The 64,880-nt window shown below is 48.3% G+C and overlaps 2 protein-coding genes across 2 annotated transcripts in view; both read left to right on the plus strand.

The window, feature by feature from the left end:
• Nucleotides 1-25,788: 25,788 nt before the first annotated feature.
• Nucleotides 25,789-49,039, plus strand: PYCR1 (pyrroline-5-carboxylate reductase 1). The gene is made up of 8 exons (XM_075347444.1): nucleotides 25,789-25,953; nucleotides 34,009-34,145; nucleotides 36,507-36,577; nucleotides 40,416-40,595; nucleotides 40,783-41,004; nucleotides 44,625-44,717; nucleotides 44,799-44,962; nucleotides 47,663-49,039. Exons 2-8 carry the CDS (start codon nucleotides 34,079-34,081, stop codon nucleotides 47,823-47,825), a joined length of 960 nt encoding a protein of 319 aa, XP_075203559.1. The 5' UTR covers nucleotides 25,789-25,953; nucleotides 34,009-34,078; the 3' UTR covers nucleotides 47,826-49,039.
• Nucleotides 49,040-64,121: 15,082 nt separating this feature from the next.
• Nucleotides 64,122-64,880, plus strand: part of MAFG (MAF bZIP transcription factor G) — a 19,645-nt gene continuing 18,886 nt past the window's right edge. The window contains exon 1 of the mRNA XM_075349505.1: nucleotides 64,122-64,319. The gene's annotated coding sequence lies outside the window, so the exon portion shown is untranslated. The remainder of the gene's footprint in view (nucleotides 64,320-64,880) is intronic.

Consider the following 64,880-nt stretch of genomic DNA (forward strand, 5'->3'; position numbering starts at 1 on the left):
CGCTCCCAAAATGGCGGCTTCACAAATTTTTCGGCCCGGACACCTCCGGCGGTCACACAAGGCGCACTTCTACCAGTTGGTAGAACGGTAGGATCCTGTTCGTGACGCCAAGTTGTCACGGGCAGAGGAGGGGACGCTGCGCTCTCCCACTGCTCGGGTCCGGCTGCTGCTGCTGCCGCTGCTCGGTGGTGGCTCGAGTGGTGGGCCAGATCCCGGGGACTCGAGCGGCGCTCCTCGCCCGTGATTGAAAAGGGGATTTTGATTGTGGGGATTTGATTATTGTCCGTGACGCCACCCATGGTTGTGGTGATATTGGTGACACCACCGCTGCTCTAGACGGGGATCCCGGGAGCGGTGACAGGGAGCAGCTTTGTTGTTAGTTCTCCCCTCCGTGGGTAGGGGGTTGGTTGTCCCGGTGATGGGGGTAGGGATGGATGACAAGCGGGTTACAGGGCCTGGTGAGGTGCAGGGTCGCGGGGGCAGCGCTGTGCCGCACGGCATGGTGGTACTTACTCAGCCAATGATGAGGACACAGTTCTCGGTAAAACACACGGCTGGATGGACGGGTCCCACAGACGGCTGCGGTGTTGTTTCTCCCGGCAGGTTGATGGTGACTGCCTTTCCTTGCACCTATGTACGGTAGATGGTTCTAATGGGGTCCCACTGGTAACCCGCTCCCCAGCTTGGATATGGGCTGGAGGAGCCCCTTCTGCCCGCAGGCTCTGGCCCTGGGAAACGGTTGCCTTGGCGGTGGCGGTGTCTCCCTCTCTTGGTTGGACTGTTGCCTTCTGTCGGGACTTGGCTGCTGGGAAACCCAGGAGGTTCCCTTCACTAACGAATTCGGCAAATTCACGGCGACTCCTAGCCTTGCCCTGGTCCGTAATCCCCTGCCAGATGGTGCTGGCTTCTCTTTGCGTACCGGTCTGGTACCGCCGGGCCACCGCCCGTCCACGGTCGTTACGGTAAGCTCTGATAGGCCACTCCTGCAGACGGTCACCACTGTCTGCCAACCTTGCTGCTCCATCCGGGCCACACACCCGGACCAACTTTAGTCTGCTCAGCTGCCACTTTCCTTCCTTCCACTTTCACTTCCCTAGCTGATCTCCTTACTTTTCCCGCCTCCAGGACTGTGAACTCCTCGGTGGGCGGGGCCAACCGCCTGGCCCACCCCCCTGGTGTGAACATCAGCCCCTGGAGGAAGGCAACAAGGGTTTTGTGTCTGACTTCGGTGTGCCTGACCGGGAGTGTGGGGTGTGTGGGTGTTGTGCTCTGTGGCCCCTGGCTTGTCCAGGGCGCCACACAATGACCTCAAACACACCTCCAGGCTAGGTAAGGGCTATTTGACTAAGAAGGAGAGTGATGGGGTGCTACAACAGATGACCTGGTCTCCACAGTCACCAGACCTGAACCCAATCGAGATGGTTTGGGATGAGCTGGACCACAGAGTGAAGGCAAAAGGGACAAGTGCTAAACATCTCTGGGAACTCCTTCAAGACTTTTGGAAAACCATTTCCGGTGACTACCTCTTGAAGCTCATAAAGAGAATGCCAAGAGTGTGAAAAGTAGTAATCAAAGTAAAAGGTGGCTACTTTGAAGAACCTAGAATATAAGACATACAGTTAGGTCCAGAAATATTTGGACAGTGACACAATTTTCGCGAGTTGGGCTCTGCATGCCACCACATTGGATTTGAAATGAAACCTCTACAACAGAATTCAAGTGCAGATTGTAACGTTTAATTTGAAGGTTTGAACAAAAATATCTGATAGAAATTGTAGGAATTGTACACATTTCTTTACAAACACCACATTTTAGGAGGTCAAAAGTAATTGGACAAATAAATTAAACCCAAACAAAATATTTTTATTTTCAATATTTTGTTGCGAATCCTTTGGAGGCAATCACTGCCTTAAGTCTGGAACCCATGGACATCACCAAACGCTGGGTTTCCTCCTTCTTAATGCTTTGCCAGGCCTTTACAGCCGCAGCCTTCAGGTCTTGCTTGTTTGTGGGTCTTTCCGTCTTAAGTCTGGATTTGAGCAAGTGAAATGCATGCTCAATTGGGTTAAGATCTGGTGATTGACTTGGCCATTGCAGAATGTTCCACTTTTTTGCACTCATGAACTCCTGGGTTGCTTTGGCTGTATGCTTGGGGTCATTGTCCATCTGTACTATGAAGCGCCGTCCGATCAACTTTGCGGCATTTGGCTGAATCTGGGCTGAAAGTATATCCCGGTACACTTCAGAATTCATCCGGCTACTCTTGTCTGCTGTTATGTCATCAATAAACACAAGTGACCCAGTGCCATTGAAAGCCATGCATGCCCATGCCATCACGTTGCCTCCACCATGTTTTACAGAGGATGTGGTGTGCCTTGGATCATGTGCCGTTCCCTTTCTTCTCCAAACTTTTTTCTTCCCATAATTCTGGTACAGGTTGATCTTTGTCTCATCTGTCCATAGAATACTTTTCCATAACTGAGCTGGCTTCATGAGGTGTTTTTCAGCAAATTTAACTCTGGCCTGTCTATTTTTGGAATTGATGAATGGTTTGCATCTAGATGGGAACCCTTTGTATTTACTTTCATGGAGTCTTCTCTTTACTCTTGACTTAGAGACAGATACACCTACTTCACTGAGAGTGTTCTGGACTTCAGTTGATGTTGTGAACTGGTTCTTCTTCACCAAATAAAGTATGCGGCGATTATACACCACTGTTGTCATCCGTGGACGCCCAGGCCTTTTTGAGTTCCCAAGCTCACCAGTCAATTCCTTTTTTCTCAGAATGTACCCGACTGTTGATTTTGCTACTCCAAGCATGTCTGCTATCTCTCTGATGGATTTTTTCTTTTTTTTCAGCCTCAGGATGTTCTGCTTCACCTCAATTGAGAGTTCCTTAGACCGCATGTTGTCTGGTCACAGCAACAGCTTCCAAATGCAAAACCACACACCTGTAATCAACCCCAGACCTTTTAACTACTTCATTGATTACAGGTTAACGAGGGAGACGCCTTCAGAGTTAATTGCAGCCCTTAGAGTCCCTTGTCCAATTACTTTTGGTCCCTTGAAAAAGAGGAGGCTATGCATTACAGAGCTATGATTCCTAAACCCTTTCTCCGATTTGGATGTGAAAACTCTCATATTGCAGCTGGGAGTGTGCACTTTCAGCCCATATTATATATATAATTGTATTTCTGAACATGTTTTTGTAAACAGCTAAAATAACAAAACTTGTGTCACTGTCCAAATATTTCTGGACCTAACTGTATTATCAGTTCTTTCACACTTTTTTGTTAAGTATTTCATTCCACATGTGTTAATTCATAGTTTTGATGCCTTCAATGTGAATCTACAATTTTCAGAGTCATGAAAATAAAGATAACTATTTGAATGAGAAGGTGTATACAAACTTTTGGTCTGTACTGTATATACAGTATATATATATATATATATATATATATATATATATATATATACACACACAGTGCCTTGTGAAAGTATTCGGCCTCCTTGAATTTTTCAACCTTTTCCCACATTTCAGACTTAAAACATAAAAATAACAATTTTAATGTTATGGTGAAGAATCAACAAGTGGGACACAATTTTGAAGTTAAACGAAAGTTATTGCTTCTTTTAAACATTTGTAAAAAAGAATAAACTGAAAATTGGGGCGTGCAATATTATTCGTCCCCTTTTTTTTCAGTGCAGCAAACTCACTCCAGAAGTTCATTGAGGATCTCTGAATGATCCAATGTTGCCCTAAATGACTGATGATGATAAATATAAGCCACTTGTGTGTAATCAAGTCTCCATATAAATGTACCTGCTCTGTGATAGTCTCAGTGTTCTGTTTAAAGCAAAGAGAGCATCATGAAGACCAAGGAACACAACAGGCAGGTCCGTGATACTGTTGTGGAGAAGTTTAAAGTTGGATTTGGTTACAAAAAGATTTCCACAACATTAAACATCCCAAGAGGGACTGTGCAAGTGATCATATTGAAATGGAAGGAGTATCATACCACTGCAAATCTACCAAGACCCGGCCGTCCATCCAAACTTTCATCTCAAACAAGGAGAAGACTGATCAGAGATACAGCCAAGAGGCCCATGATCACTCTGGATGAACTGCAGAGATCTACAGCTGAGGTGGGAGAGTCTGTCAATAGGACAACAATCAGTCGTACACTGCATAAATCTGGCCTTTATGGAAGGGTGGCAAGGAGAAAGCCATTTCTCAAAGATATCCATAAAAAGTGTTGTTTAAAGTTTGCCACAAGCCACCTGGGAGACACACCAAACATGTGGAAGAAGAAGCTCTGGTCAGATGAAACCAAAATCAAACTTTTTGGGCACAATGCTAAACGATATGTTTGGCGTAAAAGCAACACAGCTCATCACCCTGAACACACCATCCCCACTGTCAAACATGGTGGTGGCAGCATCATGGTTTGGGCTTGCTTTTCTTCAGCAGGGACAGGGAAGATGGTTAAAATTGATGGGAAGATGGATGGAGCCAAATACAGGACCACTCTTGAAGAAAACCTGTTGGAGTCTGCAAAAGACCTGAGACTGGGACGGAGATTTGTCTTTCAACAAGACAATGATCCAAAACATAAAGCAAAATCTACAACGGAATGGTTCACAAATAACTGTATCCAGGTGTTAAAATGGCCAAGTCACAGTCCAGACCTGAATCCAATCGAGAATCTGTGGAAAGAGCTGAAAACTGCTGTTCACAAACGCTCTCCATCCAACCTCACTCAGCTCGAGCTATTTGCAAAGGAAGAATGGGCAAGAATTTCAGTCTCTCAATGTGCGAAACTGATAGACACATACCCCAAGCGACTTGCAGCTGTAATCGCAGAAAAAGGTGGCGCTACAAAGTATTAACTTAAGGGGGCCAAATAATATTGCACGCCCCAATTTTCAGTTATTTATTTTTTATAAAAGTTTAAAATAAGCAATACATTTTGTTCAACTGCACAATTGTGTCCCACTTGTTGTTGATTCTTCACCATAAAATTTAAATTTTTTATATTTACGTTTGAAGGCTGAAATGTGGGAAAAGGTTGAAAAACTCAAAGGGGCCAAATACTTTCTTAAGGCATTGTGTATATATATATATATATATATATATATATATATATATACTGTAAATAAAGTCCCTGACAGAAGGTCTGTTGCTTATCCATGTTATGTAAATAAAAGCTTATGACCTGACTTTAAATTCATCCATTGGTTTTATAAATTACTCTTTTGAAAGTTGAAACCCTCCCAAATTTGGTTTAGGTTATGAAAATAAAGTTGCTGTAAAGCTGAAATATTGATCGTTTAATGAACACAGAAAGGACAGATTTTGGCAAGACGAAAGTTTTGTCGCCTTGTCATATAATGCATTCAATCCTAGTTTACATCCTTACCTGTGCTCACTAAATGATCGCTTAATTAGTGGGTGATGTATGAATTTAAAGTCAGGTTATAAGCTTTTATTTATATAACATGGATAAGCGACAGAACTTCTGTCAGGGACTGTATATATATATATATATATATATATATATATATATACATATATATATATATATATATATATACACTACAGTTCAAACGTTTGGGGTCACCCAGACAATTTTGTCTTTTCCATGAAAAATCATACTTTTATTTATGAGTTGCATAATGAATAGAAAATCTAGTCCAGACAGTGACGAGGTTACACATAATGACTTTTCCTTGAAATAATTTTCTCCTTCAAACTTTGCTTTCAATACAGAATTCTCCTTTGCACAATTCCAGCTTTGCAGACCTTTGGCATTCTAGCTGTTAATTTGATGAGGTCATCTGGAGATATGTCACCCTATGCTTCCAGAAGCCCCTCCCACAAGTTGGAATGGCTTGATGGGCACTTTTTGCGTATCATACGGTCAAGCTGATCCCACAACAGCTCAATAGGGTTGAGATCTGGTGACTGGGCTGGCCACTCCATTACAGATAGAATACCAGCTGCATGCTTCTTCCCTAAATAGTTCATGCATAATTTGGAGGTGTGCTTTGGGTCATTGTCCTGTTGTAGGATGAAATTGGTTCCAATCAAGCGCTGTCCACAGGGTATGGCATGACGTTGCAAAATGGAGTAATAACCTTCCTTATTCAAAATCCCTTTTACCTTGTACAAATCTCCCACTTTACCAGCACCAAAGCAACCCCAGACCATCACATTACCTCCACCATGCTTGACAGATGGCATCAGGTACTCTTCCAGCATCTTTTCAGTTGTTCTGTGTCTCACAAATGTTCTTCTGTGTGATCCAAACACCTTAAACTTCAATTTGTCTGTCCATAACACTTTTTTCCAATCTTCCTCTGTCCATTGTATGTGTTCTTTTGCCCATATTAATCTTTTCCTTTTATTAGCCAGTCTCAGATATGGCTTTTTCTTTGCCACTCTGCCCTGAAGGCCAACATCCCGGAGTCACCTCTTCACTGTAGACATTGACACAGGTGTTTTGCAGGTACTATTTAATGAAGCTGCCAGTTGAGGACCTGTGAGGTGTCGATTTCTCAAACTAGAGACTCTAATGTACTTGTCTTGTTGCTCAGTTGTGCAGCGGGGCCTCACACTTCTCTTTCTACTCTGGTTACAGCCTGTTTGTGCTCTCCTCTGCAGGGTGTAGTACACACTGTTGTAGGAAATCTTCAGTTTCTTGGCAATTTCTCACATGGAATATCCTTCATTTCTAAGAACAAGAATAGACTGTCGAGTTTCACATGAAAGTTCTCCTTTTCTGGCCATTTTGAGAGTTTAATGGAACCAACAAATGTAATGCTCCAGATTCTCAACTTGCTCAAAGGAAGACAGGTCAGAGAGGGAAGACTGACAGTGCCTCGTTTTTAATTATTTACTTTTCTGTTTTTAATTTCAGTCATAAATTTCTCCTGGCACTTCTTTAGGAGCGCTGAATACCTCTGCATGGCATTCTCTCATATTCCTTATGTTTGGGATCACGGATCTGGACTTATATTCAAGACTACAAGATCGTTTGCATCGTATCTTCCTTCCATGTGATCTATATTACTCTTTTTTCTCATGCCCCCTCCCTGGTCCCTCCCCTCTGCGCCTGACAGCCGCATTTCCGGGTAACAGCCGGTCTCCTCGGCATCTTTGATCGCCTCTGCGCATGCGCTGGTTATGAGTGACGCGTCCTCATCTCCGCGCATGCGCATATCACTCTGATGGGCGTTGATTGCCGGGGATTCCGGGCCCGGGACTTCCTGTGATGCGGTCTGTGCTGACGCTGCGGGGGGAGTGACCAGGGAGGTATGGCGCCATGCTTAAAAGCATGTCTCATTCACAGCGTGGTCATCCCCCTGATGAAATGATCATACTCATAGGATCGTGAAACGTATACGTCGGGGTCTCCAGGGGGACCTCTTGCTGCCACTCATTGGCTGTGTGTGTCTTATGGGTATGCTTCCATTCTGGGTCTGCGCCCATTGTTTTTTACTCTATGCCTGAATCAGGCTCAATGTGATTGCCACCTTGCTTTGTTATGCAAATGTAATTTTCATGCCTATAATAGCATTTGTGCCTGTGCTTTCATGGATTATATGTGATGCTGACGCTGTGTTGGATAATTGTATTTACAATTTATGACTCCTGCTTTACCTATGCGTATTAGCATTGATTACATCATTCATTTATGACTCTCCCATGAGCACGTATTTTTCATTTTTTGCAAATGCTATATGGTATTTATCATGGGTATTCTGATGATGGCCTTGATTAATCCCGATGCATGATTTAATGGGGGGCACGCATCTTATGCTTATGACATTTCCTCCGTTTTTCATTGCATCTGGCTGTAATTGCACGTGCGTATTTGTCACATATATATAATTATGTTGCCATCCCAACAGTTACTCATGTCTATTTAACAATCATTATCCCATGGTGGCCCATTGATACTATATTGTATGTTTTAAACATCATCTATACAATTTTTTGTCACACACATGCCTTTGATGTTGCCGCTTATCCTCTATTGTGCCAGTCCTGTGCTTCAATAAATTGTTAATTTTGCAATACACTCTGTTTGTTCTCCTTGTTCTCATTGACACAGGTGTTTTGCAGGTACTATTTAATGAAGCTGCCAGTTGAGGACCTGTGAGGTGTCGATTTCTCAAACTAGAGACTGTAATGTACTTGTCTTGTTGCTCAGTTGTGCAGCGGGGCCTCACACTTCTCTTTCTACACTGATTAGAGCCCGTTTGTGCTCTCCTCTGCAGGGTGTAGTACACACCGTTGTAGGAAATCTTCAGTTTCTTGGCAATTTCTCACATGGAATATCCTTCATTTCTAAGAACAAGAATAGACTGTCGAGTTTCACATGAAAGTTCTCCTTTTCTGGCCATTTTGAGAGTTTAATGGAACCAACAAATGTAATGCTCCAGATTCTCAACTTGCTCAAAGGAAGACAGGTCAGAGAGGGAAGACTGACATGTCAATCATTGACCAGAGGCCGGTGATGGGTAGTGAAAAACAGCAGAGCTGGTGAATGAAGTGCCTGCCACGATGCTCTTGACAAAATGCCTGAAATTTGACTAGAAAGGTATGAATGTAATAAACTCTAAAAGGGGCTTTACGCTCATATATTTAGTCAAGGTACGAATATCCGGCTGACAGGTCCACTTCAAGGCTGAAAAAAAATTACCGTATATATTTGCGATACGGTGCAAGTCGCAAAATAAAATGTTTTATCAATTGCGATATGCATCATGTGGTGTATTGTAATGAATGTAAAATCTGTATGTAAGATATGTCAGCTTCTGTGCCATCAGAAAGTAAAAAAAATACCTAACATTTACAAGAAAAATACAACTTATTATGGAGCAGTTACACACTTTTTAGAACTGCACAAAGCAAATGTAGTTTCTTATTTTCTACGAAAGAGACTTAAGAGACTTAATTGACCACCAAAAGGTGGGAACTGTCAGAAACATTTATTAAAGAGAACCTGTCACCAGATTTGGCGACTATGACACCACCACTGAGCTTTTAGATACAGCATTCCAGAATACTGTATATAAGAGCCCAGGCCGCTATGTGGAACATAAAAATCACTTTTATAATACTCACCTAGGGGGCGGTCCGGTCCGATGGGTGTCGCTGCTCTCCGGTCTGGCACCTCCTTTCTGTGGTGATTGCCATCCTCCTTCTACCCAGCCGAGTATGGATGATGTGTCCTATGTGATCCATACAGGCCAACATTGTGGTCCTGCGCAGGCGCACTTTGATCTGCCGTACTGAGGGCAGATCAGAGTACTGTAGTGCACAGGCGCAAGGAAAGCTTAAAGACCGCCTGCGCATGTGCACTACAATACTATGATCTGCCCTCAGCAGGGCAGATCAAAGTGTACCAGTGCAGGACCGCAATGTCGGTGTGTGTGGATAACGTAGGACGAATCATCCATACTTGGCTGGGTAGAAGAAGGACTGCGATCGCCGCAGAGAGGAGGCACTGGACTGGAGAGCAGCGATGCCCATTGGACCGGGTCGCCTTTAGGTATTGTAAAAGTGATTTTTACATTCTACAGTACAGCCTGGGCTCTTATAGATAGTATTCTGGAACGCTGTATATAAGGGCTCAGTGGTGGTGGCTGTAGCTTATTGGGGACAAATCTGGTGACAGGTTCCCTTTAAGAGAAGCCTATTGGACACTTAAATTAAATGTTAGATGACTTTACGGTATGAATTCCAAATATGATTTGTCATTTGTTTATTAATAGGTTAGCATTAATTAATATGCATTATATGTGATGGTTTATATATAACCTGGTACTAATATTTCATATCTATAGTCACACATGATTGGTTGCTTTGGTTTTACATACTTTTCCATTGATTCCAGGTCTTCACACTACGAATAAGGGCGTCAGCGAGTTCATCATGTGAAGGGTCATTTTTAAATATTACATTAGGGATATTTAATATAGAATTATTTTAACACACACATGGATGTGCCATTTCTCTTCCAATTTTTCATTGTTACAAGTTGAAAATAAGAACGTAATATCTATAAATAGCCACAAGAGGGCAGCAGACTACAACACTGCAAAAAGTGCTATAGAAAAAAGGATACAGTATGCAATACAAAGACTAAACTATGTCGTCGGGGTCATGGAATTGTTAGCGCCGTCGTTGCGTGTAACAGCTACGAGCGAGTGTTAACGATCAAACATATTCACCTAATCGTTGATCGTTGACACGTCGTTTATTTTCAAAATCTCGTTGGTTATTGTGGACGCAGGTTGATCGTCATTCCTGAGGCAGCACACATCGCTACGTGTGACACCCCGGGAACGATGAACAACAGCTTACCTGTATCCTCCGGCAACGAGGTGGGAGTGTCGTTAACCCTCCTCTTCTATTGGTCGGCCGCTGTGTGATGGCGCTGTGACGCCGCACGAACCGCCCCCCTTAACGAAGAGGTTGTTCGCAGCCCACAATGTTTTATTTGAGGGAGAGTTCAGAAATCAATATTTTGTGGATTAACCATGATTTTTAATCACAGCTTTTATGCATCTTGGCATGCTTTCCACCAGTCTGTCACACTGTTTTGGGTGACCCTATGCCACTCCTGGTGCAAAAATGTAAGCAGTTCTTCTTTGTTTGATGGCCTGTGACTATCCATCTTCCTTTTGATTACATTCCAGAGGTTTTCAATGGGGTTAAAGTCTGGAGATTGGGGATATAATGTTGAATATTTCCTGGGTTTAGCCAGAGTAATGTGTAGAGTGTAGTGAAGTGAAGAAGAGTGGAAATGTAGCAGAGTGGAGAGGGGAACAGTCAAAAGCAACGTGGAGGATGAAGTAAAGGTAACTGAAGACGGATTGCAGCTTTAAAGCTCCATGGAGGTGAATTGAGGGACCAGAAAGCGCCTCCCTATCAAGCAGGCGAATTTGAACAGTACGAACAGTGATGGAGTCAGTGTTGACTAACGGTCACTGACACTGGGGGCTGGACTCTAGGAGTGACCCTGAAGTAGAAGCATAGATGTGTAGGGCAGTCTAGCCACAGCAATACACATGGAACTGTGTGGTTGCATATCCAGGGGACCGCGTAGCACTAAACCACCATCCTCTTTAGTAGCCGGTGTGAACCTGTCTGTAGCCGTAACGAAAGAGCCGGTCTGTACTACAATGTTAATGCCTGATGAGAAACAGAGTGTGAAATTTGTTGCAAGCAAAGTGAGACAATGTTTATAACGTTTTACAAGTAAACCATGTGTAGTTTTAAACCAGAGTGGACCCGTATTTAATAATCTGGACTGCAAAACCGCAGAGTGTGAACAAGGCAAACAGAAACTGGCTTGTGACAGAAGTACCACTGTGACCAATTACATCTCCACACTTACTCCACCACCTTTGTGTGTAGCATGCCAGGGCGAGTGAATGAGTGAAGCCCTGCCCATGACTACCACCCTGTTCCAGCATGTTACAGAGGCAGTTTGTATTGGCAGCATATGTACCGCCCCACGCTCGTCTGCAGCCGAGCTGCTCGGATCCGGACTCGCCGGGTGGTGGCTCGAGCATCTCCAGACCCGGGGGACCTGTGGTCCACTTCGATCTGAAAGGGGGGGCTGGCACCTTAAGGGACGTAGGGACACGGCCGGAGCCGTGTTTAAGTTTGTGACGCCACCCACGGGTTGTGGTGAAGGTGGACGCCACCGCTGCTGTTTACAGGGTACCCAGGGGAGATGTTAGGCAGCAAGTTGTTAACCCCTCCGTGGGTAGGGATGGTGGCCCCGGGACCCGTTGGGGATGAGCCGGTTGGGCGGTGCAGGGAGGTGCGCGGCCGGAGGGCACTGTTGTACTCACGATTAGTAACACACACAAGTCTCTGGTAAACCAAGACGATGGTGGTCGGTGCCCGCAGCCGGCTGCGGTCTGGTCCCCCACCCCGTTGGTGGTCTCTGCCTTTCTCCTGCACCTTTTTGAGTGTTGGTGGGCTGCCTGCGCTTCAGCGTCAGGAGTCTGCTCCCCGGCTTTGTGGATGTCGGGAGAGCCCTTTGCCCGCAGACGCTGGCCCGTGGGATCTCTCTGCCTGAGCGGTGGCTTTCTATCCCCCTCGTTGGGCTGTTGTCTTCAGTTGGGACTTTGGGTGGGAAAGGACCTATAGTCCTGGCCGCAATCAGTTAATTAACTCAGTCCAGTAGCTTCTGGACCTCGTTTCAGAGTCTGAGTACCCCCTTTGTGCTCCGGTTTTCGAGTCAATTCCCCGGGTCGGTACCGGCGGGCCACTACCCTGTCCCGGTCCACCACGGTTCCACCGCGTCGTCTTCCCGGCTCCTGCAGGCTGAGACCACCGTATGCCTCCTAGCCAAAGGTGCCCGGGCTCCAACCCTGGCACCTGTCAGACTGCTGCAGACCTGCTACACAGGCCTGCTTCCACTCTCCTTCACTCCCAAAACTAATCTGTCTACTTTTCCCGCCTCAGGCTCTCTGAACTCCTCGGTGGGCGTGCCAACCGCCTGGCTCCGCCCCCTGGTGTGCCCATCAAGCCCTGAGGGGGCGACTAGGGTTTTAGTGGTTGGCTGATGACACCTTATTAGGGGACAGGTGTTATGCGGGGCACTAACTGTGACTACCTGGCTAGTCCAGGGCGTCACACATACAGCTCTGAATCAGTGTGGACCTTCATGGGAGCCACATTACTGCAGCAAGACAGGGCAATCTGCTTCCTTATTATGCCAAGAAAACTTGATGGAAAAACAAAGGTTGAAGACAAAAGCGCAGATGGGGTCAGGAAAGATCATGATTATCTATACTATCTACATGGTTATGTTGCCATTTATTGTATAAATGTAGTTTGTTCCATGTGGGGTTCCAACAGTCGCTGTTCAGCGCACATTTTTTCAAACTAAATGCCTTGTGTGTATATATACCCCTGACTGTTCTGTACCTACAGTACCTGTATTGTGATTTTTGTCCTGAAGAAGGTGAATCATCTCCGAAACACGTAGACCAATAAAATTTCTCTTTTATACAAGATTTTGACTATATTCCACCTTTGCAACAGCGTAGTGTTGTTTAGCCCTTTCTCTGACTTGTTCTGGGTATTTGTTTGAATGTTGTCATGATTTACCAATTTTTACTGTAGAGTGTTTCGTACCAGCAGACTTATTTTATTATAGTCTTGCAGACAACATTTTTCTGGTTTTGATTTTAGTGAGTGTTTGGTAGTCAATAAACTTATTTGTATATATTTCAGTGCATGTAGCTCCCCCGTGTCGGCGGCCGAGACGTGCGGATCCGTAACCGTGGTGGCTTGAGGGGTCTCCGGATCCGGGAGGGTGGTCGCGCGGACACTCGAAGTGAAGAGGGGGGATATGTACAGGGGATTTGGAAGTTCGTGATGCCACCCACGGTGCGTGGTAAGTTGGAGTACCACCGCTGCTGTTGGGAGCACCCAGTGGCGGTGATATGGCAGTAAGGTGTTTAACCCCTCCATGGGTAGGGTGTTGTGCCCCGGGGCCCGGTGATGGTAGTGTGACGCCCTGGGCAAGCCAGGGGTCACAGGTCATGACACCACCACACCCTACACCCCAGATACACCCCTACACCAGGAGATCCAGTGGTTTTCTACACCCCACGCACCGGTGAGAATGGATACCGAGCGCCCATGTCACAGCAAGCCTGTCATTGCATGTTTGATATGCTGGTGGCGGAGGATGGGTCCGCCTCAGCAGAAGGCTCAGAGTAAAGGCAGCGGAGCACCGTTGCACCGTCCCTGTTGGGACCATCTGTGTGTGTTTAAAAGGTTTTGAAGAGTTTAAAGAATGAAAATGATTACCGTGAAGTTCACTTGATTAGCCATGTGATTGAAACCGGCCGTTGCCGGCACCGTTGTCCCCGTGGGGACCGCTCAAAAAGTTGCATAGGGAACTCTCTATGGACAAGCCCGTGAACTTGCAGGGCAACCACAAACATTAGTGGCTTGTAAATAAAATCTGTTGTTGCAGCTGCTGTTACCGCCTCCGGAGAGGCAGATTGGAGGGAGGGCCCGCAGTGGAGCAGGCTGGGGCCCAGCCACCACAGGAACCGGTGGCTACCCTCTGGAGGGGAAGGACAGATCCCGCTCGGGTAACTGGTTCAGGACTGGGGTCAAGGGGTGCTGCCTGGGTTTTAGGGGCAGCATCAGGGCCAGGTTACTTGGGTGGGAGAGAGCGGCAGCAGCAACCGTTTAAAATGTTTAGTAACGTTTAAGAAATGAACCTCCCGATGTGGGATGATGTTTTTCTACATGTTCATGTTCATATCTTTTCAGAAAATAAAACCGGTGTTGGACGGGCAGCCCGCAGACGGTCTGCATTTTGCTAAGGGGGAATGTGACGCCCTGGGAAAGCCAGGGGTCACAGGTCATGACACCACCACACCCTGCACCCCAGATAGGTACACCAAAGCTACACAAAAATCCTTGTTGCCTTCCTCCAGGGGCTGATGTCCACACCAGGGGGTGGGCCAGGCGGTTGGCTCCGCCCACCGAGGAGTTCACAGCCCTGGAGGCGGGAGAACCAGGCAGAGGAGTTTCGGGAGAGTTTGGAGGAGGAAGTGGAAGCAGTGAGAGATTAAGTGGAGAGTTCAAAGTGAGAGGAAGGAGAAGGAGGACAGTGAGAGTAGTGACAGAGAAAGTGACAGTTAAGACAGCCTGAAGTTGGTCCGGGTGTGTGCCCCGGACTGAGACAGCAAGGTCAGCAGACGGCGGTGACTGTCTGCAGGAGAGGCTGCTTGGAGGTTGCCGAAAGGACCGTGGACGGGTGGTGGCCCGGCGGTACCGGAGCGGTATACGAAGAGCAGTCAGCACCATTGGCAGGGGCCTTTCGGATCCCGGCAAGGCTAGGAGTCGCCGTGAATTTGCCAAATCCGTCAGTGAAGGGGACCTCTGGGTCTCCCAACAACCAAGTCCCGATTGAAGGCAACAGTCCAACCGTTAGAGAGAGACACCGCCACCGCCAGGGCACCAGTTTCTCAGGGCCAGCGCCTGCGGGCAAAGTAGGGCTCCTCCGGCCCATATCCAAGTCGGGGAGCGGGTTACCGGTGGGAACCCATCGCAACCATCATCATCTTAGGTGCAGAAAAAGGGACCGTCACCATCAACTACTGGGGAAAAGCAAGTGCAGCCGTCCGTGGGAACCGTCTTTCCAGTCGTGTGTTTTACCGAGAACTGTGTCATCGTCTCAGGCTGAGTGAGTACCACAGTGCCGTGAGGCACAGCGCTGCCCCCGCGTCCCTGCACCCCACCAAGCCCTGCACCGGCCCCGCCATCCCTCATCACCCACCTCATCACTGGGCCCCGGAACAACTACCCCCTACCCATGGAGGGGAGAACCAAAAACTTTGCTGCTCCCTGTCACCACTCCCGGGATCCCCATACAGAGCAGCGGTGGTGTCCACTCAATCACCACAACCGTGGGTGGCGTCACGGACAATAAACAATCCCAAAAACCAATCCCCTTTCACTCATGGGCGAGGAGCGCCGCTCGAGTCCCCGGGATCCGGCCCATCGCTCGAGCCACCGAGCAGCAGCGGGCCGCGGCAGCCACGGCAGCCGGACCCGAGCAGTGGGAGAGCGCGGCGTTCCCTCCTCCGCCCGCGACAGTAGCGAAGGGGTGCCGTTGGGGAGGAAACGGTTTTTTTTGCGTACTCACTCAGTCCAAGAATAACACCGACAGCTTGTAAACCAGAATTCAGAGCACCGCTGCAGCAAGGAGGGAACATGCTTGGATCCGTGCCCTTGGAATTGCTTGTTAGCCTGTGACCTTTTCCGTGGCACCTTCTTCACTGTTTGGACCCTATAGTGTGGAACTAATCGGGTCCCGCTAACCCGTATGGCTAACGGAGTAAGCTTCCTCTTAGGGTTCACACTTGGGATTTGATGGACTGTGTTTTGGGAAAAGTCCTATCCCCTCGTTGCGCTAGTACCCCAATTTTGGAGCGGGTGAGGGATGAATCTTGAAGACTTCACCCCCGTCGGGTAAATTACCAGGACGCTTGAAGCTACTTCCCGGCCTAGGGTCCACGTACCCCGTCGTGCCCTGGACCCTGCCCGGAGATGGCTCAAGGCCGCCGGCTGCCCTCCTTGGCAAGTCAGTGCCCCTTGACCTGATCCCCTGCGACTGGGGTTCCAGCTCCTAGCAGGCCCAGACCAACATCTGCCACCTAGTAGTCAAGAGGAGCCCTGCTCCAACACGGTGACCTCTCCCTCCGGGAGTCACCACTCCACACTCCTACTCCTTCCACTCCTTTTTCGCTTCTCCTGTCACTTTTTCACTTTCCCCTACCAACCCCCCAAGTGGGCGGCCCTATTCCCTTTAGACTCCCCAATGGTGTCACGCTCCCCGGGTCCTCACCCCCGCTCCCCGGCTCACCTGCCACGCTCCCCGCTCTCCAGCCACCGGATCCCGTCCGTCCCAGGGTCCCTGGACCCCGATCCCGGCGCCCGACAGCTTCCCTGGACCTGGCCGGCTCCCCTGCGTCCTCCTCGCAGCCTCCTTCCCTGGCTTCTGGCACTCGGGCGGCGCGCATGCGCATTAGGGCGCGCGCGCGGTCACTGACCCTTTCTTAAAGGGCCAGCGTCCATTAACAGGAAATGAGGTTGCACAGGTACAGGGTATATAGGGGGTCATTGTCCAAGGGGGCGGGGCCTGATCTTCGTGTTCCCTGAGCTAGGAGTCAGGTCTCCTGGTGTTTATGTGCCTATACTCACCTATCTCTCTTTGTAGAGCCGTACCTGCCGCGCCATCCGGTCTGCCGTGTCCTGAACCCCGCACGCTGTCCGTCTGCCAGCTGACAGTCCGTACCATCTCGGATCCCTGCGGTGACCCGTCATCCCGCTCCAGAGGTTCCGGACCCCGCCTACTATCATCTCGGCTTCCGAACCTGAGCTACGTCACCAGTACCACCATCTGTGACTCCGTGGTCCCAGGGACTCCTCCGCTGCCCTCACTTGCACGGACTGTTCTGCCGCCCTTCAGTGCTTCAGCTGCCGGACTCCTTACCACCATCTTAGAGTCCGGTCCAGTGGATCCACCTCCTGGGTCTACCCGACCGCCCGGCCGTGACAAATGGTGTGTCTTGTGGGTTCGGTGCAAAGTGTTCCTAGGGTTTTGACTGGCTCTGGTCTTAGCAACACCAAAGAACAGGGATCCGTAACCAAGGAGGATGCGGATACTGTGCAAAAGGGCAGATTGCACAATACCCTGTGACGACCTGATAGGCCAGGGCGTCAGTCACATGCACACTATATACAGTGTCTTTTCTTCCTTTTCAATTGTCCCACTGCTCGCTGCATTCTGTAACACCTGTTGTGCATTACTTTGTATATTGCGCTGTGCACCCGGCCAAACTTCATATAAACTGATTGAACAAATTCTTCATATTCCAAGAAATTGACCCTTGAGGATAAATCTGATATTGTGTATCAGATGAGAAGGATGAAAAGATAAGCATAGTGAAGAACATTAGTAGATGTCTTCTTCCGGGAATACATTTGTCTAGATATAGCCACGATCTTCCAGCCATATTGTCCCATCTATCTTATGTATTTATGAGAGTTGTGGGACACTGTAATGTTATACATGCTGTCATTGAGCTCATGAATGAAGTGATCCAGTTGCACGGTCAGTCCTTGCCAGATTAAAAAGATTTTATCAATGAACCGCACTCAAAGGAAGACACAGTCCATCCGATCCAACAGGAGCAAGCTCCTCTCCCATAGACCCAGGGACTATGACAGATAGCCGGCTCTGCAGGGCATCAGTAGAGAGCAGAAGTGGCGGCTGCCAGAGAAAGGGTTGGGGTGTGTCTGCAGCAGTGCTGTGACTGTAGCCGTGGCTATATGATTGAATGCCGACAGCTCCCTGTAGGAATAAAGTTAATTTTTTCCTGGGTGCTGCACTTCCAGTAGTGCGTCTGGGAACCTTCCTAACGCTATTAACATTGTGAGGATGCAGAGGTCGACTGGGCCCGAGGATGCAAGGGGCTCAACAACTCCAGCGCCTGCTTCAGCTGGATATGCGTCCAAGGGCGCACATCAAGTTGAAATGTACTGCGGCACAGAGACCCGTTGGGTTCCTGCGGTGCAATGCAAGCTATCGTCCAAATTGTGGCCAGCAGCTGACGTCGGTGTGCATCATCATGTGACTGGGGGCACATAGCAGTGATGTCATGCTCCATGGTGCGCACTCTGATGTTAGCTGCCGGCCACAGCATGCCGGCTACAGAGGATGCCGCACGACGTGGGAGCTGAGGTAGGGGAGCAGAATGTTGTTAGTTTTTTTTATTTTTTGATGAGTAACAGACAGAACGAGGGCTATAGATAATAGGATGGAGCCCAGGATAAGAACATATGTACCAGAATAGGCCCAGGATATCGATCATATATACCAGGATGGGGATCATATATACCAGGATGGGCCCAGGATGAGAACATATATACCAGGATGTGCTCAGAATGATGACAGATATATACCCTGATGGGGACATATATTCCACAATGGACCCAGGATCAGGACATATATATCAGGGTGGGCCACATACATACCAGGATGGGTCCAGATATACCAGGCTAGGCCTCGGATGAGAACATATATACCAGTATGGGGACATATACACTGTGTACAGAATTATTAGGCAAATGAGTATTTTGATCACGATACTTTTTATACATGTTGTCCTACTCCAAGCTGTATAGGCTTGAGAGCCAACTACCAATTACGTAAATCAGGTGATGTGCATCTCTGTAATGAGGAGGGGTGCGGTGTAATGACATCAATACTCTATATAAGGTGTCCTTAATTGTTGGGCAACTTCCTTTTCTTTGTCAAAATGGGTCAGATTTGACGGCCTCTGAAAAGTCCAAAATTGTGACATGTCATGCAGAGGGATTCAGCAGTCTTGAAATTGCCAAACTTTTGAAGCGTGATCACCGAACAATCAAGCGTTTCATGGCAAATAGCCAACAGGGTCGCAAGAAGCGTGTTGGGCAAAAGTGGCGCAAAATAACTGCCCATGAATTGAGCAAAATCAAGCGTGAAGCTGACATTTGCCACCAGTTTGGCCATTTTTCAGAGCTGCAATCTTACTGGAGTATCAAAAAGCACAAGTTGTGCCATACTCAGGGACATGGCCAAGGTAAGGAAGGCTGGAAAACGACCACCTTTGAACAAGAAACATAAGATAAAACGTCAAGACTGGGATAAGAAATATCTTAAGACTGATTTTTCAAAGGTCTTATGGCCTAATGAAATGAGAGTGACTCTTGATGGGCCAGATGGATGGACCAGAGGCTGGATCAGTAAAGGGCAGAGAACTCCACTCCGATTCAGACGCCAGCAAGGTTGAGGTGGGGTACTGGTATGTGCTGGTATCATCAAAGATGAACTTGTGGGACCTTTTCGGGTTGAGGATGTGTACCGCCCTGAGAGGGGCTCGGCCGCTCCCTTGCCGGGCCGAGCCGCTCGAGGTCTGGGCTCGGGTTGTCGGTGGCTCGATCGCCTCTGGACCGGGGGCCACGTCGCTCTGTTAAGGGGAGGCAGTGGGGTGGTGGTGTGGGACGAGGTTCGCAGCCGGGGGCCGCGTTGTCGTTGTACGGGTCGTGACGCCACCCACGGGTTGTGGTGACGGGATGCACCACTGCTGTGGCTGGAGTGAAGGGGGCTGCCGGGATCGGTGTTGAAGGCGCAGCCTGGATGTTAGCCCCTCCGTGGGTAGGGGTGGTGTGTCCCGGGGCCCGGTGGGACGGGCGATGATGTCGGGGTGCAGGGTGCCGTGCTGCGGTGCAATGTCGTGCCTGGATGGCACTGGTGTACTCACTATTAATTCACACTCAGAGTCACTGGTAAACCAAAGTTCGGGTATGGTCGGGTCCCGCAGCCGGCTGCTTGTGTCCCTTGTGAGGCTGATAGTGGCCCCTTTCCCTTGCACCTCTTGTTTTGACTTTTGGCTCCCATGACTGAGCAGTGGTAGCCCACTCCCCAGCGTCTAGCTGCCGGAAGAGCCCTCGGTTGCCCGCAGGTGCTGGCCCATCGGATGTTTGGCCCTTGGCGGTGGCTCTCACCCGGTACCGGTAGGCTGTTGCTTTCTTTCGGGACTTTGGGTGAGGATTAACCCGTGAGGTCCAGACTGCAATCAGTGAATTTGCCTAAACTCAGTGGCTTCCAAGCTAGGACAGGGTCTGAGTACCCGGTTACTGGTGCTCCGATTAGCTGTTGACTCCCCGGTTCAGGTCCGGCGGGCTCCAACCCCGGCCCGGTCCCTACGGTTCCGCCGGTCGCTATACCGGTACTCCTGCAGGCGGCCACCACCGTCTGCCTGCCTGACGTTACGGGGATCCCAGGCTCCAACCCGGGTCCCTGACAGCTTTTCTCCTCCACACCTCCTGTCAACTCCAACTCTCCAACTCCACTCTCTACTACTCCCTGACTAAAAACAAACCTCTTTGTATTTCCTGCCTCAGGACAGTAGTCTCCTCGGTGGGCGTGCCTTTCCGCCTGACTCCGCCCACCTGGTGTGCCCTACTGGCCCTGAGGGAGGCATCAGGTCTCCCTTTCGGGTGGCGGGTGTGTCCTCACAAGGGAAGGGGGTGTGTGTGTTGTGTGGTGGGTGTTGTTACCTGTGACCCCTGGGGTCCAGGGCATCACAGATGAAGTGAAGCTCAACTCCCAGACCTATTGCCAGTTTCTGGAAGACAACTTCTTCAAGCAGTGGTAAAGGAAGAAGTCGGTATCGTTCAAGAAAAACATGATTTTCATGGAGGACAATGCTCCATCACATGCTTCCAACTACTCCACAGTGTGGCTGGCCAGTAAAGGTCTAAAAGATGATAAAATAATGACATGGCCCCCTTGTTCACCTGATCTGAACCCCATAGAGAACCTGTGGTCCCTCATAAAATGTAAGATCTACACGGAGGGAAAACAGTACACCTCTCGGAACAATGTCTGGGAGGCTGTGGTGGCTGCTGCACGCAATGTTGATCGTAAACAGATCAAGAAAGTGACAGACTCTATGGATGGTAGGCTGTTGAGTGTCATCATAAAGAAAGGTGGCTATATTGGTCCCTAATTTTTTGGGGTTTTGTTTTTGCATGTCAGAAATGTTTATTTCTAAATTTTGTGGTTATATTGGTTTACTTGGTGAAAATAAACAAGTGAGATGGGAATATATTTGGCTTTTATTAAGTTGCCTAATGATTCTGCACAGTAATAGCTACCTGCACAAACAGATATCCTCCTAAGATAGCCAAATCTAAAAATCCCCCACTCCAACTTCCAAAAATATTAAGCTTTGATATTTGAGTCTTTTGGGTTGATTGAGAACATAGTTGTTGATCAATAATAAAAAAAAATCCTCTAAAATACAACTTGCCTAATAATTCTGCACACGGTGTATACCAGGATGAGGGACACATTAGAATTAGGGACAAATATACCAGGATGGGCCCAGGATGGTAAGACGCACAGGGCTGCCTGATGGTGAGGAGCACAGAGCTGCTGATGGTGAGGAGCACAGGGCTGCTGATGGTAAGGAGCACAGGGCTGCTGATGGTGAGGAGCAGAGGGCTGCCTGATGGTGAGGAGCACAGGGCTGCCTGATGGTGAGGAGCACAGGGCTGCTGATGGTGTGGAGCACAGGGCTGCTGATGGTGAGGAGCACAGGGCTGCCTGATGGTGAGGAGCACAGGGCTGCCTGATGGTGAGGAGCACAGGGCTGCCTGATGGTGAGGCGCACAGGGCTGCCTGATGGTGAGGAGCACAGGGCTGCCTCATGGTGAGGAGCACAGTGCTGCCTGATGGTGAGGAGCACAGGGCTGCCTGATGGTGAGGAGTGTCGTGAGCGGGGAGGGCGGTGCGCTCACCCACTGCTCGGGTCCGGCTGCTGCTGCTGCTCGCTCGGTCGGTGGCTCGAGCGGTGGGCCGGATCCCGGGGACTCGAGCGGCGCTCCTCGCCCGTGAGTGAAAGGGGTGGTTTGGTTTAGGGATATTGTCCGTGACGCCACCCACGGTTTGTGGTGAGGTTGGGACACCACCGCTGCTCTGTACGGGGATCCCGGGAGCGTTGACAGGGAGCAGCTGAGATGTTTTCTCCCCTCCGTGGGTAGGGGGGTTTTGGTGGTCCCGGGGCCCGGTGGTGGAGGTCGGAAGGTGGGTTGAGGGGCCTGGCCGGGTGCAGGGTCGCGGGGCAGCGCAGTGCCAGACGGCACGGTGGTACTTACTCAGCCAGTAACGCACACGGAGTCTCTGGTAAAACAAACGGCTGGATGGACGAGTCCCACAGACGGCTGCGGCAGTCACTCCCGGTAGGTTGGCGGTAACTGTCTCTCCCTGCACCGGTGTTCTGTTCTCGGCCCCAATGGCTTCCCACTGATAGCCCGCTCCCCAGCGGTATGTTGGCTAAGGGAGCCCTTCCTTCGCCCGCAGCCTCTGGCCCTGGGAGCTCTAGCTCTGGCGGTAGCTTTATCTCCCTCACGGTTTGGACGGTTGCCTTCAGTCGGGTCTTTACTGCTGGGAAACCCCGGACGTTCCTGTCGCTGACGGATTTGACCGGTTTTACGGCGACTCCTAGCCTGGTCGGGGTCCATAGGCCCTGCCGGATAGTGCTGGCTTCTCTTCGCTCCCCGGTTCGGTACCGGCAGGCCACCGCCCGTCCCCGGTCCTTACGGATGCGCGTCAATTGGCCTCTCCTGCAGACGGTCACCACCATCTGCCAACCTTGCTGTCAGGTGCCCGGGCCACGTACCCGGACACGTTCAGTCTGCTCCTCTACTACTACTTCCCTGACTCTCTCTCTCTACTCCTCATCACTATCTGACCTTCTTTCCCGCCTCCAGGACTGTGAACTCCTCGGTGGGAGGAGCCAACCGCCTGGCTCCGCCCCACCTGGTGTGGACATCAGCCCCTGGAGGGAGGCAACAAGGGTTTGTGTTTGACTTTGGTGTTCCTAACCGGGGTGTGGGGTATGTTGTTGCAGTACCTGTGACGTCCTGGCTTGTCCAGGGCGCCACAAGGAGCACATGGCTGCCTGATGGTGAGGAGCACAGGGCTGCTGATGGTGAGGACTGGAGCACAGGGCTGGTGAGGACTGGAGCACAGGGCTGGTGAGGACTGGAGCACAGGGCTGCTGATGGTGAGGTGAGGAGCACAGGGCTACTGATGGTGAGGAGCACAGGGCTGCTGATGGTGCGGAGTACAGGGCTGCTGATGGTGAGGAGTACAGGGCTGCCTGATGGTGAGGAGCACAGGGCTGCCTGATGGTGAGGAGCACAGGGTTGCTGATGGTGAGGAGCACTGGGCTGCCTGATGGTGAGGAGCACAGGGCTGCTGATGGTGAGGAGTACAGGGCTGCTGATGGTGAGTACAGGGCTGCTGATGGTGAGGAGCACAGGGCTGCTGATGGTGAGGAGTACAGGGCTGCTGATGGAGAGGAGCACAGGGCTGCTGATGGTGAGGAGCAAAGGGCTGCTGATGGTGAGGAGCACAGGGCTGCCTGATGGTGAGGAGTACAGGGCTGCTGATGGAGAGGAGCACAGGGCTGCCTGATGGTGAGGAGCACAGGGCTGCTGATGGTGAGGAGCACAGGGCTGCTGATGGTGAGGAGCACAGGGCTGCTGATGGTGAGGAGTACAGGGCTGCTGATGGTGAGGAGCACAGGGCTGCTGATGGTGAGGAGTACAGGGCTGCTGATGGTGAGGAGCACAGGGCTGCTGATGGTGAGGAGCACAGGGCTGCTGATGGTCAGGAGCACAGGTCTGCTGGTGGTGAGGAGCACAGGGCTGCCTGATGGTGAGGAGCACAGGGCTGCCTGATGGTGAGGAGTACAGGGCTGCTGATGGTGAGGAGCACAGGGCTGCTGATGGTGAGGAGCACAGGGCTGCTGATGGTGAGGAGTACAGGGCTGCTGATGGTGAGGAGTACAGGGCTGCTGATGGTGAGGAGCACAGGGCTGCTGATGGTGAGGAGCACAGGGCTGCTGATGGTGAGGAGCACAGGGCTGCTGATGGTGAGGAGCACAGGGCTGCCTGATGGTGAGGAGCACAGGACTGCTGATGGTGAGGAGCACAGGGCTGCTGATGGTGAGGAGCACAGGGCTGCTGATGGTGAGGAGTACAGGACTGCTGATGGTGAGGAGCACAGGGCTGCTGATGGTGAGGAGCACAGGGCTGCTGATGGTGAGGAGCACAAAGCTGCTGATGGTGAGGAGCACAGGGCTGCTGATGGTGAGGAGCACAGGGCTGCCTGATGGTGAGGAGCACAGGGCTGCTGATGGTGAGGAGTACAGGGCTGCTGATGGTGAGGAGCACAGGGCTGCTGATGGAGAGGAGCACAGGGCTGCTGATGGTGAGGAGCACAGGGCTGCTGATGGTGAGGAGCACAGGGCTGCCTGATGGTGAGGAGCACAGGGCTGCTGATGGTGAGGAGCACAGGGCTGCTGATGGTGAGGAGCACAGGGCTGCCTGATGGTGAGGAGCACAGGGCTGCTGATGGTGAGGAGCACAGGGCTGCTGATGGTGAGGAGCACAGGGCTGCCTGATGGTGAGGAGCACAGGGCTGCTGATGGTGAGGAGCACAGGACTGCTGATGGTGAGGAGCACAGGGCTGCTGATGGTGAGGAGCACAGGGCTGCTGATGGTGAGGAGCACAGGGCTGCTGATGGTGAGGAGCACAGGGCTGCCTGATGGTGAGGAGCACAGGGCTGCTGATGGTGAGGAGCACAGGGCTGCTGATGGTGAGGAGCACAGGGCTGCTGATGGTGAGGAGCACAGGGCTGCTGATGGTGAGGAGCACAGGGCTGCTGATGGTGAGGAGCACAGGGCTGCTGATGGTGAGGAGCACAGGGCTGCTGATGGTGAGGAGCACAGGGCTGCTGATGGTGAGGAGCACAGGGCTGCTGATGGTGAGGAGCACAGGGCTGCTGATGGTGAGGAGTACAGGGCTGCTGATGGTGAGGAGCACAGGGCTGCCTGATGGTGAGGAGCACAGGGCTGCTGATGGTGAGGAGCACAGGGCTGCTGATGGTGAGGAGCACAGGGCTGCTGATGGTGAGGAGCACAGGGCTGCTGATGGTGAGGAGCACAGGGCTGCTGATGGTGAGGAGCACAGGGCTGCTGATGGTGAGGAGCACAGGGCTGCTGATGGTGAGGAGCACAGGGCTGCTGATGGTGAGGAGCACAGGGCTGCTGATGGTGAGGAGTACAGGGCTGCTGATGGTGAGGAGCACAGGGCTGCCTGATGGTGAGGAGCACAGGGCTGCTGATGGTGAGGAGCACAGGGCTGCTGATGGTGAGGAGCACAGGGCTGCTGATGGTGAGGAGCACAGGGCTGCTGATGGTGAGGAGCACAGGGCTGCTGATGGTGAGGAGCACAGGGATGCTGATGGTGAGGAGCACAGGGCTGCTGATGGTGAGGAGCACAGGGCTGCCTGATGGTGAGGAGCACAGGGCTGCCTGATGGTGAGGAGCACAGGGCTGCTGATGGTGAGGAGCACAGGGCTGCCTGATGGTGAGGAGTACAGGGCTGCTGATGGTGAGGAGCACAGGGATGCTGATGGTTAGAAGTACAGGGCTCTAGAAGTCGTCACTGGCCCTTTAAGCAAATAGACAGGGATTATTCGGACTGCTGTGATTGGTGGAATACGGTAAAGGGGCGGGCCGACTTGACCTAAGCCATGCGGCATGAGGGCGGTGCCTGATCAATAAAACAGTGGGCGGGGCTGTGAAGACTTCCTATAGGGAAACGCTACAGGGGCGTGGAATGAGTAGCCTAGCATTGAGGGCGTGGCTTCCGCTGGCACCCGGTAATTCGGTACCGGTATTGTGTCCTGCAAAGTGTGGGAATCCGCGGAGGAAGAGGAGGACGTGCAGCCGGCGGTGAAGGCGAATCTGCAGAACCCAGAGCGGAGGTGAAGGGAGAGGGTGCTGGGAGGACACGTGTCATGGAGTTACATCAGACACGTCACACTCTGATTTCTCTCCTGTAGTGATGATGTCACAGCATTGCATCATTCATAGGCTAGGTGTGGAGCTGCTCCATAGTGTACATGGCACCCAGGCAGGGGGTCTGCAGCCTGGGGGGACTACAACTACCAGCATGCCCCGAGCGATGCATAAAGTTGTAATCTCACATGCTGGGGCTAAACGCAGGCACATAGGGGGCTTCTCACAAGCTGAGACTTCTCCAGTGTCTCATCCTACACGTGGTCACCAGACGCGAGGACCACAGTGCCACGTATAATGTCACATCTGGTGATTGGTGGCCCCAACCCTGATGGACCCGGCTGCAGGTGGCGTCATAGCCCCGGTGTAAGAGGTGCACAGTGACCCCTACCTGTGACCCTGCAGCAGGTGGTGTCATAGCCCAGGTGTAAGTGGTGCACTGCGGACCCCTACCTGTGACCGGCTGCAGGTGGTGTCATAGCCCCGGTGTAAGTGGTGCACTGCGGACCCCTACCTGTGACCGGCTGCAGGTGGCGTCATAGCCCTGGTGTAAGAGGTGCACAGCGGCCCCTACCTGTGACCGGCTGCAGGTGGTGTCATAGCCCAGGTGTAAGTGATGCACTCCAGACCCCTACCTGTGACCCTGCAGCAGGTGGTGTCATAGCCACGGTGTAAGTGGTGCACTGCAGACCCCTACCTGTGACCCGGTTGCAGGTGGTGTCATAGCCCCAGTGTAAGTGGTGCACAGCGGCCCCTACCTGTGACCGGCTGCAGGTGGTGTTATAGCCACGGTGTAAGTGGTGCACAGCGGCCCCTACCTGTGACCCGGCTGCAGGTGGTTTCATAGCCCCGGTGTAAGTCCTGCACTGTGGCCCCTACCTGTTACCCGGCTGCAGGTGGTGTCATAGCCCCGGTGTAAGTGGTGCACTGTGGACCCCTACCTGTGACCCTGCAGCAGGTGGTGTCATAGCCCCGGTGTAAGTGGTGCACTGTGGACCCCTACCTGTGACCCTGCAGCAGGTGGTGTCATAGCCCCGGTGTAAGTGGTGCACTGTGGACCCCTACCTGTGACCCTGCAGCAGGTGGTGTCATAGCCCCGGTGTAAGTGGTGCACTGTGGACCACTACCTGTGACCCTGCAGCAGGTGGTGTCATAGCCCCGGTGTAAGTGGTGCACTGTGGACCCCTACCTGTGACCCTGCAGCAGGTGGTGTCATAGCCCCGGTGTAAGTGGTGCACTGTGGACCACTACCTGTGACCCTGCAGCAGGTGGTGTCATAGCCCCGGTGTAAGTGGTGCACTGTGGACCCCTACCTGTGACCCTGCAGCAGGTGGTGTCATAGCCCCGGTGTAAGTGGTGCACTGTGGACCCCTACCTGTGACCCTGCAGCAGGTGGTGTCATAGCCCCGGTGTAAGTGGTGCACTGTGGACCCCTACCTGTGACCCTGCAGCAGGTGGTGTCATAGCCCCGGTGTAAGTGGTGCACTGTGGACCCCTACCTGTGACCCGGCTGCAATACAGAAGTCACCGCGTACCCTTAGTGTACAGCTGAATGGAATAAAGGGGAATTCTGCCCCATGACGACACAGGTATCCTTCTGCCTCAGGAGCGGACTCTGATGGCACCTTGCGGACATGCTGGGTCCTCTGCTGGGGACAGGAGATACCGGTCACTTCACCTTCAGTGATTAATTGCAATTGCCCTTTTGTTCCAAAGTGATCCAACATGGCGTCTAGAAAGGATGTTAATGTTGTCAGGTTCTCTGCTTTTCTGAAAGAGATTGGCCACTTCTTTAACATTGACAGCCTCTCCTTAGGATGGGTCATCACTGTCTGATCGCCCGTGGTCTGACACCCTGCACTCCCACCGATCAACCGTTTTCAGTGCCGGTGGCGGCAGCCAGAAATGTTCAGTTCCGGAGCTGCCCTATCCTCTGATAGCGGCTGAGCACTGCACATCCATTCAAATCAGTAGGAGGCAGATGTGCAGTACCTGGACAGCGGCCAACGTTAGTTGATAGGGCACCTATGGAACTGAGGCTTTCCGGCTGCCGGCATCGAGATCAAGTGATGAGCGGGGAGTCTGGTGTTGGATCCCGGCTGATCAGACATTGATGGTCTTTCCTTAGGACAGGTCATCAATGTAAAATTAGTGGACAACCCCTTTAAAAGGAATCAACCAGCAGGATTTTCCCATATAACGTAAAGGCAGTGCGGGTCTGACGCTAGGATGTGTTCAATTTCCAGATTGGATCTTTGTAGAAAAAACTGTTTATAAAGGTCCAGAAATTGGTGCCGTCTGTGACTGACATGTGCAGCTGGGTGTTGTCTTTGTGGGTCGGGTCCTCTCTGATGATTCCTCTTCCTGCATCCTCCTGGTTGCCCCTTTTGTTTACCCAAATTTTGCGCTGCAATGCCATTGCTGGTGCTGGCGGCGCATGCGCATTGATAGTTTGATGTCTTAGTTAAAATGACGCCGGAGGTCGCGTATGCATGTACAGCAATCTCAGGCGCCATTTTATTGAAGACACTGTGCTGAAGACTGCGCGGCATCGGTGCATGCTCAGATTTAATTTTTTATTTTTTTTTCATCTGTGCACACACTCCCGCCGCTCAGTCTCCTCCACAGTGTTTTCAATAAAATGGCGCTGGAGATCGTGGTACGTACAGGCGCTAATTCTGGTGCCATTTTAATGAAGAAATCATTACAGTAGCAATGCGCACACGCCGCCAACAGCGATAATAGAGGCATCGAAATAAATTTGTAAAAATAAAGGGACAAGCCAGGAGGACACCGGAGGAGAAATCATAACAGGACCTGACCCACAAAGGCCCCGTTGCACATGTCAATCACCTACAGCACCAATTTCTGGACCTTTTATGAACGTTGTTTTTTTTTTTTTGTTTGTTTTTTATGCAATCAAAGATCCAAAATGATAAGTGAAGGTATGGATTTGTTCACCATGCTAGCGCCAGTATGGTACTGCCTTTACTTTGTAAGGGAAAATCCTGCTGGATGGTTCCCTTTTATGATGGTATGCACAGTGATGGCACATTGTACAACCAAGAATTATCGTACTGTGCAAAAGTTTTAGGCAGGTGTGGGAAAAATGCTGCAAATAAGAATGGCTTAAAAAAATGAAAGTGTTATTAGTTTATTTTTATCAATTAACAAAATCCAAAGTGGGTCAACAAAAGAGAAATCTAAATCGCACCAATCTTCGGCGTGATCACCTTTTACCTTCAAAGCATCAATTCTAGATAAACATGTATACAGTTTCTGTAGGAATTCAGCGGTGAGATTGTTCCAAACATCTTGGAGAACAGACCCCAGATCTTCTGTCCCTTCATGTAATTCCAGACAGACTCGATGTTGAGATCAGGGCTCTGTGGAGGCCAAATCATCACTTCCACGAGACCTTGTTCTACTTTACACTGATGACATTGGCCTTATGTTTGGGGTTTTTTTCTGCTGAAGAATATATATGGGGCCCATGAGACGCCTCCCTGATGGTATTCCATCATGGATAGCTATCTGCCTGTATTTCTCAGCATTAAGGACATCAAGAAATGGGCAACATTGAGGACCACAGTGGTCGGTCATGGAAGATTAGTGCAGCAGATGAAGACATCACAATTACTTCCCATCAAAATCGGAAGATGTCCAGCAGCTCAGAACTAGCAGAAACCAATGGGACCAGCTACACCCATCTACTGTTCAGACAAGTCTGGCCTGAAGTGGTCTTCATTGATGATTTGCAGGCAAAATTCATAGCTACAACATGGAAACAAGACCAAGTCACTCACCTATGCACAAAAAACATAAGAACTGGGGTACAGAAAAATGCCAGCAGGAGCTCTGGATTGATTTATATTCATTACCAGTGCTCTTTTTGTAAAAAAAATATTTGCTGGTACGCATCTGAGACGAGGGGATGGGGGGGTGCTGTTAGGCGCCGGCGGCCAAGATTGAGGAGGGGGGGGGAGGAGGATCTGTCAGCCGGCAGCCGAGTTTGAGAAGTGGGAGGGGTTGCTGTCGGGCAGCCGGGAGATCCTGTGCACGGTTTACTACATACGGTACTCTATGCTGGAGAGGCAGGGGGTGCAGAACTACAAGGCTCAGCATACTCCATCCACTAGTAGAGAATATAGAGGAAAAAAATTCCAGCAACTTGATCCAAGCAGGAAAATTTCTTTAAAATCCAAATTCTTTATTTAAATACATCTTTAAAAAGTCCATGATATAGACATGTTAACATGGGCTCCAACTGACCATATCATGGACTTTTTAAAGATGTATTTAAATAAAGAATTTGGATTTCAAAGAAATTTTCCTGCTTGGATCAAGTTGCTGGTAGTTTTTCCTCTATATTCTCTACAAAGGACTTGCCGACCTTCCTTTCCTTGCACGATCCAGAGCATACGGGTCTCCATTTCAAGCAGGTGAGCTGGACAAATACTTTTCTTGTGTCCATTCACTAGTGTATACAGGAGAGCAGACAGCAGCTGCCGAACTACAAGGCTCAGCATCCTTCAGCCAAGACTGTATGCAGGAGTTTTTTGCTCAAAAACGTAAAATGTAAGAAAAAAAAAGACGAGGGCTTCGCCATATTTTTGTATGCTAGCCAGGTACAGCAGGCAGGTATGGGCTGCCCCCAACCCCCAGCTGCCTATTTGTACCCGGCTGAGAACCAAAAATATAGGGAAGCCCTTTTTTTAATTATTTCATGAATTTCATGAAATTTAAGGGAAAAAAAATGACGTGGGCTTCACACAATTTTTGTGTCCAGCCAGGTACCACTAGGCAGCTGGGGATTGGAATCCGCAGCGCAGAGTGCCCAAGCTTTCTGGGCACCCCTGCTGAAAATTGCAGTCCGCAGCCTCCCCAGAAAATGGCGCTTTCATCTTCTGACGCTGTATCCAACTCTTCCAGCGGCACTGGAGCTGGGTGGCTCGCTGGGTAATAAGGGGTTAGGGCCAGCTGTGTATTATCAACTGGCCCTAAGCCCGAAATTCATGGTGTCACGCCAATATTAGACATGGCCACCATGAATTTCTAGTAAAGATAAAAAAAAAAAACACAAGACAGAGAAAATATTTTTATTAGAAATAAAACACAACACAATTAGTGACTCCATCTTTATTGAAATAAAGAACCCCCCCCCCCCTCCGCAGTAATCCTGGGTCAAGGGTCCCGCGCCGTCCAATCTGGATCCAATATCATCTGATCGGTTTGCTGGAAGGCAAAGCGATCAGATGATGTCAGGTTCAAGGATGTGAATCACATCACACATCAGCTGATTGTATAAACTGCTTTTATACAATCAGCTGATGCATCAGTGCAAAAAAACCAAAACTACTCGCCTGTCTGCAAAATCCCGGGACACGACTGATCGCTCCAGGAGCCGCTGGTAATCAGCTGCTGCAGTCACCTCAGAGCACCACCTGATCGCTTAAACCAGCTAAGCGGTAAAAAGCCGACCCCACCGCTGGACTCAGACTCTCAGCTGATGCCGTAGCGTGACTGCTGATTACCGGCAGGTCCTGAAGCCGATCACACGTGTCCCGGGAGGCTGCACACCTGTAAGTGTGAGATTTTTTTTTTCTAGTGTTCCCGCTTAGCAGCTGGGAGCGGACATGGTGCCGGTGGTAGCAGGAGGCTGATGATCTAGCAAATTTACAAATTAGCCATGTGGACAGAGCCAGAGGTGCTTATCCTCAGCGCTCTTCAGATTTTCCGGTACGCCGTACCGGCGCGTACCACCGCAAAAAAGCACTGTTCATTACTAGAAATGGGCCCGCTTCTATCGCATCGGGAGTGCGGTGAAATGAACATCTGTCTATGCTTAGTGGTGTTGACAGGAGCAGTGGACTTGTGTCACACTGTTTGCGCTTTCCAATATATCTGTTGTATGTCATCCCTCTGCATTTGTGTATTGTATGTGTTGCGTTATTTGATGTCTTTCACCCCTGTGCACTGTCTTTCTTGTTGTGTGCTGTATATTGGTATCTGGTGTTGTGTTTCTTGATCTGTGTTTACTAATTGTGCTTACTCAGTCCACAATTTTGGGTTCCGCCTGCACTGTTGTTCCTGGTTACCATGGCTATGATGTGGGTGTGAACTGCGGCTGCGCAACTGACAGTGCCGCAGTGCATTGTGGGATATGGTTAGATACGTAACCGGCAATTATGTATGTAGATGCATTACTTATATAGCGCTGTCATATTCCGTAGCGCTTTACAGACATGATCATCTCTGTCCCCATTGAGGGTCACAATCTAAGTTCTCTATCATTGTCTTTGGAGTGTTGGAGGAAACTGGAGTACACAGAAGAAACTGACACAAACATGGGGAGAACATTGCGGGACCCCAGTGCTGCAAAACAGTGCTAACCACTAAGCCACCAGAACCACAGGCAGATAGTATCATGTGATGGATAAGTATCAGGGAGGCGTCTGATTGGCTCCAAATTTTATTCTGCAGCAGGACAACAACCCCAAACATACAGCCAATGTTATTGAGAACTACCTTCAGTGGAAAGACCGAGGAGCCAGACCACGAAAATGCAAACAGGAAGACTGGCAGAGTTGTGGCTGTATGTTGGAGTAAATTTGCCGCAGTTTACTCCACTGTTCTTATGAGGTTTGCTGTTTTCTGACATCACAAATTTTGCTGCACATCAGAATTGTACAAAAGTGTGCATATTTATTTTTCAGTTTCACACAACTATTGGGAAAAAAAAATAAAGGCAAGAGGCCACTGAGCACCTGAGACCTCATTTACCCAATATCGTGGTGCGAGTTATCGCGCAGATCTACCGCTCATAGTAGACATTGGGGTGCTTTACTGTGGCACGGACAGGCAGGGCCACAATACATTTATTAAGAGACCTTGTCACGTCCGCATCAACTGACTAAAGCGGGCTTTACACGCTACGACATCGCTCAAGTGATCTCGTTGGGGTCACGGAATTTGTGACGCACATCCGGCCGCATTAGCGATGCCGTTGCGTGTGACACCTATGAGCGATTTTGCAACGTCGCAAAATCGTTCATCGGTGACATGGGGGTCCCTTCTCTAATATCGTTGCTGCAGCAGTAACAAAGTTGTTCCTCGCTCCTGCGGCAGCACACATCGCTCCTTGTGACACCGCAGGAACGAGGAACCTCTCCTTACCTGCCTCCCGGCCACAATGAGGAAGGAAGGAAGGAAGGAGGTGGGTGGGATGTTCGTCCCGCTCATCTCCGCCCCTCCGCTTCTAATGGGCAACGGTTCAGTGAGGTCGCTGTGACGCTGGACGAACCGTCCCCTTAGAAAGGAGGCGGTTCGCCGGTCACAGCGACGTCGCAGGGAAGGTAAGTAGTGTGACTGGTCTGGGCGATGTTGTGCGACACGGCTAGAGATTTGCCCGTGTCGCACAACAGATGGGGGCGGGTACGTACGCTGGCGATATCGGTACAGATATCGCAGTGTGTAAAGCAGCCTTTAGACCAGCATATGCCTTACTACCATATATTCTCCTTTTATTTTGCTACTTGATTGTGCATTTTCATCAACAATATAGGGAAGGATTCTTTACAGTAAAAGTTTTTAGAGCAAAATAAATTCTATATTAAAGAAAAATACAAAGAAAAATGTAAGAGACCTGACTGATGAGACTGGATCAATTCTTGGAATGAGTCTGATAGAGCCATGAGCTCCTCTCTGCAGCATATTCTACCATGGCACTTTGCCTGTAATGTCGCCCTTGTCTTTCTGTACAAAGTATATTTCCAGAGACCTGAGCCTTCCCAGCACTGCTCTCCGCTGGCAAATAAAACCAGTAACCCTCATTTAGAGCATTGACCTCACTTGCTCTCACCAGTAGTTGCTGTGTCTGCAGTTTCCATTGGATGTAAAGTGCGTGGTGTGCCTGTGTACATGACGAGGCCGGAGTGCCATGCCAGGCTGTGTTGGATGTATATATTATGTGCTGCAGTTTGCTGACTGTACTAAGCGCTGATTACATGTCCACTCTACAGGGTCCTTTCATCTGTCTAGTCTGCACTCGCTGGCAGTGTGAGCGCTGTATTGATCGGACCAAGGATCACCATGAGCGTGGGGTTCATTGGCGCAGGACAGCTGACCTATGCCCTAGTCAGGGGCTTCACCGCAGCAGGTACGTAGAATTCATGGATTATTTCCGAGGTGGTGATATGTCTATGTCATCCGGTGTCTACATGTATATATGTGTATAAATAAAATATGACTTATTACAGTAAAATTGCAACAATCTCACAACCATAATATTGGAGAACTGCCACCCCAGCTGCCTCTGAAAAACAGCGAGGGTTCTCCACTGCTGTAGACTACGCTCTGATTAGCGCACACCTCAACAGCGAGGGTTCTCCACTGCTGTAGACTACGCTCTGATTAGCGCACACCTCAACAGCTAGGGGGCTCCACTGCTGTAGACTACGGTCTATGATTAGTGCACACCTTAACAGCTAGGGGGCCCCACTGCTGTAGACTACGGTCTATGATTAGTGCACACCTCAACAGCTAGGGGGCTCCACTGCTGTAGACTACGGTCTATGATTAGTGCACACCTTAACAGCTAGGGGGCCCCACTGCTGTAGACTACGGTCTATGATTAGTGCACACCTCAACAGCTAGGGGGCTCCACTGCTGTAGACTACGGTCTATGATTAGTGCACACCTTAACAGCTAGGGGGCCCCACTGCTGTAGACTACGGTCTATGATTAGTGCACACCTCAACAGCTAGGGGGCCCCACTGCTGTAGACTACGGTCTATGATTAGTGCACACCTCAACAGCTAGGGGGCCCCACTGCTGTAGACTACGGTCTATGATTAGTGCACACCTCAACAGCTAGGGGGCTCCACTGCTGTAGACTATTCTCTATGATTAGCGCACACCTCAACAGCTAGGGGGCTCCACTGCTGTAGGCTACGCTCTGATTAGCGCACACCTCAACAGCTAGGGGGCTCCACTGCTGTAGACTACGCTCTGATTAGCGCACACCTCAACAGCTAGGGGGCTCCACTGCTGTAGACTGCGCTCTGATTAGTGCACACCTCAACAGCTAGGGGGCTCCACTGCTCTAGACTATGCTCTATGATTAGTGCACATTTCTACAGCTAGGGGGCTCCACTGCTCTAGACTATGCTCTATGATTAGTGCACACCTCAACATCTAGGGGGCTCCACTGCTGTAGACTACACTCTAACTGGTGTCTACATCTGCTTTAGACTACTCTGTAGGGCCATCAGTGGTACTTTGTGAGGACTTATTTTGGTTTTCTGCCGAGCTGTATGTTTTATTGGTACCAATTTACATTGTAAAGGGCTTGCACACTTCTGTGTATGAAGACGAAGAGTGCAATGCTATTATAAATTACATTGTGCTCGCCCCAATAATGTAGTGCTGATCTGCAATTTTTTTTCATCAGCTGTATATGTCATGAGAAATAATCTCAGCATGTTGTTTGGTCATGTAAAACTCCAAGACTCGCTAATGAAAGTCTATGGGTGTGGAAAAAGAAAAACGGATGGCACATGGACCATCTATATGTCTTTCTTTTATTTTATATGAATCCATTGCCATTCTGCAGCATAGAGCACTGTAAATGTTTTATAAATGTTTGTGGAATAATAGATGCTAAAAAGATGGTAGATGAGAAAACAAATCCCACTCACATGACATACGGAAAACTAAACTGATTTCACTCATCCTACTTTTCTGGGTGAGAATGGGACCGATATATTTATTTATTTTATACACAGATGTGAGTGAACCCTTAGGAGCATGTGTTGGCTGGCTTCATACATCGCAGCCTCTGTAGCACACATACGATTACATCCTAGGAAGTTAAGTTAAATGTACTTCTTACAAGAAATACAAGTAGACGCCTCCTGATAAAACCAGCAGTGCGGTAAAACGCGCGTTGAGGTGGTGGTGGTACCTTCTGCAGTGCTGCACAAGATTGATTTACCTCATTAATGGCCGCAGGTATTTAGATGGCTACATCTATGCAACATTAATACTTATGGGATGGATGTAATTTATAGGGGCAGTGTGCCCTAAACATAAAACACCCCAGAGATTTATTTTATATATTTTGCATAGAATCACGTGTAGATATTAGGTATTTATCATTCAATGACTTGTTGTGAGATTATTGATATATACCGATTATGATTTTCTTTGCTACTTGTGATATGTGACCATCACTGGCCATTATATATACATCTTTAATATGTTGCGGTAACTGCACTTTATGTACCACCCTCTGTGGTGCGGCTCTTCATCCCCCCAATACCCAAATTTATGTCAGCCTATGTATAATGAAATTTTATTGTTTTTGCCCTAGCACTTTGCATAATAAATTTTCTCTTGTTGAACAGCATAACCTATGATTCCCGTATATCTTTGTAGGCTAAGTAATGGCGACTGTCTGTGTCTTCTGGGTTATATTTCTGTCATTGTACAGAACTGAAGATGATTTATCTTATTACAGGGGTGTTGGCTGCACACAAGATCACTGCGAGCTCCCCGGATACTGATCTGCCCACCGTGTCTGGATTAAGGGTAAGAAAATTGTGATGATTTTTTGTAGAGGTGACCATAAGGATAATATAGAGAGGTATGAACCAGATGCTAATCTAAGGCTATGTGCGCACAGTGTTTTTTGGGTAAATTTTTGGGCTCAAAACTGCATGACTTTGTTTCCCCAGCAAAGTCTGAGTTTTCATTTCTTCTGTCCGCACATAGCTTTTTTTTTTTTTTTTTTTTTTTTAAGCTGCGTTTTTGAGCTGAAAAAAAAAATGGTCATGTCAATTCTTTTCTGTGTTTTACTGCATTTTCCATGTATGCAATTCATTGGAAAAACACATGCGTTTTTACCGCTGCGTTTTTGCCGCGGGTGAGTTTAGTGGCAAAAAACGCACAAATATGCAGCGTCTAAAAAAAAAAAAGCCATCTGCGCACATAGCCTAATAGAGAACTGTATCACTGCACCCCTGCATCTGACACATGGCGGAGACTGGCAGAAGGTGGTGGATGTATGGCCTGATACAGCACACATCACTATGGCCGAGTGGTCGAACACCCCTCTGTCAGTTATTGATTGACTCTAGTATACATTCCTAAAGAAAATCTATTAGAAATAATGTTAGAGGGGCTGTCCACAACTGGGACCTTCCCTTCTCAATTACCATTCTCCACCAAGGAAAACACTGCCTGTAGTTGCGGTCAGCGCCGGGACTACCAGGGTTTGGTAATGGGCCGCTTCTCTATCGCTTCCCTTGGATGAAACTGCCATTCCGAGGAAATCAGAGATCACTTCATCCAGATGTCAGTCAGGGTGAAGTGTCCGCCGATTGCCTGCAGGGCTCACGTGACGTAACGTCAAAGGAGACCTGACAATAATTCCAATGGAGCAAAGCTGGCACCAGAGGTAAGTGCAGGCGGTTTTTAGTTTTTATGGGGGGGTGTGGTAATTGAGAAGTGGTTGTCCAAGTAGTGGACAACCACTTTACTGGTTGGCATAAATTGTCCTCTGACAGAATGCACTCTGTTCCCTGTGCCTTTTCAGAATTTTAAAGGGATGTCCTTAAAAAGAAGTAGGGGGGTGGGGGGACTGTCTGAAGGATATTGTGGTCTGGTATTGTGTTCTGATAAGCTGCAGTATGAGTGCACGCGTCTAACATCATTGGCATTTAGTGATGGCGCCTGTGATCAAAAATCTAAAACGTTTTCCAAACTTTGTGCTCGCAACACAACAGGCAGCCATTACATGTGATGCTGCGGCTCACGATGGGTTCAGATCCCTTTCATCTTGTGTATGTGACATAGTGTTTAATGAACTTTTACTTAACCCTGTCTGGAGTTTATCATCTCTATCTCCCAGTTAATCCATATTTATTGGTGCGGTAAACGGAATAGATAACACCGCTGTCTGGAAGCTGCAGTCATCTGTGGTCAGACATCCATAAAGCCATGACTCACATAACACGTCATCACTCATTTCATACCACATGGAGCGAGCTCTGAAGCCCAGAACTTGGTGTATGCACTGATTAAGAACAGAATCTGGCTACTTTTGACCTGGTGACAGCTGGTCCTCTTTACATGTTAAAGTTGGCTGATCCCACCGATGTCAGCAGGCTCTGCTGATTGAATATTTTCTGTGGGGGCAAATCATCTCTATCATCATCATAGATCATCTGCCATTTCCAATTTCAGGCCCTTTTTTTTTTTTCTCAGTGAATAGGCTGTTTTGTAAAAGACGTAGCGTGGTTCGGCGAAAGGTTCTGTATATGGGGGAGTTAATAAAAATGGATACCAACCGAGAAATTTCTTGGATGACAGCTGTCTATTGTGTGTGGTGCCCTTTAGTCTCATCACCATTGTAGAACATTTCTGATGAACGTAGGCCAGATGTCACGCTAGGTACGGGGAAGTACTAAGCGAAAGGGAAGGGAAACCCTGTGTCTAGGGAGAGGGAAGATGGTGGCCCTTGACCAAACTGAATGCTGGTCCCTGGGGTCCCTCACCACCCTAAATAGGTTCCACACCTATGCGCCGATACCTGACCCTAAGTATCCCTAGTGCTGGGCCCTAAATAGGGAACAGATGGGATAAGCTCTTAAGGTACACGCTGTGACATTGCTAACGATATATCGTCGGGGTCACATCGTTAGTGACGCACATCCGGCGCCGTTAGTGACATCGCAGCGTGACACCAAGGAGCGACTATCAACGATCGCAAAAACGTCAAAAATCGTTGATCATTGACATGTCGCTCCTTTTCATAATATCGTTGGTGGTGCATGCCGCTGGTTGTTTGTCGTTCCTGTGGTGTCACACATCGCAGTGTGTGACGCCGCAAGAACGACTAACCTCTCCTTACGTACGTCCACTGGCAATGAGGAAGGAAGGAGGTGGGCGGGATGTTCCGCCCGCTCATCTCCGCCCCTCCTCTGCTACTGGGCGGCCGCTTAGTCACGCTGCTGTGACGTCGCTATGACACCTAACGCACCTCCCCCTTGAAGGAGGGATTGTTCGGCGGTCACATTGACGTCGCTGGAGAGGTATGTGCGTGTGACGCTGCCATAGCAATAATGTTCGCTACGGCAGCAATCACCAAATGTCGCACGAACGACGGGGGGCGGGTGCTATCGCGCACGACATCGCTAGCTATCGCCAGATGAACACATTCACACTGGGGTGAACACATATTTAATAGGGAGCCAGGAACGATCCGAATGAGCCGGCTCTTTTTGGTGAGCAGAGCCATGGGAACCGGATCACCAAAAAAAGCCGGACTGCCCATCAATACTTCCTATTTCCTCCTCGGCATGTCCCTCCCACTTCTCTTCTCAGCTGCCTCTGGATTGGATGTGAGTGTTGCTGAGGGAGTGGTGCGGGCAGGCCCCTTAGATACCCGACTGCGGCCTTAGCAACGTGACACAGACTGTCACAGAACGTGTGTTAGAGAGCAAATGGAGGGGAGAGGGGAAAAGTAGCAAATGCAGGGGAAAGTGTCTGTGTGTCTGTGTGTCTGTGCGTGCGTGCGTGCGTGGCGGTGGGTGCTGACGCCGGCCCTGTGTAGCTCACTCATGTTTACTAAACAAGTGTGATATAATTCAGTCACGTTTATCGTTCAGTTGTATTAAGTTCTATAAACAATAACATTTAATGATAATGTATATATTTTACCCTGTATATTCATTGCATTATTCTTAAATCTTCTTAAATAGACTACATACATATTCTAGAATACCCGATGCGCTAGAATCGGGCCACCATCTAGTAGTATATAATGGCATTCCGGACTTCTTATATTTAAAAATATCTTTTTATTTCAACCATTAAAAAAACATAAATCGCTGGCCTGTGCGTTTCAAGCAGTTTGCTAGTCATCTATGCCATCTATGACTAAGAGCAAACTGCTCAAAACGCACAGGCCAGCGATTTCTTATGTTAATGGTTGAAATTAAAAGAGAACAAGTCGAGAATGCCATTATATACTAATACTGCGAGAGCTGGATTCTTTTTCTTCTCCTCCTTGATTTTTTTTTTATTAATACATCCATAAGTGGAACTTATTATTATTCAAAGATCTATTGATTAAAATTAACTTTGTTCATTGGAAAATCCCTTTAAGCTGCTTTCACATATCCATGTGTCATGGTCTGAGCACGGACGATAATGCCCGGACTGCCCAGGAGTCTTCTGTGCCAAATGTGACAGTCTCGTATATTAGCCTAGGAGGGTGTCCACTTCAGGTCAGGAATGTCGTTGCCAGTCCGTGAATCATGGTCCATACCCAGATTGTGACACACAGAAGTGTGAATACGGCATAATACGTTGGGTTACGTCATTGTTGTAAGTTATATTCATGTAACTTTTTTTGCATTTTCAGAAAATTGGTATAAATTTCACCACTAGTAACAAAGACACGGTGAAGAACAGCGATGTCCTCTTCCTGGCTGTGAAACCCCCTATCATTCCCTTTGTTCTCGATGAGATTGGGTCTGACATAGAGGATCGTCATATGGTCGTGTCCTGCGCGGCCGGTGTCACGATCAGCACTATAGAGAAGGTAACCTTGTGTCCTATACTACATGTAGTCTGTGACATGTATGCATCATTGTATACACCATATATCATGAAATCAGTCCTTTACTGACATCTGCTACTCCCCACTCATCACCCCATATTCCCATTACTTGTAGCCAAAGTTCTCCATTTCCTATATCTTTCCCTGTTGTCTTCCCATAACTTTACAGAAATTGAGCGGCTTCCACACAGCTCCCAGAGTCATCCGATGCATGACCAATACTCCTGTGATTGTTAGAGAAGGGGCCACAGTGTACGCCACCGGGACCCACGCAGAGGTGGAGGATGGGCAACTTCTTGAACAGTTGATGCAGAGTGTGGGATTTTGTACCGAGGTGGAGGAGGACCTGATTGATGCCGTTACAGGACTAAGTGGAAGTGGACCTGCTTATGTAAGTGCACACAGACGTGTCCAGATATCTTATCCTGTGCTAGAGGTCACAATTTGGTATTTATGGGGCACAGACAGCTTTCAATCATGCTGTGCCTTAAGAAATGGGTTCCAACTTGATGGATTTTTTTTTTTCCTTTAAAGATAAGCGGTCCCAGGGGTGTCAAGATGCTGCTTAAAAGTCTTGTTATAGTTCATATTCAGGGCTGGCCTTGGGGTCCATTTATACAGACCGACCGGTGGTATAGTGCAGTCAACCTTTTGAATGCCTGTTCAATTGTTTGCATTACTACAGTAAATGATGCGCACTGAGCGATCCATATTTAAACACTCTATTCACATAGGCTGCCATTGTTTTCAGCAGTGCGAGCCCTGTTTACACAGGTTAATTCACCCCTGAGAACGATAATATTATATACTGCGTAAAAGATCACTTCACCCAATGAACGAGGGGATCGGAAGCTTGTTTACAAAGAAAGATATTCATGAAATGACCATTTTTAACACTTGCTCACCATTATTTTACAGTGTAAATGCCCTTTCAGACTGAAATGTGCTGTACCTTTGGCTCCCCCCACACCATTGTTTGTTTCTTGGTCCATTAAAGTGTGTGTGTGTGTGTGTGTGTGTGTGTGTGTGTGTGTGTGTGTTTAATGACAGAGTTTTGGTTTCCCCTGTATATATTTGTGGGTTTCATCTCACTCCTGCCCTGTCCCTCCCTAGGGAGGTGGTGTCAGATCAGGGCTGGTCAGGAGGAGGGCCAGGAAGGAGACTCAGACCTCTCCCCCATTAGTAGTATCCCTTGGGGCCCCCTAGCTTGAGGGTCAGTGTAGAAGCCCCGGTTTTCTGCTGTCCATAATCATTGTGGCATAAAGTGACACTGGTTAGAATTGAAAAAAATTGACACGTCATTAGGTGAAAATCGGCTGGGAGGTGAAGGGGTTAAATACAATATATCTCTCGAATGGATAGGTTGAAAAAAGTATTTAGTCAGCTACCAATTGTGCAAGTTCTCTCACTGAAAAAGATGAGAGGCCTGTAAGTGACATCATAGGTAGACCACAACTATGAGAGACAAAATGAGAAAACAAATCCAGAAAATCACCTCTGATTTGGTAAGATTTTATTTGCAATTATGGTGGAAAATAAATATTTAGTCACCTAAAAACATGCAAGAGTTCTGGCTCTCACAGACCTGTAACTTCTTTAAAAGGCTCCTCTGTCCTCCACTCATTACCTGTAGTAATGGCATCTGTTTGAACTTATCAGTATAAACGACACCTGTCCACATCCTCAGTCACACCCCAAACTCCACTATGGTGAATACCAAGTTGCTGTTGAAGGACACCAGAAACAAAATTGTAGCCCTGCACCAGGTTGAGAAGACTGAATCTGCAATAGGCAAGCAGCTTGGTGTAATGAAATTAATTGTTACAGCAATGATAAGAAAATGGAAGACCTAAAAGACCACTGATAATCTCCCTCGATCAGGTGCTCCACACAAGATCTCACCCCTTGGGGTCAATGATCACAAGAACGTTGAGCAAAAATCCTAGAACCACACGGAGGGACCTAGTGGATGACCTGCATATGTCAATTACAGGCCTCTCTCATCTTTATAAGTGGGAGAACTTGCACAATTGGTGGCTGACTAAATAGTTTTTTTTCCCCACTACAGTATGTCCACCCATATCCTGTCCACTGCCATTAACTTGAGAATGTCGGCAGCTATAGGCATAGAAGTGGTGTCTAGGTATAGTAAAGTAGCCATGCACTACGCAATGAAACCACCTATAGCGCCACCTGGTGGAAAACTGAATTAGAATTTTTATTTCAAACGGAACGAGATAGAGGGGAAAAAAAGTGAATTACAAAGTTGTAGGGCATCATCAATTCAATGCAAATCGACACCTTGCATACAGAAATGCTATGATTAGAACATGTAAAACTCACAAGGCTGCAGACGTGAAGCGATACCTCATGGAGATCTTCCTACAAGTCATTGGGTATGGTGGTTGCATGGAGTGGCCTCCACACTCACCTGACCTGACCCCATTGGACTTCTTTCTGTGAGGTCACATCAAACAGTAGGTGTATGCGACCCCTCCACCAACATTGCAGGACCTACGACGACGTATCACAGATGCTTGTGCAAATGTGTAACCTACCATATTGCACAACGTGCAGCAAGATACAGTATGCTGTCCAGAGTCCAGATGTGCATTGCAGCTGACGGTGGCCACTTGGAGCATCAAAGTTACATGAGCGCCATATACGTGACCAGCATTCAATGTTTTTTGTTTTTTTTTGGGGGGAGGGGGGGGTCATAGCATTTCTGTATGTAAGGTGTCGATTCGTCTTGAATTGATGATGCCCTACAATTTTTTTTTTTTATTCACTTTTTTTCCTCTTTCCGTTTTCGAGATAAAAATGCTAACTCCGTTGTTTTCCACCAGGTGGTGCTATAGGTGGTTTCATTGTGTAACGCATGGCTACTTTACTAGACCTAGACACCACTTCTATGCCTATAGCTGCCGCCATTCTCAAGTTAATGGCGGTGGACACACTGTATATTAGTGTAGAGCTGTTTATATACAATTTAATGTGAAGTATTGTATCTACCTCAGGAGTCTACACTATATAATACATACACATCAGCATTCTATATTCTGAATACAAAGGTCCACTCTATACTATCTTGTATACATCACGCAGCATATACAGAGACTGCTGCATCTGAAAGGTTGCACTAAAGGGGGCTTTACACGCAGCGACTTCACTAGCAATGTCGCTCGTGAAAGCACCCGCCCCCGTCGTTTGTGCGTCACGGGCAAATCGCTGCCTGTGGTGTACAAAATCGCTAGTACCCGTCACACGTACTTGCCTTCCTAGCGACGTCGCTGTGGCCGGCGAACAACCTCTTTTTTTTTCTAAGGTGGGCGGTTTGTGCGGCGTCACAGCAACGTCACACGGCAGGCGTCCAATAGAAGCGGAGGGGCGGAGAGCAGCCGCATGAAAGACATGCCCACCTCGTTGCCAGAGAATGCAGGTACGGTGTTCGGTGTTCCGGGGTTGTCACATGTAGCGATGTGTGCTGCCTCAGGAACGACGAACAACCTGCGTTCTGCAACAGCAACAATGCTATTTGGGAAATGGACGACATGTCAACAATCAACGATTTGGTGAGTATTTGCATCGTTAGCGGTCGCTCGTACGTGTCACACGCAACGACGTCGCTAACGAGGCCAGATGTGCGTCTCGAATTCCGTGACCCCAACGACATCTCGTTAGCGATGTCGTTGCGTGTAACGGGGCCTTAAGACTTCTGAATATATCACATAGGATACACTGAGACTCCTATATAATTACACATACATTACACAGGATACACTTTGGCTGCTGTATATACATCATACAGGATACACATTGTGTGCACATGGTCTTAGGGCTTCCTGCCAAATAACGGAATGCTGTGAAATGTAAGTTACTCGTGACACTGGTCGGGGGGAACCTAAACGCTAGCTTTCATATAGTTGGGCTTCAAAAACTGCATGAAAAAAAAAAGGAGACATGGGACTGTTGTCTTTAACAATTGACCTGATGAGATTTGCTGTTCTTCAGGCCTTCACAGCCCTGGATGCACTTGCAGATGGAGGCGTAAAGATGGGCCTTCCCAGGAGGCTTGCAGTTCGCCTAGGAGCTCAAGCCATGCTGGTAAGTCTTGTCCTCTGTCTTTACTTCTTCAGCCTCTTTTATAAGAAAGGTTCATTTTTTTTGTTATTTTATCTTAATCAGGGAGCAGCAAAAATGCTCTTGGAATCAGAGCAGCATCCAGGACAGTTGAAGGACAATGTGTGCTCACCAGGGGGTGCTACCATTCATGCTCTGCACTTTTTGGAGAGTGGTGGATTCCGTTCCCTTCTCATTAATGCTGTAGAAGCATCTTGTGTCAGGACCAGGTAAGCGTTCAATCATCAATATGAAAATAATTGTATTCTGTGCTGACGTAGTTGTAATTTTCATTCACTGTCATTATTCCATGCAGTGGCATCAAATGGGCTAAGACGTGCCTTTTAAGAAATCTGTTGAATCTTTCAGCTACCGTGTGCCACCACAAGTGATGTACTCCAATCATTTTTTTTTTGGGCATAATTATGAATTTGTTGGCCATGTTCCCTCTCTGTTCACCCCATTGTCACTCCCTATGTTTGCCTCCAATTAAAATATAAAAGCATATACTAGTTTCTTGCGCCAGTGCCATTCCAGCGGTGTTGGCACTCAGTCTCAAACAAAGCGTCATCAGACAGGAAGTAGGTAAAAAAAAAAATAGTAATTAGTGTAGTTGGGGAAGAGTAGGGAATTTTTAATGCAGCCATATTAGAAATTAGTTTAGATTGGGGCAATAAATAGGGATTTAGATTAAAATTTCTTAAAGGAACCCTGTCACCAGATTTGGCGACTACAACCTGTGGCCATCACCAGTGGACTTTTTTATATACAGCATTCCAGAATGCTGTATATAAGGGCCCAGGCCACTGTATAGAACGTAAAAAAACACTTTTATAATACTCTCCTATGGGGGCAGTCCGGTGTGATGGGTGTCGCTGCTCTCCTGTCCGGCGCCTTCCTCTGCTGCGATTGCCGTCCACCTTCGACTCAGCTGAGTATGGATGACGTGTCCTACATCCATCATACACAAAAGCCGGCATGGCAGTCCTGCACAGGCGCGCTTTAATCTGCCCTGCTGAGGACAGATCAAAGTATTGTACTGCACATGTGCAGGCGTTCTTTCACCTTTTCTCACGCCTGCGCATTACAGTACGTTTATCTGCCCTGAGCAGGGCAGATTAGATCAAAGCGCGCCTGTGCAGGACTGCCATGACGGCTTGTGTGAATGACGTAGGACACGTTATCCATATTCTGCTGGATAGAAGGAAGATGCAATCACAGCAGAGAGGAGACACCAGACTGGAAAGCAGCGACACCCATCTGACCAGACCGCCCCTTAGGTGATATTATAAAAGTGACTTTTACTTTCTACAAGCGCAGCCTGGGCTCTTATATACAGTATTCTGGAATGCTGTATATCAGGGCTCACCGGTGGTAGCCGCAGGTTATAGTCGCCAAATCTGGTGACAGGTTCTCTTTAAACATCTGGATCACCCCTTTAAGGGTGTATGTGCACGCTGAGTTTTTATTTTTTTTTATTTTTATGCATTTTTTGGTGCAGTTTATCGTGCAGATTGTTGCCCAAATCTGCCTGTCTATCCTTATCCCAGCAAAGTCTATGAGAATTCTGAAATGCTGTGTGTATGTTGCCTCTTTTTTCATTGCAGTTATGGGTGCAGAAAAAAGAAGCAGCATGTTTTTGGTGTTTTGATTTGTGTTTTTTTTTTTTTTTTTTTTTTTTTTTTTTCTCCTTGCATTTTTCAGCCCTTCCAGCCAATGATTTCACACAAAAAAACGCATGGCACAAAAATACACCAAAAATACGTGGGGTTTTTTTTTTGTTCATTTTTCTGCCAAAAGGTGCATTTTTTTTGGTACAGAAAACTTCTACACCCAATCTGCAGCGTGCGCACATAGCCTAAGACAGATTTTTAACCATGAATTGCGAGTGCATGATATATTACAAAGTTACTTATTTTTTCTGTACCATTTATGAAATGGTAACAATCGTTTTAATTTGTAATGGGAAGGTGTCCCGTTTTTGTTTTTTTGGTTTTTTTGTATTAATAATAGTGATTATGGTATCAATTATTTTTAATACAAAATTAAATTCACTGTTTAGTTTTTATTTAATTATAGCTTTTACTGAAACACTGGGCGCTGCCATCTTGGATTTGCTGTGTGTAACGACAGTCACCTCCTTTTATGGCAGCCCTCTGTGCATTCACGCTGATAATCGGACTGCGACCCTATACTTATTACAGGAGAGCTCCCTGCTGTGACCTGGATGTGCTCCCTGGGCTGTCCACATCACAGCAGAGGGAGGAGATCCGCGCCATCATTGTTTAGCCCACAGCGTATGCTGTGAGCTGCACTTTCCCCCTGTCACCCACTCGGGATGGGGTGAGTATTGGTGCCGGCCAGCGGTGATGGCACCCTAACTGACTCGGATGTGCTGCTTCCCCCCATCGCCGCTCACACCATCCCTGCCGCCTATTCCCCTCCCCGTGTGTGCTCACCTTGGGCCTCCGCTCCTATGCGTTCCTCACTCTGTGCTGTGATCGCTGACGGGTGGAACAGACACCAGGCTGACAGGACAGGCTGCCGGGGGCGGAGGTTTGAGGTGAGTGCATGTGGCTGGGAGCGGTGATCACGGCGTGACCTCTATAGTGCAGTGCCGGACTCAGGCTGCAGATCACCCCTCCTCGCCGCATGTCCCCTCGGACCTCCGATCTCGGCCAACAGCGTCTCTTCTCAGCCTAGTGTCTCGGCAGTTCCTCCTCTCAGGGCACGGGAATATGGGGGCACGGGAATATGGACCACATAATATGGTGGCAGAGTATATGGGGTGTAGTATACAGTTCTCTGCAGAGTCAGTTGAATACAAAAGGGGGACACATCACTTGTGGTCCAGTTTCTGGTAAAATAGCAGACCCTTTTTCTGTTCCACAAAAGCCTCTTTAATCTCCTCTGTCTCTCCTACATCACAGAGAGCTCCAGCATTACGCAGACCAGGAAAAAATCCCTGCAGCTGCCATCAAAAAGACAACTCTAAGCAAAGTGCAACAGGAATCGCCATCAGTCTCCACTGCATCTCCTGGAGCAAAAGTCAGCCTCTTCAATAACAAGACGCCAGGAGTGAAGAAGTTCTGAGCAATTGCAGAAATCCCAGTCGACCAAAGCCATAGACAAAGATGGCATCTGAGAGTGGTAACGTGGCCACATAGATTGGTCTAGAGGTGATCAAAATGGAGGTTTTCTGCCAAACAATATTTCGCCAGGTGATGATTTTAGCTGACGGATGACACTGTCATCATGTGGAAATTTTTAATGCATTAGTCGCTAGTTCGTGTAAATACTTTCTGTGCAATAACCGTAACAGAAAGAGTAAGTCCTTTGCCCATAGTCATTGCACATGCAATGTAAACCTGCCATGATAAAAATGGCGTCTAATCTGCAGGCAGGGTGTTATAGAGCAGGAGGAGCGGATCAGACTGACAGACATCCTTATGGTAAAGGTTTCAGTGAACCTTATAATGGATCCATTGCAGTCCCTGGGGTTTGTTTTAATCCTAGGAGTCCAGTAGGCGGTCCTAGTAGTGATTTACAATCCTCCCTGTATGACATGTATGCAGATAGCTGTCAATCACTAGTAGGACCGCCCACTGGACTCCTATACAAACACCAGAGATGTCCATGAATATAATACAAGTTATACTGAATATTTTCCCACAATCCTGTATATCATTCTGTTCAGCTTCTCTTCTATACCATGTTGCTCACAAATCGGACTGCATGGACAATGCAACAGGTTCCCTTTAAATGACAATTCTAGCCAATATGGGGTAAAATGTGCATGGCTGCATTGGTATAATGATCGTTCGTACAATGGTTGTTTACCATCAGCCGCCGTCTACCTAATGTGTATGGTCTCCTTTTGGCTTTCTGGGAGGGGGCATCCTGGTCCTTCTTGCTGAAGCCATTTATTTTTTTTTTTAATGAAACTCAAAAATATGACTTTTTTATTTTAGCTCATTTTATTATACTTCTTTGTCAAAATTCTGCTTACAAGACTGATGTAGGGGAGCCATTGCCGCCATGCACTTATCTGTATGTATTTCATGAGGCTCACGGAAATGTGGATGGCTATGAAACACGTTCCACTGTAATGTCTCCTTACATCTGGAATGTATTAGCACATTAATAACTAGGTTCTGCACTGCCTTCTATACAGGCCAAGTGGAAATTGTGCTGCGGAGGATTTAGCACCCCACTTTTTATATTTACATTGGTTATGATACACCAACGACAATGTTGCCCACAAAACTGTTTCTCAGGACAATAAAGCGCTTTTTCTGCCTTTTGAATGTTGCATTTATTCAGTTATGTGCTTTAAATACAATATAAAATAACCAGGGTTCACTGGTTCCCTCCTCACAGAGGTAGTGTGCTGCGTGGCCAGGATTTGCTGCAAGAAAGTGTGAAGGTTTCTGTTTTGGGTCTCAACTGCGCAGCACATAACTGCCCCCAGGCCTGAAATGTGTGACCCAGCCTTAGTATGATCTGTGTACAGGAAACCACCTAAACATGGATACCTTGGACCAGGTGGTGGAGAAATAGAGTAGTGATGAGCAAGAACTACCATGCTCGGGTGCTCGAGTACTGGTAACTAGTGATGAGTGAGCAGTGCACTACCATGCTCGGGTGATTGGTATTCATAACTAATGATGAGCGGGCACTACCATGCTCAGGTACTCGTTACTAGTGATGACTGAGCACTACCATGCTTGGGTGCTTGAGTACTTGTAACTAATGATGAGCGAGCACTACCATGCCCAGGTACTCTTAACTAATGATGAGCACTACCATTTTTGGTTACTTGGTACTCGTAACTAGTGATGAGCGGGCACTACCATGCTCGGGTGCTCAGTACTCGTAACTAGTGATGAGTGAGCACTACCATGCTCGGGTGCTCAGTACTCGTAACTAGTGATGAGTGAGCACTACCATGCTCAGTACCCGTAATAAGCAGTTAGTCTCTTGGATAGGGTCGACTGGTGTGCCGAGGATATTGGAAGTCAATGGGAAACTCAAGCATTTTTCTCTGAAGATCTTCCAGAAAATTACTCAAGTTTCCCATTGACATCCATTATTCTTGGTACACAAGCCTGTCCGAGTGCCCCACTCCTCTTTATGAATACTGAGTATGGTAGTGCTCGCTCATCACTAATTCAGAGCTTAAACTGTAATGCCCCTTTGATACATCACTGTGAACCCCTGTGTTGTGATGACTGTTTTTACTCTTTGATTGGGTAGCATGGCTCCTTTTTAAAAGGCTGTTGAGAAATCCTGCAATAATTGGCCATATGTGAGACAGTTATAGGCAGAGTTGGTAAAATTGGCTAATAATTAATCTGCGCTCTGTGGTGGTCATACATCTTTTAGTCAGCTATTTTTTTGGTTGCCGAAGTACAGCTATAAGCATTTCATAAGTTTTTAAACTATTGACAAACATCTGTGCAAATACCTCCGGATCATCCATAAAATATAATTATGCAGGCAGTTTGCATTCTAAAATGTCACTGCATAGTTGAGCAGGTGCATGATGACATGCAGGAACAGGCTCTCAGAAACAGCCGGACTTTCACGCAGACATCATTTATTACCAACTCTGCCTTACCGATTGTTGTATACGCAGTGCTGAACTAGCACTGAGTATACAATGTAGTAAGCGCTGACCGCACTTCCTCCTCGGGACCCAGTGATCATTTAATCAAGGTATGTAAGGAGGGAGGAGGAACGGCTGGGTCCTAGTAGACCCACCCAAGAGGCTGCATATCCACTATAAATGGGGATAGTTAAAGTGAAAAAAGAAATAAATAATTGTTGAAATGTCCCCACAGGTCTTATATGACTTTGAGGATGCACAACGTACTACATAAATGAATAACAGGAAAAAAATAAGATGCTGATCACTTATTAGCTCCACCCACATAAAAAAAAACAACCTGTGGTGTAAAAATAATTTAATACAAAAAGTGAAAAAAAAAATAATTTTATTTTAGTGGTACTTTTGTGACCATAAGACTTGCCTTTCCTTCATTTTATCACTGATTTATAGGGAAAAAATATGAAAATAACAAATTAGCCACTATATATGAAAAGAATTGTCACATGCAAGTATGAAAATCACATATGAGTGGAGTGGCGACTGCTGGAACCAGCGAGCAGAGCCGAATCCTGACAGTGAGTATATTACACGCTGTTAGGATTGGACATGCTACATGCCTAATTATATAATTAAAGGACTTGTCCAGGTTTGAGAAGAAAGTCTGCAATGACTGACTGCAGCTTTTGAATTCTGACAGTGAGCACTGCACTCTTTTAGGATTCCCCCACCAGTGGCGAATGTACAGTCATGTGAGCACAAAATCTGAGCGTTGGATATTTCTGGACACATTCTGATTTGGCGTGTCCAGCCTCACTCAATTCATTTTCAATGTGAAGCAGACTGAAAAGACGTTAATACATTTAGAGGACATATCAGATGTGCTCACCTGATGCAGTGGTGAAATAGTCACAACTGCTATTGAATGCGTATAGGTTACAGCTGCAGCAGGCAGCACGAGGAATTGGCGTCAAAAGATCAAATATAAGTGGACTCTCGCACTGTTGTATGAACAGGGTCAGCAGTAATGGTTAAATGTGATTTTCTTTTTCGCTCCTAATTGGGAGACCCAGACAATTGGGTGTATAGCTACTGCCTCCGGAGGCCGCACAAAGTACTACACTTAAAAGTGTAAGGCCCCTCCCCTTCTGGCTATACACCCCCCCCGTGGGAGCACGGGTCCTTCAGTTTTTGCTTTGTGCGAAGGAGGTCAGACACGCACGCATAGCTCCACTGTTTAGTCAGCAGCAGCTGCTGACTATGTCGGATGGAAGAAAAGAGGACCCATACAAGGGTCCCCAGCATGCTCCCTTCTCACCCCACTTTCTGTCGGTGGTGCTTGTTAAGGTTGAGGTACCCATTGCGGGTACGGAGGCTGGAGCCCACATGCTGATTCCTTCCCCATCCCCATTAGGGCTCTGGGCGAAGTGGGATTTTACCGGTCTCCAGGCACAGAGACCGTGCTCCATCCGCAGCCCCTGGAGAAGCCGCTGGATTTGGAGCCGAGTATCGTCAGGGACATGGCCCTGCTCCGTCAAGGTACTCTGTGTCCCCGTGCATACGCGCGCACACCGCAGCATTGCTGGGTGTGTTAGTGCGCCGGGGACAACAGCGCTGCTGCGCTTGTGCCATTTCCTCACTTCAGCTTAGCTGAGTGGGTAGACTCGGGGAGAACGGTCGCGCCGGCCGCTGGGACTGCGACGCGGCTGGGACTTGTGGTGCGCCGGGGACTTCCGCGCTGGCCGTGCATATATCACGGCCGCGCTTATTACTACAGTCCCCGGCTTTTGTGGCCTAGTTCGTTCGTTCCCGCCTCCGCACCTGCCAGTCAGGAGGAGGGCGGGACGCTGTACAGAGCATCAGCGCTGAGGGCTGGAGTCTTTTTTACATACTCCAGCCCTCACACCAGGCACAGTAGGACGCAGTTTCCCGCTCTTTGTTTGTGGCACGCCCACGGTCCGCCCCTCTTCACAGAACGCCGGCAGCCATTCCTGCCTGCACGCTGAGCTGCAGAGGGGAGACGGGGAGACCCAGACACGGGATTCTACGACCTCATACCCGCTGTTCAGCGGGCGGTAAGCAGCCCTCAAGGGCTCACCCCCACTTGTGCCGTTTGTATACTGAGTATTTTGTGTTTGCAAATACTTTGTACTGTACGGTCGCTGGTGATTCTCGGCTATATACCCTCCTAGATTACAAGGAGGCGACAGCATGTCGTCCGCTAAACGCAAGGGTGCCAAGGCACAGACATTATATGCTGCCTGTACCGCATGTGGGGCTGCTCTACCGGCAGGTTCCACTGACCCCCATTGTGTGCAGTGCTCGGCCCCTGTGCAAATTGCACAGCCGGGGCCTCTGCTGGACGTGACCCAGGGTGTACCACCTGTGAATGCTGTCCAGGTGACAGGAACGGAGTTTGCAGCTTTTGCTGACAGATTGTCTATGACCATGTCAAAGATTCTTGAAACATTGCAGTCTAGACCAGTAACTCAGACCATGGACACTGTGGCATCATTGCTCCCTGGTCCCCCTCAGCTGGAACACTTCCAAGCTCCGGGGGTGTCACATGCACCCCAGGGTGACGATTCTGACTCGGACGACAGTCCCAGACAACCTAAGCGGGCTCGTTATGAGGGGCCCTCAACTTCGTCTCACTGGTCAGGATCCCAGCGGGACGAATCTATGGGTGATGAGGCGGATGTAACTGATCAAGATTCTGATCCTGGGTCCGCTCTCAATCTGGATACACCGGATGGTGACGCCATAGTGAATGATCTTATAGCGTCCATCAATAGGATGTTAGATATTTCTCCGCCAGCTCCTACTGAGGAGGAGGCAGCTTCACAGCAGGAGAAATTCCATTTCAGATACCCCAAGCGTAAATTAAGCACTTTTCTGGACCACGCTGACTTTAGAGATGCAATCCAGAAACACCACGCTTATCCTGAGAAGCGGTTTTCTAAACGGCTTAAAGATACACGCTATCCTTTTCCCCCTGACGTGGTCAAGGGTTGGACCCAGTGTCCCAAGGTGGACCCTCCAATCTCCAGGCTTGCAGCTAGATCCTTAGTTGCAGTAGAAGATGGAGCGGCACTTAAAGATGCCACTGACAGGCAGATGGAGCTCTGGCTGAAATCCATCTATGAAGCTATTGGAGCGTCGTTGGCGCCAGCTTTCGCAGCCGTATGGGCACTCCAAGCTATTTCAGCTGGGCTTATACAAGTCGACTCGGTCACACGTACATCTGCCCCGCAGGTGGCACCATTGACCTCTCAAATGTCTGCATTTGCGTCTTACGCGATTAATGCTGTCCTGGACTCTACGAGCCGTACGGCGGTGGCGTCAGCCAACTCCGTGGTTTTGCGCAGGGCCCTGTGGTTGAGAGAATGGAAAGCAGATTCTGCTTCCAAGAAGTGCTTAACCAGTTTGCCCTTTTCTCGTGACCGATTTGTTTGGGGAGCGTTTGGATGAAATCATTAAACACTCCAAGGGTAAGGACTCATCCTTACCTCAACACAGACAAAACAAGCCCCAACAAAGGAGGGGTCAGTCTGGTTTTCGGTCCTTTCGAGGCTCAGGCAGGTCCCAATTCTCCTCGTCCAAAAGGACTCAAAAGGATCAGAGAGGTTCAGATTCTTGGCGGACGCAGTCACGCCCAAAAAAGACAGCAGGAAGAACCGTTACCAAGACGGCTTCCTCATGACTCTCAGCCTCCTCTCTCCGCATCCTCGGTCGGTGGCAGGCTCTCCCGCTTTGGCAGCATTTGGCTGTCACAGGTCAGACCGTTGGGTGAGGGACATTCTGTCTCACGGGTACAGGATAGAGTTCAGCTCTCGTCCTCCAACTCGTTTCTTCAGAACTTCCCCACCGCCCGACCGAGCCGATGCTCTGCTGCAGGCGGTGGCCGCTCTAAAGGCGGAAGGAGTGGTGACTTCCGTTCCTCTTCAGGAACAAGGTCACGGTTTTTACTCCAATCTGTTTGTGGTGCCAAAGAAGGACGGGTCCTTTCGGCCCGTCCTGGATCTAAAGTTGCTCAACAAACACGTAAAAACCAGGAGGTTCCGGATGGAATCTCTCCGCTCCGTCATAGCCTCAATGTCTCAAGGAGATTTCTTAGCATCAATAGACATCAAGGATGCTTATCTTCACGTGCCGATTGCGCCAGAGCATCAGCGTTTTCTACGCTTCGTTATAGAAAGTGAACACCTGCAGTTCGTAGCGTTACCTTTCGGGCTGGCAACAGCCCCTCGGGTCTTCACCAAGGTCATGGCAGCAGTAGTAGCTGTCCTGCACTCGCAGGGTCACTCCGTGATCCCGTATTTGGACGATCTACTTATAAAGGCACCCTCTCAAGAGGCATGCCAACACAGTCTGAACGTGGCACTGAAGACTCTCCAGAGTTTCGGGTGGATTATCAACTTTTCAAAGTCAAATCTAACCCCGACCCAATCACTAACATATCTTGGCATGGAGTTTCATACTCTCTCAGCGATAGTGAAGCTTCCACTGGACAAGCAGTGCTCTCTGCAGACAGGGGTGCAATCTCTCCTGCAGAACCAGTCCCACTCCTTGAGGCGCCTCATGCATTTCCTAGGGAAGATGGTGGCAGCAATGGAAGCAGTCCCTTTCGCGCAGTTTCATCTGCGCCCTCTACAATGGGACATTCTCCGCCAATGGGACGGGAAGTCGACGTCCCTCGACAGGGATGTCTCCCTCTCTCAGGCAACCAAGGACTCTCTCCGATGGTGGCTTCTTCCCACCTCATTGTCAAAAGGAAAGTCGTTCCTACCCCCATCCTGGGCGGTGGTCACGATAGATGCGAGCCTATCAGGGTGGGGAGCAGTGTTTCTTCACCACAGGGCTCAGGGTACGTGGACTCAGAGAGAGTCCACCCTTCAGATCAATGTTCTGGAAATCAGAGCAGTCTATCTTGCTCTGCGAGCCTTCCAACAGTGGCTGGAGGGCAAGCAGATTCGGATTCAGTCGGACAATTCCACAGCGGTGGCGTACATCAACCACCAAGGGGGAACACGCAGTCGACAAGCCTTTCAAGAAGTCCGGCGGATTCTGACGTGGGTGGAAAACACAGCATCCACCATATCCGCAGTTCACATCCCAGGCGTGGAAAACTGGGAAGCAGACTTTCTCAGTCGCCAGGGCATGGACGCAGGGGAATGGTCCCTTCACCCAGACGTGTTTCAGGAGATCTGTCGCCGCTGGGGGATGCCGGACGTCGACCTGATGGCGTCACGGCACAACAACAAGGTCCCGGTTTTCATGGCACGGTCTCACGATCACCGAGCTCTGGCGGCAGACGCCTTAGTTCAGGATTGGTCGCAGTTCCGACTACCTTATGTGTTCCCACCTCTGGCATTGTTGCCCAGAGTGATCCGCAAAATCAGGTCCGACTGCCGTTGCGCCATTCTCGTCGCTCCAGACTGGCCAAGGAGGTCGTGGTACCCGGATCTGTGGCATCTCACGGTAGGACAACCGTGGGCGCTACCAGGCCGTCCAGACTTGCTGTCTCAAGGGCCGTTTTTCCATCTGAATTCTGCGGCCCTGAACCTGACTGTGTGGCCATTGAGTACTGGGTCCTAGGGACCTCAGGTTTATCTCATGATGTTGTTGCCACCATGAGACAGGCTAGGAAACCATCCTCCGCCAAGATCTACCACAGAACGTGGAAGATATTCTTATCTTGGTGCTCTGCTCAGGGAGTTTCTCCCTGGCCATTTGCATTGCCTATTTTTCTTTCCTTCCTGCAGTCTGGGTTGGAAAAAGGTTTGTCGCTTAGCTCCCTTAAAGGACAAGTTTCTGCGCTATCCGTATTCTTTCAGAAGCGCCTGGCGCGACTTCCTAAGGTACGCACGTTCCTGCAAGGGGTTTGTCATATCATTCCCCCTTACAAGCGGCCATTGGAACCCTGGGATCTGAACAAGGTTCTGATTGCTCTCCAGAAGCCACCTTTCGAGCCTATGAAGGAGATTTCCTTTTCTCGGCTTTCACAGAAAGTGGCTTTTCTGGTGGCGGTCACGTCTCTTCGGAGAGTGTCAGAGCTGGCGGCGTTATCTTGCAAATCTCCCTTCCTGGTGTTTCACCAAGACAAGGTAGTACTGCGTCCAATTCCAGAGTTTCTTCCCAAGGTGGTATCTTCCTTTCATCTCAATCAGGATATCACTTTACCATCTTTGTGTCCGCATCCAGTTCACCAATTTGAAAAGGGTTTACATCTGTTGGACCTGGTGAGAGCACTCAGGATCTACATTTCCCGCACGGCGTCTCTGCGCCGTTCGGATGCACTCTTTATCCTGGTCGCTGGTCAGCATAAAGGGTCGCAAGCTTCCAAATCCACCCTTGCGCGGTGGATCAAGGAACCAATTCTTCACGCCTACCGTTCTGCTGGGCTTCCGACTCCTTCTGGACTGAAGGCCCATTCTACCAGAGCCGTGGGTGCGTCCTGGGCATTACGGCATCAGGCTACGGCTCAGCAGGTGTGCCAGGCGGCTACCTGGTCGAGTCTGCACACTTTCACCAAGCATTATCAGGTGCATACCTACGCTTCGGCGGATGCCAGCCTAGGTAGACAAGTCCTGCAGGCGGCGGTGGCCCACCTGTAAGGAAGGGCTGCCTGACAGCCCGATCGCGAGGTATTATTTTACCCACCCAGGGACTGCTTTTGGACGTCCCAATTGTCTGGGTCTCCCAATTAGGAGCGAAAAAGAAGAAGGGAATTTTGTTTACTTACCGTAAATTCCTTTTCTTCTAGCTCCAATTGGGAGACCCAGCACCCGCCCTGTTTTTCTGAGGGTATTTGTTTTTCGGGTGCACATGTTGTTCATGTTAATAACTTACGTTCTCCGATATTGTTTATCGGATTGAATTTGTTTTTGAAACAGTTATTGGCTTTCCTCCTTCTTGCTTTTGCACTAAAACTGAAGGACCCGTGCTCCCACGGGGGGGTGTATAGCCAGAAGGGGAGGGGCCTTACACTTAAGTGTAGTACTTTGTGCGGCCTCCGGAGGCAGTAGCTATACACCCAATTGTCTGGGTCTCCCAATTGGAGCTAGAAGAAAAGGAATTTACGGTAAGTAAACAAAATTCCCTTCTTTATTTTATAAAATCATGTTATAACTATTACTGCTGACATCGTCTTACGACAGTCCACTTCTATTTGATCTTTTGACGTAAATTCATTTTCTATGAGCGAGGCCATGCATATTTTGTCGGCATGTGACCACATGTATTTAAATTGCATACTTGCGGTTTCGTAACCTCCCACTCTCACCACCGGCACCAGAGAATCCTGACAGCATGCAGTGTGCGCACTAGAAGAACTCAGACATCTGCAGTCACATAGAGTGACACATAGAAGGACTGCAGGCTTATCACAAACTTGGACAATCCCTTTAATGCTCTGAATATAAATAAAAACCATTAACTTGTCAGACAGCACAATACTTTATTACTGAGGTTGTCCACTACTTTAACATTGATGACCTTTCCTTAGGATAGATCATCAAAGTCTGATTGGCCGGGGTCCGGCACCCCGCCAATCGCCTGTTCTAGGTGTCAACGGCAGCAGGTGGCCAGACATGCTCAGTTCCAGAGCTGCTCCGACTTCTGATAGTGGCCGCAGCGGGGTACTGCTTATCCACCTCCTATTCAAATAAATGAGGTGGATGTGCAGTACCCAGTTACGGGCACTATCAGAAGACAGAGCAGATCCGGAAGTAAGCATTTTTGGCCGCCTGCACCAAGAGCAGCTGATCAGCGGGGGTGAGATCAGTTATTGATGACCTATTCTAAAGATAGGCCATCAATGTTAAAGTAATCTTACAACTTCTGATCCTGTACACAAGTAACAATTCATAAATACTAACAGCACCAGAAATACATAACTAGAACCACCATCAGTACAGAAACACAGCATCATAACCACCAGGAATTCATCACTAGAACCACAAGCAGTAAAGAAAATAATTTTCATAACCACTAGCAGTACAGAAATACATCACCAGAACCACAAGCAGTACATGGTACATCAATTGTAATGTCAGGTCAGACCCATATACTTTTATACTGCATGAACCTACAACTTCCAGTACACCCTTAAAGGGAATCTGTCACCAAGTTTTTAACACCTAATCTGAGAGCAGCATAATGTAGGGGCAGAGACCCAAATTCCAGTTGTGTCACTTACGGGGCTGCTTGGTGTAATTGTGATGAAATCACTGATTAATCAGCAGTAGCTTATCGTTAGAGGACTACTTGGCGTACTGCAAGGTAGTCCAGCGTATTCATGCTGTATAACTGTTAGATCTGCAGCAAAGAAAACAATGATTTTATCAAAATGACAGCAAACAGCTCAGTAAGTGATACACCACTGGAATCAGACTCTGTCTCTACAATATCCTGCTCTCAGATAAAGTTGCAAAAACCTGGTGACAGATTCACTTTAACAATAGTAAGGAGATATTGGGGTTATCCGTCATTAATAGACTGCGGACCATACAGGAACCACAGTACTGTTGAGAATTAGAAGGTATCACAAATACATTTAGGTACCTAATAAATTACGTTCTCTCTGATCGGAGTTGTCTCCTCACTTTGTACTTAGCCCCTGTCACTCCCCATACTGTGTCTACACCCATCCTGCCCACTTGCTCCTCATATGGTGTCCTCAAATTTGCCCTCTTGCTATTGATTCTGTGTCCTCCAAAATTGTTTTTACAGTTTGCTCCCCATACTCTGCATGGTGCTCAGCACTGCCAGCCGCTTGCAGTGTTTGATCGACTCGCACTGGGGGTAATAGTGTGATCACATGTGTGCACCAAACAAAAAAAAAATGGAAAACCTGCCCCCGGAAGTGATCTGTTTATGGCTGGCTGCATGTGAGTGGAGAGCCAAACTGCTCATTGCTGAGCAAAAAGCATGGTCAACGGTGTTTTAAAGCTTGCTTAACAACATTTAGGCAAGTCTGAAATACTGGGAGATTATAGTCTGATGAGATGATGCCATAATATAATACCATGTTTGGAGGCCAAAAAGCACTGCATATCACCCCACAAACACCATACCAACAGTGAAGTTTAGAGGTGGGACCATAATGGTGTAGGGCGGTTTCAGTTCACAATAGAAATAGAACATTTTCAATGCACAGAGATACTGTGACGAGATCCTGAGACCCATTGTTGTGCCATTCATCCACGACCTTCATCTCATATTGCAGCATGGTAATGCACGGCCCCATGTTGCAAAGATCTGTATACAATTTTTGCAAGCTGAAAACATCCCAGACCTTGCATGGCAGCATAGTCACTGAACATGTCACCCATTGAGCATGTTTGGGACACTCTGGATCGGCATATGTGACAGTGGGTTCAGGTTCCTGCCAATATCCAACAACTTCGCACAGGCATTGAAGAGGCGTGTACCAACATCCACAGGCCACAATCAACAACCTGATCAACTCTATGCAAAGGAGATGTGATGGACTGCACAAGGCAAATGGTGGTCACACCAGATACTGACTTGTTTTCTGCCCTCCCTTTTCAGAGGTTAAAGGGGTGGAAGGTCTGCCTGTCAGTGCTCAGACTATACACCACACACTGCAGCAAATTGGTCTGCTGTGCTGTCATCCCAGATGGACGCTTCTCCTAAAGATGATGCACCAAACAGTTTGCTGAAGGCAAAGCAGACTAAGGACATGGATTACTGGAACCATATTCTATGGTTTTATGAGAAAAAAAATACTTATTTGGGTCAAACGGTATCAAGCATATGTGGTGGCAACCAGGTAAGGAAGACAAAGATAAGTGTGTCCTGCCTACAGTCAGGCATGGTGGTGTGAGTATCATGGTTTAGGGCTGCCGGCTGTGGAGACCTACAGTTCATTGAGGGAACCGTGAATGACAACATGTACTGTGACATACTGAAGCACAGCATGATCCCTTCCCATCCGAAACTGGGCTGCAGGGCAGTATTCCAACATGATAACGACCCCAAACACACCTCCAGAGATGACCACTGCATTGCTAAAGAAACTGAAGGTAAAGGTGCTGGACTGGCCAAGCATGTCTCCAAACCTAAACCCTATTGATCATCTGTGGGAGGTTTCTTACATCCACCAGCCCAGTGATGTCATGGAGGAGAATTCCAGTAGCTCCTTTGAAGCTCTAATGAACTATATGCCCAAGACAGGTAAGGCAGTGCTTGAAAATAATGTTGGCTACACTTGTGTCTGTGAAGGGAATACTCACTTTTGTAATATAGTGTCTATGTTTATATAATATATATATTTATTATACAGTACAGACCAAAGGTTTGGACACACCTCATCTCTAGAACAACTGGTAAGAGGAGACTTTGTGCAGCAGGCCTTCATGGTAAAATAGCTACTAGGAAACCATTGCTAAGGACAGGCAACAAGCAGAAGAGACTTGTTTGGGCTAAAGAACACAAGGAATGGACATTAGACCAATGGAAATCTGTGCTTTGGTCTGATGAGTCCAAATTTGAGATCTTTGGATCCAACCACCGTGTCTTTGTAGAAAAGGTGAATGGATGGACTCTACATGGCTGGATCCCACCGTGAAGCATGGAGGAGGAGGTGTGATGGTGTGGGGGTGCTTTGCTGGTGACACTGTTGGGGATTTATTCAAAATTTGAAGGCATACCTTCAACCATTCACCTTCAATCATTCAATTTGAACCAGCATGGCTACCACAGCATTTTGCAGCGGCATGCTATTCCATCCGGTTTGCGTTTAGTTGGACCATCATTTACTTTTCAACAGGACAATGACCCCAAACACCCCTCCAGGCTGTGTAAGGGCTATTTGACTAAGAAGGAGAGTGATGGGGTGCTACACCAGATGACCTGGTCTCCACAGTCACCAGACCTGAACCCAATCGAGATGGTTTGGGGTGAGCTGGACCGCAGAGTGAAGGCAAAAGGGTCAACAAGCGCTAAGCATCTCTGGGAACTCCTTCAAGACTGTTGGAAAACCATTTCCGGTGACTACCTCTTGAAGCTCATCAAGAGACTGCCAAGAGTGTGCAAAGTAGTAATGAAAGCAAAAGGTGGCTACTTTGAAGAACCTAGAATATCAGACATATTTTCAGTTGTTTCACACTTTTTTAAGTATTTCATTCCACATGTGTTAATTCATAGTTTTGATGCCTTCAATGTGAATCTACAATTTTCAGAGTCATGAAAATAAAGAAAACTCATTGAATGAGAAGGTGTGTCCAAACTTTTTGTCTGTACTGTACACACACACACACACAGACACACACACACACACACACACACACACACACTACAGTTCAAAAGTTTAGTGTCACTTAGATATTTCCTTATTTTTTTTTAAAGAAAAGCACATTTTTTTTCAATGAAGCTAACATTAAATTAAACAGAAGCTGTAGTAGGAGAGAAAGGCGCAATAGGGTCTTACCCGATTTACAGGGCAGAGGGAAAAAAAGTAAAGGACTCACCTGGCTGGGTTGTGCCAGTCACAACCCCTTTGACAGCGTGGATGAGTGCTTTGGTGGTCCAGCAGCGGCCCCGTGTCCGAGCAAAGGGTATCAAGGTGAAGACTGGAGAAAAACGGGTTTAAAACCGCGCTAGGAAACCACGAGCAAGGATGTGAATGAAAATTATTCTTTTATTTAGATCATTCCAACGCGTTTCGGAGACTCATCTGCCTCCTTCCTCAGGGAAAAGAATCACTCCATTTTGCAACGCCATGTGGACAGCGCTTGATTGGAGCCAATTTCATCCTACAACAGGACAATGACCCAAAGCACACCTCCAAATAATGCATGAACTATTTAGGTAAGAAGCAGGCAGCTGGTATTCTATCTGTAATGGAGTGGCCAGCCCAGTCACCAGATCTCAACCCTATAGAGCTGTTGTAGGAGCAGCTTGACCGTATGGTACGCAAAAAGTGCCCATCAAGCCAATCCAACTTGTGGGGGGGGGGGGGCTTCTGGAAGCATGGGGTGACATATCTCCAGATTACCTCAACAATTCAACAGCTAGAATGCCAAAGGTCTGCAAAGCTGTAATTGCTGCAAAGGGAGAATTCTATGATGAAAGCAAAGTCTGAAGAGAAAATTATTATCTCAAGTAAAAATCACTTTCTAACCAAGTCAATGTCTCGACTATATTTTCTATTCAGTATGCAATTCATTTGATAAAGAAAAGTATGATCTTTCATGGAAAAAGACAATTGTCTGGGTGACCCCAAACTTTTGAACTGTAGTGTGTATATATATATATTAAAGCTGCCTTTGGATTGAAAGATAATAATCTTAAAACCAATCAGGTCCCTTTAAACTTCAGCTCACATTTGTTAATTCTGGGGATACTCCTTTAAATCTCAGGTCCCATTTCTTATTGCAGGGGTTATCCCTTTAAACACCATTTGTTAATCCTGGGGATACCCTTTAAATCTCACGTCTCATTTGTTATTCCTAGGGATACCCCTTTAAATCTCAGGTCCAATTTGATAATCTTGGGGATACCCCTTTACGTTTTAGATCCCATTTGTTAATCCTGGGGATACCCCTTTAAGTCTCAGGTCCCATTTGTTAATCCTGGGGATATCCCTTTAAATCTCAGGTCCCATTTGTTGATCCTGGGTTTACCCCTTTAAATCTCAGGTCCCATTTGTTGATCCTGGGGATACCCCTTTAAATCTCAGGTCCCATTTGTTGATCCTGGGGATACCCCTTTAAATCTCAGGTCCCATTTGTTAATCCTGGGGATACCCCTTTAAATCTCAGGTCCCTTTTGTTGATCCTGGGGTTACCCCTTTAAATCTCAGGTCCCACTTGTTGATCCTGGGGATACCCCTTTAAATCTCAGGTCCCATTTGTTGATCCTTGGGATACCCCTTTAAATCTCAGGTCCCATTTGTTGATCCTGGGGATACCCCTTTAAATCTCAGGTCCCATTTGTTGATCCTGGGGGATACCCCTTTAAATCTCAGGTCCCATTTGTTGATCCTGGGGGATACCCCTTTAAATCTCAGGTCCCATTTGTTGATCCTGGGGATACCCCTTTAAATCTCAGGTCCCATTTGTTGATCCTGGGGATACCCCTTTAAATCTCAGGTCCCATTTGTTGATCCTGGGGATACCCCTTTAAATCTCAGGTCCCATTTGTTGATCCTGGGGGATACCCCTTTAAATCTCAGGTCCCATTTGTTGATCCTGGGGGATACCCCTTTAAATCTCAGGTCCCATTTGTTGATCCTGGGGATACCCCTTTAAATCTCAGGTCCCATTTGTTGATCCTGGGGATACCCCTTTAAATCTCAGGTCCCATTTATTGATCCTGGGGATACCCCTTTAAATCGCAGGTCCCATTTGTTGATCCTGGGGATACCCCTTTAAATCTCAGGTCCCATTTGTTGATCCTGGGGATACCCCTTTAAATCTCAGGTCCCATTTGTTGATCCTGGGGATACCCCTTGTAATCTCAGGTCCCATTTGTTGATCCTGGGGATACCCCTTGTAATCTCAGGTCCCATTTGTTGATCCTGGGGATACCCCTTTAAATCTCAGGTCCCATTTGTTGATCCTGGGGATACCCCTTGTAATCTCAGCTCCCATCTGTAAGGTTTTTTATGCCTGCTGTCGTGATATCAGATACTCCCCTACGGTATATATCTGCCCCATAGCTCCTTCTACATGTGATCCATCATCCCACAGCACAATACAGCACAGCACCTGACTCCTCCCCCACATGTGACTGATCACATGGTCATGACATCAACAAAGGTCCTTTAACCCCCTGTGCTCAGGCATCTAAGGATCCAGCGCCGAGGACCGAAGTGAGGGGTCAGCGACGGCGGTGTCACGTGACCCTCCCGGGCTGCGCTCGGTCACCGTGGACTCCGCTGTATAGGATATATTACGTCACTGAGCCGTGATGTCATGAGGAAGACGGAGGGGCGGAGTTGTGATTGACAGGTGCTTGCCGGGCTTGGGTCGGGACAGGTGACCGGTGCTGGGTATGGCCGCTCCATGGCATAGGGGTCTTCTCACCATCCCCACCCGCAGAGTAACAAGTAGTGAGCCAGGCTGTGCCCATCATCCCCGGCATCCTTCCATAACACCTCACCTCTGCTGCTTGTTTCTGCCGACTCATCATGTACAATACTGCCCTGACACACGGCCAGCTCTGCTACATCTCACCCACGCATATACACTTGCCTGCAAAACTTTGTAGCCACAGAGACGATTCCTAGCTTGCCAGATCAGCATTTCATCATGGTGCCATGAACGTGCCCTCACAATACAGACACATGATAGCAGCCTGGCAGGGTGCAAATGTAGCGAACAGCCAGCTGTGAGCAGGGCGGGGCTTAAAGGGGTATTCCCAAGATACCACACCTACTACATATTGGGCTAGGAATATTAGCAAATATCTCCAATGCAGTATAGTTCTCCTGATATAGCCATGCCTCTTACCTCATGTGCAGGGCATTGCAGATTAGGTATCCATGGTTACAACCACAGCAACTAACTAGC

This window comes from Anomaloglossus baeobatrachus, chromosome 5 (genome assembly GCF_048569485.1).
Source record: "Anomaloglossus baeobatrachus isolate aAnoBae1 chromosome 5, aAnoBae1.hap1, whole genome shotgun sequence".
Taxonomy (NCBI): domain Eukaryota; kingdom Metazoa; phylum Chordata; class Amphibia; order Anura; family Aromobatidae; genus Anomaloglossus; species Anomaloglossus baeobatrachus.

Coding starts and splice junctions, on each gene's coding strand:
- PYCR1 (XM_075347444.1), top strand. CDS start 34,079: ATGAGCGTGGGGTTCATTGGCGCAGGACAGCTGACCTATGCCCTAGTC. Junction 34,146..36,506: donor CAGGGGCTTCACCGCAGCAG/GTACGTAGAATT, acceptor ATCTTATTACAG/GGGTGTTGGCTGCACACAAG. Junction 44,963..47,662: donor GCATCTTGTGTCAGGACCAG/GTAAGCGTTCAA, acceptor CCTACATCACAG/AGAGCTCCAGCATTACGCAG.